This window comes from Rhipicephalus microplus, chromosome 7 (genome assembly GCF_043290135.1).
Source record: "Rhipicephalus microplus isolate Deutch F79 chromosome 7, USDA_Rmic, whole genome shotgun sequence".
Taxonomy (NCBI): Eukaryota; Metazoa; Arthropoda; class Arachnida; order Ixodida; family Ixodidae; genus Rhipicephalus; species Rhipicephalus microplus.
Window position 1 is genome coordinate 84,566,058 of NC_134706.1, and position 60,948 is coordinate 84,627,005.

Below are 60,948 nucleotides of genomic sequence, written 5' to 3' on the forward strand. Positions count from 1 at the left end.
AGCAAAGTGTATACTGATACATTAACCGTAGCTGTGGCATTGCACGTACGCGTCCGCTTCAGCTACGGAAGCTGCGGGGTTCGATCTCCAGTGCCAGCCGGCTACCCACCGATAGCTAAACAGGGTACAGGCGGGCTTTGAGGGGCTGTGCCGCGTCACCCTAGTAGTGAAGCTTACTCTGTCTGGAGGACTCTCAACCCGTTGCGCGGGACCCGGTATACTGATACATTAAAGGGTAAATTCTTGAATAAAGGAATCATGGCACAATCAAAACAGGCAGTATTGGACTAGCCCCTTCTTGCTGACAATTGACAGAGTGCCAATAAATGTTTCGTATTCACAAAACTACGTAATAACACTATGCAGAGCATGCACATGTGTGTGAATGATCTAAATGATTAAAACAATTTTTGCACAGAGTGCATGGTTTATGTGCACAAGCCGTGTGTAAGAACGAGCCATATATATTGTATTACATCATAAATGTAAGCTATTCAGGAAACAAACTGTTGGTACTCTGAAGCAAATTGCCATGCAGTTTGACTTTTGTTCATACTAGCTATTTGTAGGATTTCCTTTATTACATAAGCCCTTCGCAAAAATATTACTATTCTTAAACTCTCTGTCAACATCTGGAAACATAGGAATAAGATCTTTTTGCATTTAATTTACTGCCTCACAAAACAAAATAAATACTAAATCCCTGAATGCTACACATAGGTTATACATCCTCGTCACACAAGCAAGTAGGCAATATCAGTACAACACTGATGTAAAAAAGAAAGCACGGAAATACAACTTAAAGCACCTGGTATGCTTCAAGGAGAAAACAAAGATTTATAAAGCTAACAAATCTTTACACAAATATTGCAACAAAGGGTGTCATGCGTTAGATTAATTAACTAAATTGAATTCCCATATTCTTCTACTTACACTCGATATCAACATATCTTCAATGCAGCGGTAGGAGTGTACTCTTAGTTTCAGCACATAGTGTAGATTACTGAAATACGTATACTTCAAGTTAGCTCTCTTAAAATATTTATGAGGCAGTTAGGGGGAAATTCTAACCATAGAGAAATTACATGGCTTTCTGGCACAAGGATTAGGAGCACAGCCACGAAACCATCAATGGTGTGTGCTTGACAGGGCTGTGCGTTTTTCAATCTACGTGCCCAGTCGTGTGATTGTTTTGCGCGTAAAAACGCGCAAACTATCGAGTTGGGTGAACGTGAACTGCTCTCGTGACACCAGTATGTTTGAGAGCAGACACTTTTACTGGGTGACAAGGGATCAAAGGATAATCACGTGCAGTAAACAGCCAAGGAATGACAGCACAAGAGGCTTGCATAACCGAACGATAGATGACGTAGTGCAACACGAATCTAAAACATGAAATCAACGCACACAGCGACTGTTTCTTATGGTGATATAAAATAAGCCACCTCAGAACATACCTGCCTATCGGGTCTCTGGTTCATCATCCCCGCTGTGCCAACAAGCCGCCCTGGTTATCACTTCGTGCAAACCATTTTTCACGCAATGAAGTAACCGAGTTACGTAGTTCAGCGACTTTCTTCAACTTACCGAAGTTGTGGCATAGGCTGTGCACTCTTCAGTCGCCCGTCAAAAAGCTCACGCTCTCGCATAACATCAGTCACTGCTTGTCACACCAGGGGTCGAGCGTTGTCTTGGGAAGCACACTCGACATTGAATCACACGAACAACACGAGTAATCGATAAATGGAGGAAGAAATCATTTTTCAGAGCGAACACGAAGGCGCGCGTCCGATGTGGCTGTTTGGAGCAAGCAACGTACGGCGAGTTGTACTCGATGAAGGCAGCAGAACTTCCCGACACGCGGAAACTATCCCGTAGACGAATTCCAAAGGAGGATCAGTAAACAATTCACGCAATATATATCAACACGGCAATTATGTAACCGCGGACTTGCTGCACATGTTCATGCGTGAAGCTGGTGGTGAGCCCGCAGTACAACGAGGCCTGTTGCAACTGCTGATTTACAAGCCTAACCAAAATGAGTGTGCAGGTGGCAGTACTAACAAGTCACTGTATGAATATTTCAAAATAACAATCAAGTGTACTTAAAACTTTTCAAGCCAATTGAAGCCTTCTCAATTATTAGTTTGCAATATGTGTAGTTATGCAGTTCTTTGTATTTTGTTTTGCATAACAAAAAAAAAACGGTTTCACAACTCATGTCAACAGCAATGGCCATCTCTGAGTCTCTGCAACCCAATGCCCAAAAGTACAGATCTCAAGGGCGATGCTTTTGCAGCAGCGGCTTTGTTCGTGTGCAATCAATGGCGTGCATTCCTGCTCTACAGAGAAGAAAGGTATCTGACTGAGTGTCCGTTCCTTTACGTCTCTACGCAGTGGTGTTCTGTGGTGGCGTAGCTAGAGGTTGGCACATTGAGTCAGTTACCCCTTTCTGCCCTACCCCCTCCCCGCGCCTTTCGGGCGATTTTTTTTTTGCGTGGTATACATAGAGCAAAAGGACTAATCGCCTGCCCCCCCCCCCCCCCCCCCCCCCACCTTCACCGAGATCAACCAGGGATTCCTTTCCTTACCCTCCCTTGTTTTTTTTGTTTTTTTATCTACGCCGCTGTCTCTACGTGACAGCTAGCGTTGTGACAGCAAAACAGTGGCGGGTTGAGAGGCATGAGTGTGCATTAAAACTTATCTCTTCCTCTCCATCACGCCTTCGCTCTCCCCCACCTACCGGTGGCGGGGAGGGGAGAGAGGGGCACACATTTGGCAGCTGCCGCTCCCAGCCAAATTTTTGTTGTAAAAGTATGACTGATATTTAAATACGCTTTCATATGCTCACTACAACGATACGATGAGTTTATCTCCTGTGCTGCCCTCGGTGTCTACTGAGCCCCACCGTGGTGGTCTAGAGGCTAAGGTGCTCGGCTGCAAACCCGCAGGTCGCGGGATCGAATCCCGGCTGCAGCGGCTTCATTTTCGATGGAGGCGGAAAAGTTGTAGGCTCGTGTGCTCAGATTTGGTTAAAGAACCCCAGGTGGTTGAAATTTCCGGAGCCCTCCACTACGGCGTCTCTCGTAATCATAACGTGGTTTTGGGACGTTAAACCCCACAAATCAATCAATCATCGGTGTAAACTGATCAGCTAATGGAACCATCCACCTCCATGCAAATGGCAAATTTGCACGTCTATGCAACTGTTCGGGGTACCGCTTCAGCGTAAGCGATCGACGCTGTGCTTGTTAGATTTAAATACATATTCAAAATTTATGCGCGCAAGGTGGTGGAAAGCACCCCTGAATGCCCCAGTAAAGTTTGCCTCTACATCGCGCTTCTGGCACAAATATGTCATCATCATTAAAAATTATACTACTACTACTACTACTACTACTACTACTAATAATAATAATAATAATAATAATAATATTAATATTATAATATAATAATAATAATAATAATAATAATAATAATAATAATAATAATAATAATAATAATAATAATAATCGTTATTGTTGTTTTTAAGATGCACATGTAGCACCTTATAACCTTTTCTGGGCACGCTACATGAATAAGTAAATAATAAACCATTGATTACTATATAATGAAATCGCAAGTCTTAGATGCCTCATTAAAAGTAAAATTTGACCGTTGGCAGCGTATCGCATCCTGCAATGTAGGGAACGATAGATGCATGCAAAAAGTAATCACCACGAGATTACGTGTCATTATAGCGCCACATGATAGTCATTACATTGCACGCAATCCCATCATAGCTTGCCCAAAGGCTGGCTGGCTGATCGGCTACGCAAAACGGTGTCATTAACCGTGGTGGCAATGCATAACCACAATAGTTGCAGAAAGTTTTCGAAGGGCGGCAGGATGAATACATCAACTGATTGGAAAAAAGAAACAGATGGCTATCGCCTTCAATTTGTCTTACGTGAAATAATCCATAAGAGACCCTGGAATATTATTATTATTATTATTATTATTATTATTATTAATATTATTATTATTATTATTAATATTTCTCTTATGGTCTAACTGATTTACACTTAAGCATGTGTACGAAGACATTCCCTTCATGTCGATGTTATATTTACTGATACATGGTCGAAAAATTTATGAAAATACAAACTGTTTAGTGTTTTAGATTTCCGAAAGACAACATGTACGTGAATGTCGACTTCAGCAAGTAATTGAATTAGACTTAGGTGCACGTTAAGAAATCACAGATCGTCGAAATTTCTGAAGCAGTCCGCTATGGCGTTTTTCATTATCTTAAAGTGGTTTCGGGATCTAGAATTGCCAAGATTATTACATATAGTAGTGAGAAATTGAGTCTTTGTTGGCTCTAAAAGATTACCAGAAATTTTTTTCATTGTGATGTGTTTTCACATTAGGACACGCAGTGGAAAGTCTGCGTACTTTGGTCATCAGAAATCCTGGTGCATGTTGTGATCTGAGTCTCTATTGCACACTTGATGCTAAGAGATAATAGGCTTTGCAGGTCTAATGTCAATCTAATGACTCATAAGTTGTGCATTAGCTGCACATTAGACTCTCAAAATTCATTTTCATAAGGGTCACCACGGTGGCGAAAGCACTCCTCACAGATTGTGCACGTAGTGCGACTGAATCCGTACTTCACGCTGTAGTGTGACTGCGCATGAACCTTATCACTGTTTTTGTGTATGCGTGTATTTTCTGTTGGTCCGCCCTGACTTTGCCTTTGAACTTTCCGAGCATCAGAGCGATGCCATTTTTTTTAGGGGCGAAGCTCCTTGGGGCGTAGGCTGTGCGTCCCCTGTAGCCTGTATGTAGCCACCTCTAGTTTAGTTCTTGCAGTGTCCACTAGATGGCGGTACCGTCTCCTGTATGTCGCCTCCTCTCGTTTAGTTCTTGCAGTGTTCACTAGATGGCGGCACCATCTCCTGTATGTAGAAAAATTAAAGGTGAAAGTGAACGCTGGATGACAGAGATACACGAAAAAAAGGAGGCCGCGCCTAGGATTTTTTGGAGCCACATAAAGGCGCTAGGTAGGAAGTCTGTCACAACGCAACAACATATTCTAGATGAAGGAGGAAATCAATTGGAAGGGTACGAAGCGCTAGGTTACATCCAAAAGGTAACAGCCGATTCATTTCAAAAGAGCGTCCAGGGGATCTCCCCGGTGAGTAAAAGTGTGGCGGAGAAAGCAACAGAGGAAGAGCTAGTACTTGATAATTTCAACTGGAAAAAGGCCGAAGGAAAAATTCCAAAGCGCACTGCCGCGGGTTTAGATGGGATTCCCGTTAGCCTCATTAACGAACTAGGACATAAAACTAAAGAAGCATTGTTAAAAGCAGTAGAAAAAAGCTTAAAGGACGGACAAATACCGGACAGTTGGCGACAAAGTAGAATGAACTTAATCTATAAAGGCAAGGGAGAAAAGGACAAGATTCGCTCGTATAGACCACTAACCATTACATCGGTACTATACAGGTTGGCGATGCAAGCAGTAAAAATGAAAATAGAAACATGGGCCGAACATAACGATATTTTGGGAGAACTTCAGAACGGATTTCGAGTCGACAGGTGGTTAGACGATAACCTGTTTGTTCTCACTCAGTGTATAGAAATATCTAAAATAGAGAATAGGCCCTTGTACGTGGCTTTTCTAGACATCACTGGGGCATACGACAACGTTAATCAGGAAATTTTGTGGGATATATTGAAAGGAATGGGCATGGGCGACGACTGTATACAGCTTTTGAGGGAGATATACCGAGAAAATACAGTTTGCATAGAGTGGGAAGGAATGCGTAGCAAAGAGAACGTTGAGGTTAGCAGGGGGCTGAGACAGGGATGTCCTTTGTCCCCGCTGTTATTCATGCTGTACATGGTGAGTATGGAAAAAGCGCTAGAAGGTAGCAACATTGGTTTTAATCTGTCACACAAACAGGGCGGCATGATGATTGAGCAGAAGCTTCCAGGTTTATTTTATGCGGACGATATCGTCTTATTTGCGGACAGTCGAGATGATATACAGCAGCTGGCGAATATATGCGGAAGGGAAGGTGAAGCTCTTGGACTAGGATTCAGTGTAACGAAGTGTGGATTGATGGTATTCAATGATCCCTGTGATAAGACGGTGTCCATACAAGGCCAAGAAATACCGAGGGTAAGTGAATACAAGTACCTTGGAGTATGGGTAAATGAGGGTGATAGATACATGGAGGTACAGGAAAAAGCCTCGGCAGCAAAAGGAAAGAGGAATGCGGCAATAATGAAGCACAGAGCGTTGTGGGGATACAATAGGTATGAGGTGCTTCGAGGTCTGTGGAAGGGTGTAATGGTTCCAGGGCTTACTTTTGGGAACTCAGTGGTGTGCATGAGGGCAGAGGTGCAATCGGGAATGGATGTAAATCAAAGGACTGTGGGACGCCTCGCGTTGGGTGCTCACGGGAAGACGACAAACGAGGCTGTAAAGGGCGATATGGGGTGGGCAGGTTTTGAGGCGAGGGAAGCGCAGAGCAAAATAAGGTTCGAAGAAAGGCTAAGAAATATGAAGGAGAGTAGTTGGGCAGAGAAGGTGTTCCGTTATTTGTATAGGAAGAGCGTGGGCACACAGTGGAGAAAAAGAACTAGAAGACTCACTAGTAAATATACGGCTGGTATTGTGAGCCATATGTCAACAAAGAGCGTTAAGGGAAAAGTCAGGGAGGCGGAGAGGATTTACTGGATGGCAGCTATGGAGAAAAAACCGGCTTTGAGTAACTACCGAAAGGGCAAAAATGAAATAAGGAGGGAAGCATTTTACGATAATTCAAGGGGAAGCGCTTTACTGTTTGAAGCGAGATCGGGTTGCCTTAGAACGCGTAGTTATAAAGCAAGATTCAGTAAAGAAGAAGAACAATGCACATGCTGCGGGAAAGATAAGGAAACGGCGGAGCATGTTCTGATTGAATGTGGAGATATCCACCCAGGTGTACGTTTGGGCACGAGCCTACAGGAAGCCTTGGGTTTTAGGGACAACAATGGAAAGCTGAACACACCCGCGATTGAAATAAGTAAGAGACGGTTAGAGTATTGGTGGCAGAAAATTAGAGAGAAAGGACAAAAATAAATATTGGAAAAATAAAATATGGACAGTGTGCCGTAAATGGCAGAGAACTTAAGCTGAGAATTTACCTTTTTTTCCATTAAGATAGAATTTATCGAAGTAGAGGCATTAGGCCAACATAAAAAAAGAAAAAAGGTTTTTTTTTGTCGAGCCTGGTGGCATACTTGTCACCACCCCGTTATAAAGGGGACGCTCATAGCATCCATCCATCCATGTAGCCACCTCTCGTTTAGTTCTTGTAGTGTTTACTAGATGGTGGTACTTGTAGCTGATGATGAAAAGATGCAAGATGTTATAAACTAGAAAGCGGTACTTGTAGTTGATGAAAGACGCGAGATTTTATAAAATAGGAATGATGTCACATATGGCGCGTGTCATTGGTTGAAGGCAATCGTTTGATTTAGTGCGGCGACGTACGCTAGGGGGAGCGTTGTAATAAAATCCGTTCGCTGTTGGCGCGCGCTCGGAGTCGCCGGATGGATAAGGCTGCACAGCGGAGAGAGCGCAAGGCGGCAGCAGCGCGCGCTCGCAGACAGAATCCCGATGTGCGAGCGCGCGAGGCAAGGGACATCGCAAGCCATCCATCGTCTAAGAACAAATAAAAGTTGATTTGTGTATATACACACACAGCGTTTCTCACGTCTTTACATGATGATCGACTGGGCGAATTACACGGAAGATTCACAGTTTACCGATGAATCCCTCCGGAGCTTCGCCCATTCATCATCATTCACCCCGTGAATATGCCGTAATATTTTTCAGAGGATGAGTTATGCCACTTGGCCGCTAGTTACGACGAGTGCAACCATGGCTGCCCGCGAGAATGGAAAAGGATGTTCTGGGGCAGCACGGGCTCTGGCTAGTTGTTAATTATTGAAGCAGCCGTATTGCCAGTTTTCGGTGCGTCTCCCCGCCGGCTCAGTTCTTCCAAGTTGAAGACCTTTTGTAGCACGTGACAATATACAGACAGACAGACAGACAGACAGACAGACAGACAGACAGACAGACAGACAGACAGACAGACAGACAGACAGACAGACAGGTAGATAGATAGACAGGTAGATAGATAGATAGATAGATAGATAGATAGATAGATAGATAGATAGATAGATAGATAGATAGATAGATAGATAGATAGATAGATAGATAGATAGATAGATAGATAGATACGCTCAATGTCGCCGAAGTTCGCTAAGAAATGCTTCGCATTTAAAAAAATTGCTTAACTGAATTTAAATCACAGATAAGTCATATTTAAATACACGATATCAAAGTAGTATTGTGAAGGACTGATTATATGGTGTACTAACGTTAAGATGATTGACACAGTAACAGAGGGAGCTTACGCCGATAGGGTAATGAGTCCAGTCCTTCAGGCTCCCCTAGACTCATGTGAAGCGGTGAGTATGTGTGCGTCTGCTTGAGTCTGCATGAGTCCGGACAAAGAAAAAAGTTTAGTACGTGCGAGTTTGAGCGAGTTAGGCTGAGGAAAATTTTTGGCGAGTGAGTTCCAACGAGCACTCGGAGCAAAATATCTTTCTTAAGTGAGTCTGAATAAGGTTCGTTTTATTTTTTTTTTTGCCGATGTATCAACTAAATAGCGTTGCAGCGAGGTATCACGATGCAATCGATGCAGCCTTAAACTGCTTCACTATACAGATAATAATACATCTCAAAAATTTACCTTATGCAAAAATACAGATACCCAATTATCTCTAAAATATTATGTCGATACTCTTGTATCACGATACAGCCCGTCCTCAATCAAACGTGTTCCGTTAAGTCTGCTTTGGTTATCGATTAGGTGAGTGTTTGTCGCATTTAGAGATACGTCTTATTATCAGTGTAGTATTTATGTCTACGTAGAGCATAATTGTATATATAGAAGAATGTGACAGCACTGCAGCCGGATATATCTTGAAAACTGCTTTTGAGTTTTCGGTGTCTGCCTGCTTTCTTTCTAAGTTTGACATTGTGACATCGGTTCAAAGATTTCAGCAAAAACATAGCACACCCGTGCTTTTTCACTGCCAGAATCATCAGCGCCGAACCCGTATAAGCACTCTTTTGCGCCTACATAAATCAAGATCCGCCATGTGCATGCATTTTTATACAACGCTATATTAGGGGCGAAGCTCCTAAAGTCATGGGTCTGTCCATGCTTGTCTCTTTTTGACCGGTTCGTAAACATCTAGTTGTATGACTCATTCAGCAGGTGGTGCTAGTGTGAGTTACAGACAAACGAACAGACACACAGACAGCCAAACACAGAGGCACGAATGGACCGATAGACGCACGGGCGGACGGACAGAAGCACGGATTGAAGCATGGACTGACGGTCAGGTGGACAGACGTGCTGACGGACGGGCAGAAGAAAGGACGAAAGCACGGACGGACAGACAGACGGACGGACGAATGGACTGAACGACAGATGAATGAACGGACAGAAGCACGGACGGACAGGCGGAAGGAGTGACGAACACTTACAGAAAGTTTGATGATTGACATGTGAGGGTTAACGTCCCAAAACCACCTTATCATTATGAGAGACGTCGCAATGGAGGGCTCCGGAAATTTCGACCCTCTGGGGTTTCTTATTTGTACCCAAATATCACTACACGGATCTACAGACTTTTCATCTCCATCGAAAATGCAGCCGCTGCAGAAGGGATTCAATCCCACGGCCGACAGAAAGACAGACAGACGGACGGACGGACGGACGAATGAATGGGCAGATGGATGGACGAACAGACGGACAGATGGACGCTTCGCCCCAGTCATCATCAGGAACTACCTCGATACGCTGTGATATATTTATAACCTCACAGCCCACCGTACGAGGAACAAGGCACGTGGCCAGGGAAATGCGCTGGAGCACGCCGTAATTAATGGAGGGCTGGTGGAGATGTGATGACCGCTATATAGCTACTTCAGTAATCTCACACGTACAGCAAAAGCCTCGGCGTATTTATAACGTGCACCGTTTTTTTTATTTGTATACTTCAGAAATAAAAAAAAAGTCATCCACACTGTAGAAGAGGTAAGCAGCTATAGCCGTGAGCTTCAACTCATGTTAATCGCTAAACCAGATTTAAAAACTGCATTATCTTGATTTCGCATGGGCGTGCACTGAATTATGCGTTCGGGAGGGAGAGTGCCGGGCATTACCGCAGCGCCCCGCCTCGCCTTTATTAGAGCTTCTTTTTTTACTTTCTCGTCTAGCCAAAAAAAAAAAAACAATCTTTGAAATTGATGCAAATATGAAAATTATATAAATGACACGATTTTCACAAAGCCCTGGCATTGTTAGATTTTGCAAAGGCGGCAATTTGCGTTCACATCAGGGCTCCTTGCTTGCCTTCTTTGTGAAACAACATGTGTAGCCACAACCGGGCTCATTAAACAATGACACCAAGACAAAAGAAGAGTAAATGGTAGATAGGAAAAGGTAGGCAGGTCAACCAGTCTAGGTTAACCAATTCGCTACTCTACATGTGGGACATACACAAGCAAAAACATACACTAGCAAAAATATTATTACTATTTAGGGACAGCCTATTAAACACGTTACGGGTCTCAAATTACTTGGCGTCTTCTTTCACGAATATTTGAATTGGTCTGTGCATATATATTACTTTACAAAAAAAAAACAACTCTCGGGCAGTTGGAGTGCTACGCACCTTACACCACTTCTTACCAGAATGTTTAAAAAGACGAATTTATTACGCAACAATACATTCACACCTTCAATATTGCCTTCTGTTATGGGAAATGACGACAAAAGCTAACCTGAGCTATTTATGTCTATTACAAAAACAGGCTGTGCAATTAATTGAACTCCTACCCTCCCGTTCACACAATCCTCACTCTCCCCTCCTTTTGTTTTTTGAAAAACATGAACTGTAAGTCATTAATATTATCTGATATATAAAATAGCCATGATCGTATATCGTGAAGGTAAATCTAATCAAAATGAATTTTAGAGAAGTTTCACAAGTGAGACCACAGTCATAATTTACTACACACCAGCTTCAAGAAAGATGCGCTTCATATTAACTTACAGTACACAAAAACTTAATTACCTAATTCCCCATTTCTTTAACGAACACTTCACTGTGGTGACAGTAATTGAACAAAGCTGCTCCATTTATGTCTTCAAAAAGAAGATACACACATTCTTCCTAAAACTCAAGCTCTCATACCTCTTCCGATTCATCTTCTTATTTTGTGTAAGTTGCATTTGTGGGTCAAACCTGTGTTTTATTTTGTTTTATTTTGGCAGCCATCGTTGTGCATAAATAGTTTCTCATTATTTTTTGTGCTAATCGCAATTATGTACATATTTTTGTTAAGTGGCTTGAGGTCGAAAAAAAAATTGCTAATGTTTGATACTATTGTATACATTAAGTTTTGTTCTGTTATATTTATCTGCTAATGTATGTGTGCACACAGGGGCTTGGCGCTTTGTCGAGATTTCTTTGTCTTTACACCGATTCCCTAAGCAACTTCGTGTATTGGTAGTCTGAATTAATTATTAATTAATTAATTAATTAATTAATTATTTGATGGAGTAGATTAATATAAGTACAGGAAAAGGGAAAAAAAGAGAAGACAGCACAGCATTCAGCACATGAATGGCATGCAAGTTCCGACTATGTAATAGTGTGGCGCTAAACTTTCACCCCCACCCCCAGTGCGCAAGCCTGTGCTGATTCCCCACCCGATACAGATGGGAGAATTCCGGCCAGTGATATATTTTTCTCGTGAAGCAAAAAAGATACATGCGTCGTGAATACACCAAGTTTGTGGAAACGATTGCACAGAAAAGCGGCAAGTATTTACTTGGCGATTCGATGTCATCATTGTAATGAGTTAGCGTTTTCTAAACGCACTTGAAAAATACTTAGAGAGGAAGCCTCTCTCCTGATAATCTCAACTACTTCGTGTTTATCGTTAATCGTTTTAGAATTGTACTTAGTTTTGCTCTGCAACTGTTTAACATATGTAAAGCATTGTGCATTCTTTTTACTTGTTCTAGTTCGTTCATGTGATTTTTGATTCATGTCTCCTGTGTAAACTTATTTGCTTTTATTATTTATTTATTTATTTAATTATTTTTTTGTTTATTTGCTTTTTTCTGTTGAACATTGTACCCTATCTTGTAGCTTGTCCCCCATTATGTAATGCCTTCGGGCCTTTAAGGGCGAAATAAATGAAATGAAATGAAATGAAATGAAATAAAATAAAATGAAATGAAAGCCTGATATTTTGTATCGTCGCAAAAACCACCACATGTACCAGAGTTGGATACCCTCAAAAAAGGTTTCCTGGTGAAGAACTGTGGATGAAAGCGGTTCCATGACGACTGATTTGTCCGAATGTGGTTTGAAAACTCATGTGATGTGCTCCAATACTATTGGCCTCAGACTAGCGCTACTGCTGGAGCACTTTCGCAATGCAACTAAATAGACAGACCACGTATTACGCCATCGTAATTCCTGCAGTGCAATCTCTAAGCTATGCTTACTTCTCAAAAGATTTGGCTCTCGTACTGCTAGTTTTGAGTGACTTAACCTTTGCACAGTTTGCATAGCTCCCTAAGCATCACAAGCTATGGAGAGTTAGCCTACTCTACAGCATTCGTCATGTGTAGCTAATTAAAGGTGCCACGACAAAACCTATTTTGTCTAGCAAACTAGACGTGATAAAAATAGTACATGTCCTGTGTTACATTTGAACAGAGAACAACAAAATTCAAGGTGTTTTTATTCGTTTTCTTCATTATTTTTGAACGCGAAGATAATAGAACATAATAACTTGACCAGCCGCACTTTTGTCAACTCTGGCCCTTTTTCTTTCTTAATTCATGCCAACGCACGTGCTGATGACAGGTCGCCGGCCTTTCTATCGGTAACCACTTAAATTGATTAGCCGTGGAAAACCGTCGGAAAGCTCCGTGCGACACCACGGTCCTCGTTGGCCTGTTTACCACCTTTCCCACAGGTTCATCGATATAGATAAGAAAAACAGAGAAACTTCTTTGTTTGAAACCCGGCCTCTCCAAAAAAAAAAACAGACAAAATGCGTTTTTTGCCCTGACTTTCACAAAGTTGGTTTATCGTAGCATGAATACTGCTGTGGTTGAAAGTAGGCGTGATAAGAAACTATATTTCAAGTGGCTCCTCTTTCACAACAGGACGTGCATGGCCGCCGTTGACACAGGAACGATCCTCACATAGCTGATCACCATGAATTGAGCATCGTTGTGGTTGTACGCAAAAATCTTGGTTTGGACGACGATCCTAGCGGTGCTGACCTACGGACTTTTCAAACTGTTCAAGTAAGAAACCGTGGACCTTTTTCTACCATCCATGCGTTTCTGAAAATAATTTGCACAGGATATCGTGTGTCCTTTCGTAGTACTTGAAAAAGACATTTCCTCCATTTCATCTTTTTTTTCTAACAGAAAAAGTTTTCCTAATTGGCCTTTCTGACTGACATGCAGTTTTCTTAGACGAAAAGCTGACTTCTATTTTTCTCTTTCGACTGTGGTGTTTAGCTTAGTTTGTTGCTAGTGGTGCTTCCTTTTAAACGAGTGCTATATATCAAGTAAAATTGTTATTCTGAGCGAGATACCTATATTTTTCGTAATCCTGACCAAACACAATGACACGTATTTTGTACAAATTATTCCTTCTAGGTAAAGTAATAATCCGTAAAATTGTAATGCATCACATACACTTTTATATGGGCATTTAGAGTGCCATTTAGAAAAATTCATTCTGGAGACACTTGTGCTCTCTGCTGCCTTTCACACTACGCACTATGTAAGAGATCACTTTCTATTGCAACTGCATCCCACAGATGGCGCCTGAGAACGTTATCCTACTTCAAAGAAATCGGGATGCCTGGCCCGAAACCCAACTTGCTGTGGGGAAACCTGGCAGAATATCACGGAAAGGTAAAACCTCACATAGAACCACGCGTCAATCTTGATCATTATGATATGCGTACCATCATATCAAAATTGAATAGATTGTTAGAGCAACAATTATTCGAGACCTATCTACGACGGCTAATTACCTGATTGCTGAATATGGTTTAAGCCTCACAATAAGCCTGAGAGCGGATTTTGTGCCGACATTAGGCGCACTGGCGGAAACGAAAAAGGTAAAAAATGCGTTGACCTTAAACTTGTTACCATCTTAATTATCTATGACTACAACATTCCTTGCCAAAAAATCATTGCGCTATTTCTTTGTTCTTCCATAAAGTGCCGGCAATCTTGCAGACGTGTTCGTATTCTTCACAACGTTTGCTCATTATTTCTTTTTGCGCAGTTTGCGACACAGCCATGACTTCGCTTTTTAGGATAAACGTTCACAGAAACTTGGACTCCTGGTTCGGTTGTCATGATTGGACCATAAGACAAGATGGATCAGTCATCGGCAGTGCAATCATAACTAATGCACGCTGTGTACTTAACCAAAGCAGCTTTATGAAATTGGTGTCGCTTGGTTCATCATAGTGACTTTCCCATTTAAAGCAGCCTTCTATAGCAATCCTGACTGGCGTAGTCCTGTATAAGGTATTTTCGTGGTCTAAGATAAATATTCTTTCTTAAAGACATTATAGTTGACGTTCTAATGAGCTTTATTAGGGCGGACTGTTGGGCTAGATGGTCTTGCGTTTTGACAAAAGAAACTTCGCGTGAAGGAATTCGGACTCTTCAATACGAGGCAGACAAGGAAAATCATTGTTAAAAACATTTTACTGCGAAAACGCCCACCAAAGTTTGTGCACTCGGTCATGCATGCTCCGTAATACATCATAACAGCGCGTAATATCACCACGAAATACCACTGATCATAGAGCATTGTGTATGAATCGTATTACGAAGAATGCAGACCTGTTAAGGCCACGCTGACAGAGATTGGGTCTTTCTTTTTATTGCGATTACACTTATATGGACACTCTCATCTGGATTTTGCCACTGGCGCCGACGTCGGCGTCGATGTCATGCACCGTATACGTATACGTATCACTATATATGAAAACGCAAGTAAAAAAAAAATCCCAGAAAAAAGACTCCGGCGGGCGGAATCGAACGAGGGAACTCCGCGTACAGAATTCGAGGCGTTAACCACCAAGTCTCCGAGAGGTACTTTCTTCAACGTTCAAACGGCAAGCAATTCATATCAACTACTTACCGCAGTTGGCGGGCATCTCGGGGGGATAACTAGCGTGTTTTCAGCATTCTCAGCGAGGTGGTGCAGTGAGCGGGAGGTGGCTCTCACCTCTCAAGCGTACTTTGGCCCGCGTAAAAAATAAGGGGGTGTATGCTCGAATGCGCACCCTTATCTTGCAATGGGGAAAATCGTACGTCTTGGCTAGTCCTTGAGTTTTGTCTGAACGATTCTGTTGTAGTTACTGGGTGCGCAAAGGTCAATTCAATCGTTGCACAGCCTCCGTTTGCGAAAAGGGCACGCTATTTAAACACTGCGAAGTAACTACTGAGACGCTTGTTCGCGTTAATCTGTCCCTGTGAATACGTTTAGGACATCCTTTGAGCGTGAGAAACGCGGGGTACATTTCGATCTGCTTGCCATTCTGTGCGTGACCTTCGCATTTGTTGCTACCGCATTCGTTGCTTCGCCTTTACGGCAAAGCTGTGACGTTTATTTTAAAGATCGGAAGAATCGAAAGCCAGCCAAGCTGTACAGCTCGCACTACTTGAAATCTCAGAGCTGTAGACACATGGCTCACAAAAGTGCGCAGTCGCAGCTGCAGCAGCTAAATGTGTGTAAATATTTTCTCTGCTAAGCGCTGTTTGATCTTTGGGATTGTGGCACTTCGTCGTATAATTGCTTACCGCGGTGTCTTCTCGATGTGTGCTAGGGCGCATACTCAAATGAGCGTATGTATTTCAGTGCGCTGTCGCGAAGGCAATGTCTCGCGGAAAGCTTTTTTTTCTTTTTCAGCTATTGCTGGAGTTCTTTCTTTGTCAGATGCTCTTGTTAGAGGCGTTATTCTACGACTTTTCTCGAGGAGGCAGCCTCGAGGAAGAATGAGAGTCTGAGGAGAAAAACACTGCATCCGGTCGGTCACTGTGCGCCCCGCGTTCCAAACCAGGCACTGCGCCGTGCTCCCGACCAGGCTGCAGAAATTAGGTGCCTTTCTCCTCTTCTAACCACTACCACCACCACCCTAAACGAGCGAGCCGCCGCTTGTGTTCGTCGGGGCAATCGGGGATCAAAATTTGAGCACTCGTTTGCACGTCAACGGTATTTTAGAGAATGTGCCCGTTTCAAGAAGCTGCTACAGTTTTGTTGCGAGGCAGGCTTCACGCGATTATGAAAACTCGTGTTGGGATTGGTTATCCTCGGCTTGCCTGATTGGTCCGCGCAACCGTGAATGCCGAAAAATCCTATTTAAGCAGTGACTCGGGCCCTTTTTGGGGTGAGCGGACTCGGGGCAAACAGCAATCTAAACACCGGAGACCAGTCATGCAAGCCGAGGGGTATGCCATCATTTTTCGTGTTTTGTATTTGTGACTTAGTTCATTGTGTAAAGTTAAGTTGTGTTAAATAAATAAATCCGCAACGAGAGCGCCCCGAAATCATCGTGTCGACTTGTCTTCGCTTGTCTGTGCGGAATCTCTCCCACACTTGTTCTTCTGGATGGCCATCAGATGTGTCTAGCTTAAACAACTTCGAAGTTTCGCTGCACGTTTTCACAATACACGTATGTTAATAGCCCCTTGCTTATGCTCATGTCCTTTTGCTCTAATTTTACATTCCTCAAAAAATTTATATAAAAATTCGGCAGATTCCACGTACCTCGAGAATCGACGTTATGCGAAGCACGAAGAGAAGATGACTATTGTTTTTTTTATTAATGTGATAACGTTGAAGAGCTCCTTTCGCAGAAATTCCAGCGTCAGTATCGGTGCCAATGTCGACGACTACGTGGTTGGTTCTGAGCGAAAAATTATCATCTTATGCGTGACCGAAAACTTGGAAACGATTCAAATAAAATAAACGATAACAGAATCCTGGGACAGAGTGGGGACCCAGCCAGAGTCGTTTGGGTCACAGTGAGGATCGAACCCAGATCGTTTGCGTGGAAAGTGGATGTTTTACAACACAGCCACAAGTGTGATTTTTTAATGCATGAAAATAAGAAAATCAAATGTCACACACACATATATATATCTTATCGTTTGAAAATATGCTCGTATGTACACACGCGAAAGACACAATTTAACATAATCCAACGAACCTTAATACGTCTGGTAGACAAACACCCATGTACACAAGTGCAATCCACTCCGGAGCAAGGTCTAAACTCTCAACAACACTATGACATTGGCTGATTCTTCTAGAAAAGCAGGCCTTGTGGAGCGGGCGGGGAGGGGGGGGTGGGGGGGCTCGGCATGCCTGTGAAAAATGCGGCTAATTTATAATAAATAAAGATACAATAACATAGTGAAATCTTATAATGCATTACTGTTGATGATCTTTTTGAGTGGTAGGAACCTTACCCCATGAGCTGCAATTGGAAATTGTTTTTCGATCACTCTCTTGAATTAGTCCCAGAAATTATTGCATCACGGCGATGAATAGCGCAATGCTCGATTGTTTCAGGATTTGTGAATACAGTGAAAATATGTTCCTATGCTTGTAAATGCAGTGAAAGTAACACACGCTTTACAAAAAAGGCGTCCTGTATACATGGTTCACAATGCAACATGAAATATTGCAGTGTTAATGCATGGCACTAGCGCCCACTGTCAGCGGTAGCCAGAACATCTGATCATCATAATGTTTTCATGGTTTAGAGCCGGTCATTCAGTGCACAGGGCACCGAGACTACTGCGCCTCTTCCTTTAAGGCCACGAAGTGGGTGCATAGCAAGTTCGAAAAGGTTTCATGCACCAAGTGTTCTAAGTGCGCATAGGAATGGGATATCGCTATCGCGTTCAACTCCTAAAGACGAAGCTATAGGGTCCCAAAATTTTTTAATGACACGTCATGAAATGACGTAAATACATGTAAAAACGTATGCACGCACAGACATATGTCGGAAAGTTCCAGATGTTTATATAACCAGTTTTTGGCACTTGCGACACAATGCCAAAAGAAACATGAGTATTAGCAACACCAGAAGCGGTTAGCTGATATGAAGCGCTCCTGCTTGCAAGGATGGTCCCTGGGCACTGCTACATAAATCAACTTCAGCGCTTGCACCTAACTATAATTGACGTTAACTCGACGGGACGGCTGTATCATAAGAGCACATATTTAATGTTTATAAAATTCGATAGCGAACGCTGCACCCACAGTTGACGTCGCACGAATATTAATGTCTATTTAAAAAGCGGTCCTGAAACCTAGCGTGGCTCTCGGGTAGAAAGCTTGATTGCCACTAAGAATGCATTCAATTCCATGCTTGTACTTGACATTTATCATTTGCACACGTCGGGTCTATGTTGCCGACATGCGGGTTTGGCTTAAAAATCATGCGTTAAAACTGGCCATGTCTATTTTCGCCGTTCCTGGGTAGATACCAAGTGTCAATCACCTGTGGCATATACTCGCAAACCACTCGTAAAAACCCGCCCGCGGCTATGTTCCACAGCCTACGGGAAAGTTCTTGACGACGTAGGCGACAAGATTGTGACATTATTCACGTCTTGACCGGCGCGTCATATTCGTCTAACCATTTTACCCTCCCCTACCAGTTTCAATTCACGCCAGGTTTAGGGGGGGGGGATGAACAACAAGAGGGAAGGCAGGGAGGTTAACCAGGCACATGCCCGGTTTGCTACCCTACGCCGGGAGAATGGGTAGGGGGACTTAAAGATGAGAGAGAGAGGAAAGAGAAGAGAAAGAGAGAGAAACAGAAAAAGAGGATTGTCAGTCAATCGGCTGGCGCGTATGCAGCGGTGGCACTACAGAAAAGTTAAAGGTGGTCACATAGGCCTGTAGTCCTCAAAAAGCACAAGACAGCTTTGACTGCTTTTTGAGCCGACGAAAGGCGATGACGGTGTTCCAGTAGCATCTGCACAGAGAGTGGCCGATAGCCCAATTGTCGCAATGCGTCCGAAAGCTTCTGTCTTTCAGAGGCAAATCAAGGGCAATGACATATCAGATGGTCAGTGTCTTCTTTGGTGCAGCAGGCGTCGCATTCCGCATTGTTGGTCAATCCGATGAGGATTCTATATGCTTTTGTGGAGGCAACCCCCAACCAAAGGCGACAAAGAACCCAAGCTTCACGCCGACGAAGTCAGGATGGAAGTCGAAGTTCCAGTAAAGGGTTTATTTGGTAGAGTCTCGTATGTCTTATGCTTGGGGTGTTCCACTCCTGCAGACACAGACTGCGTGCCAGGTGACTAAGTTGCTTTGCAGCGTCAGTCCTTGAAAAACGAATCAGAAGGATGGGCTCTTCTTCGTGCGGTGTGCGAGCCGCGTTGTCTGCGGAATCATTGCCACTGATTCCACGATGGCCAGGAAGCCACTGAACTTGACCTCGTGGCCTGTTTCTGTGACGGGGTGAAGAAGCTTGACAACTTCGTAAGTTAATTGTTCATGGCAACCTCGTCGAAGGACTGACTGCATGCTCTGTAGGGACGGTTTCGAGTCGGAAAGCACAGCAGCCTATTTACTCGGTCTTTGGGATTTGAAGTTCTCCAGGGCGCCACGCAAAGCCGCAAGTTCTGCTGCCGTAGACGTAGTGACGTGTGACAGCTTGATTCGCAGAGTGACTCCTCTAGCTAGAATAACCACCGTACCGCCAGAATCAGACGCTGTGGTTGAACCATCGGTGTATATGTGCACGTGATTATTGTACATTTCGTGCAGAAGGCTCAAGCTCAATTGTTTTAAGACTGATGAAGGCAAATTTGATTTTTTTTGTATTCCTGAAATTGAAACACGTACTTGTGGAACTGTCAGGCACCACGGTGGATACACCAGTTTCTCAGCAGGCGTAAAACCTGACGTGAACGACGCACGATTAGCACAGACAATTGCACTAAATTTCGTGCGGGGCCTTTCAGTAGCGAGGCTTGCCAAGTGGTGGGAAGGATTCCATGCATGTTGCCTGAGGTACGTACGCATCGTTTCAAAGGTGATGTGCGTCATGATCGAGTAGTCCTGTGCAATGGCAATTGTTTCGGCTGTCAATGCGCAGCTGGGTAAACCAAGGCATATCCTAAGCGCTTGGGTTTGAATATTTTAGATTGTGCGCAGGTTCGTTTTGCACGTGTTAGATATAACTGGTAGGCTGTACCGCAGAAATCCAGTAAATAATACCTTGTACAGCTGTAACATAGACTCGACAGACATTCCCCAACTTTTCCCAGCAAGAAACCTGAATAAGTGACAAATGGCGGTTAGCCACTTTTTCACGTAGTTTACGTGAGATGTCCAAGACAGGTTTTGGTCCATTACGACTCACAAGAACCTGTGTTTCCGGCTGCATGACACCAACTGCCCGTTAATTGATATGCCGTAAGCGGACTTTGGTTTTCTGGTGAAAGCCACGACTTCACACTTCCCACTTGTGATTTTGAGCCCTTGTTTGCGTAGGTGGTGCGATGTCACTGATGCTGCCTTCTGAAGTCGAGCGCGAAGTTGACGTCAAGTCACACCTGATGTCCACACATAGATGTCATCAGCATAAATGGAAAGTCGTACACTGCTTGGTTGCTTGCCAACTAGTCCAATCAGTGTTAGGTTGAATTGCGTCGGGCTTAGCACACCGCCTTGCGGGACTCCTCGGCTGCAGTAATACTCGGGTGTCGGGCCACTCTCTGTCTGCACGTGAAATGATTTATTCTGTAGGTAGCTCTGAACCCACACGTATAACTTGCCACCGAGTCCCACTCTTTCTAGTGCGCTGAGAATGGCTTCGTGGGTGACATTGTCGTATGCCCCTTTAACGTCAAGAAACAGAGCAGCACATAACCGTTTGTAGGCCTTCTGGTGTACCACATATGTCACCAAGTCAACTACATTGTCAATTGACGAGCGGCTTCGTCTGAACCCGGACATGGCATCTGAATATATTTCGTAGAGCTCTAAGTACCATTCCAGACTCGTTAAAATCATCCTTTCCATAACTTTTCCCACACAGCTCGCGAAAGCAATCAGGTGGTGTGAGGAAATGTCCAAAGGTGACTTGCCGGCTTTGAGAAGTGGAATCAGGCGACTTGACTTCCATTCCTGTGTAACCATGCCAGTGTGCCAGGAGTCATTGTACAGCTGCAAGAGTGCCTTCCGAGCTTGATCTCCTAGGTGACACAGAGCACGGTAAGTGATGCCGTCAGGTCCTGGCGCTGACGAACGTCTACACAAAGCAAGCGTGGCCTTTAGTTCGTCCATTGAAAACGAAATCTCCATTGGCGGATCACGTGAGGATACAGAAAAGTCGGGCGTCTTCGTCCCAGTTGAATTTGCCCCACAGGCAAGCCTTCGACAGAAAGAATCTGCGACATCAATCTCTTCGCAGCGTAAGTGAAGTGCGAGAGATTATAATAGGTAGCGCTGAGTAATGGTTGTACGAAGACCCCTGACAGTTCTCCAGATTAGTGACAGAGGCTTTCTGGGATCCAAAGACTCGCAAAAAGATACCCATCGTTGCTTATCCAACTTGTCCATGTGACGCTGTATTTTCTCTTGTGTGCGTCTGGCCACTCTCAGATCGTCAAGTGACTTCGTGCGTCTATAACGTCGTTCTGCACGACGACGAATCGCTTGGAGTTTCTCGAGATCAATGTCCATATCAGTGCGAGATGAGCTCACCGGAAGCGAACGCGTGGTTGACTGTAGGGCACTTTTTATTGCGTCCTCTAGGTTGAAGGGTGAGGCGCCAACGTAGTCTTCCATAATTAACTTATATTTTTTGCCAATCGGTGCACTGCATGGCTCTGGAGGACTTGGGACTTGGAAAGTCGTCAATCTTCAGGTATGTTGGGGATGTGGTCACTACCTCTTGTTTCCTAATCCGAAAACCAGTGCACTCTGCTGGCGAACGAGCGTGAGACGAAAGTGAGGTTCAGGCAACTGCTATAGGCCGATCCGCGCAGATAAGTAGGGCTGCTGTCTTTCACAAGGATAAGTTCACATTCAGAAGCGAAAGACACTGTCTACCTCTAGTGTTGACCCTGGAGCTTCCCCATAAGTAGCGGTGGGCATTGAAGTCGCCAGTTATCACCCATGGCTGGAGAGTTGAATTCAACATTCCGCGCAAGCGCTCACGGTCTAGATGACTTGATGGAGGTAAGTAGGCTCCGATGATGCTGAATGTGGTCTTCTTGTTTTTTACTGTTAGGCAAACGTACTGGTTTCCTTCGTCATGTGGTACAGGGTGATGAACATAAGTTAAGTCGCGCCGTATGAACACAACGACCTTGCTGTGCTCTCCGTGGGTAGAAGACATAAAGCACTCATATCCAGACAGTCTCATGTGAGCTGACAGGTTCGGTTCACAAATACCAATTATGGAGCATTTGTTTGTGAATATATATTGCCGAAACTCGGACATACGCGCCCTAAGTCCTCTGGCATTCCACTGCAGGACAGATGCGTTTTTAACCTCCTCTCGAAAGGATAACATGTTGCGGGCCATCGTTTTGCCTTAGAGCTGCAAGCACCGGACTGAAAGTGTCCAGCAACTGGAGTGCGCTCTGCGCTGACAGGGTGTTCATGTTGCTTAGGAGCATGCGCATTACACTCATAAAAGTCTCCAACATGTTAATGACCTGGCGATCCTCAGTTGTCTTTTCATCAATGGTTCATGATGGTATCGAGGTTGGCGGGATTCGATGCACCTCTGAAACAGGCTGTGTTCATGGAAGTGATGGACACTTTTCACGAGGTGGGACCCTTGACCCTGATCCTGTTTCGGTGTATCCGTCTTCGCAGAGCTTGATGTTGGGGGGCCAGTTCTTCTTGTTTGAAACGACGTGTCTCTATCGGCAGATGTCACGTTTTGTGATGGTCGTCTGTGGTGATGCTGACGTCGCCTGACAGTAGCAGCGGCTTCTCTGTGCGTTGAATTGTTGCGCACCATGCGTTTCAGCACCTCGCGTTCATTTCGCACTCGTGGGCAATCTTTAGACGACGCTTTATGAGCGCCGTGGCAATTGGAGCATTTGAACGCAGTAGCGTGGCAGGTGTCTTCTGAATTAAGTTCGGCACACTGCGGGCACACGACATTGCTGGTACATACTCCTTTTACATGTCGCATCTTGAAACATCTGAAGCAATGTAGGGGCTTCGGTATATATGGACGTACCTGGTGCCGAACGTGGCCAACTTTGACGTGTGGGGGAAGACTGTCTCCCTCAGTAATAATCTTCAGGCAACGTGACTGACCAAGCCTTGCGATGTGCTTGATGAGGATGTCGTCTGTAGTTGGCTTTATTAAGATTGGAAAATCGTCAGCGGGAATGGAAATGTCCACGTCATAAATGACACCAACACTGCCCTTACAGTCAGTGGGGATCACTGATTTAACTGTGACTCTGTTGATTTCCGAGATGTTCTGTAGGCTTTGCAGAGCACTATGGTGTAGAACATCAACTGCCAGAACATTCTTCCATGAGTTGATCCTGACGTCTTTAATCTCATTTGGAGCGAGTCCTGCGAGGTATGCAGACAGTACTTGCCTGTTAAGCCGCCATATGTTGGCTGAAGGGTCCACAGCCATCAAGAGTATAGTGTGTGGCCAACGCTGCGCGGTAGCCTGCACGGTGGATATACTCGCCGTCGATGATGTTCGTAGCAGTCTCCTTTTTCCATTGCGGCTCATTACGACTGTGTAGTCGTCATCCGATGACGACTGTGTAGTCGTCATCCGTCTTGGGCTTCAGCGACAAAAAAAGACAAAAACTTTTTCAGCTTTTAGGGCACCAAGACTTAGCACGTACCAGTGTAAACACGCAGTCAGAACAAGACACGTGCAAGAGCAAACACCTTTACTGTACTTGTAGAGAGAAGAGAGAATAGAGCATGTGAAATGTGAAATACAAACCTTTGTGAGTGTATGTGCATGTGTAAGACGACTTTATTCTTATAGGCAAACGTTACTCATCTCAGATCGCGGGCGCTTAACGACTATGACGAACGAGCGGCTTCATGCACATTTCTGGTATAATAACGATAGAGGGAGGCTTTCCGGCATTTCCACTACGCTGGGCAAGACTCAGTGGTCGTTAAATTAGAATCAGAAAGCAAGCAAATAGCGCTGGCAAAACTACTAAATTCTTTTCGCAAAACCGACCAAAGAACCCGTAAGCGCGCTAACTTACAAGGCTAGGGAATATTGCATATTTTTTAAGGTTATCTTACAGCTGTCTCTCATTTCCTCATCGACTGGTATTATTTCTACTGTTTTCTTGCAATAGCGTGAGAGGCAGCGCTAGTTAGAGCGAAATTGGTGATTGCATCTTGTCAATGTCTGTGGTTCTCGCACCTGAATTCCAGTCTCCCATTTTTCCAACAGTCCACCATGAGGACCGATGAAGAGCACAGATTCCTAGGACAAAGTCTTCTGCATGCACGTGGCTTACAGTGGAAGAGAACTCGCAGCTGCGTTTCCTACGCATTCACGGCGAACAAGTTTAAGCAGGTAAGCAAGGGAGCCCCTGATCATGAACATGAACGTTTGCGAATGTTGACGTAAGACGTTCACCGATCCTGCTCCTACTTTTTAATGATGCTACGACTCAACGAGCACGGGGTTATTTTTAGCGTGAAACGCGTGCCCGCAATTTGCGAACCGGTGTCATTAAGGGACGTATACTGCGAGAAAATGGCAAGCTAAGTCAGTCAGTGCACGTTCATTTCTTGACATTCGCCGTTCACTTATATATTGATATGAATCATTCCAGGATTTCACCGAAGTTGCGTTACACTTCTGTATAGGGTATGGTTGCGTGTCGCACTTACGCGCGCGTATACGTGTTGGGCATAAGGATGGCTGACACAGCAGCATCTGACCAATGCGGTAGAGATGAATCTATTTGATTGATTGATTTCTGGGGTTTAACGTCTCAAAACCACCATATAGTTACGAGAGACGCCCTAGTGAAGGGCTCCGGAAAATTCTACCACCTGGGGTTCTTCAACATGCACCCAAATCTGAGCACACAAGCCCGCAACATTTCCGTCTCCATCGGAAATGCAGCCGCCGCAGCCGGGAATTGAACCCACGACCTGCGGGTCAGCAGCCGAGTACCTTGGCCACTAGGCCACCGCGGCGGGGCAGACGAAACTATTCAACGTAATTTGTGCGAGCGCCCGAAGTACAGTTTACAGAGATTGTCATTTGCAATGCAATTGATAAACTGCACAAACAAACTTTCTCGGAAGAACGAATGCTGCGTCAGCGACCGGTCCAAACGACCCAAAATAATTAAAGCTGTGCGTGCGCTACTGCGCTTCCCACGTTCAAGTGGTGAGACACAACGGCTTAGGTTGAAACGTACTGCGTGCGTTTGCATGTATGAGTGTTTCATTGATTTTATTCAATCTCTCTCTCACTCTCTCTCTCTATCATCTTTACAACCTACCTTTCTACACTCCTCGATGGAGGCGGAAATGTTGTAGGCCTGTGTGCTCACATTTGAGTGCACGTTAAAGAGCCCCAGGTGTTCGAAGTTCCCGGAGCCCTCCACTATGGTCTCTCTTATAATCATGTAGTTTAGGGACAATAAACCCCACATATGAATCAATTCTCCACCCCTGTGGTTGGTAGCCACCCATCTACTTGTACCATGTTGACCCTACCTGCAGTTTCTTTTTCATCGATTTCTCTATCTCTCTGTACGCCATTGCACTGCAGGATAGTCACTGTTACACCTCTCATTTGAACCAGAAGCACCTTTGCTCGTTGATACTACCCTTTCTTCTCCTGCAACCTAGCTCGACCACTGATTGCGCAGGCGATGCGATCACCCGGGCTGAACAAGCCCACCAACTTGCCCCGGCTGACTAACCTCTTAACAGTACTCCCAAAAGCACCATTATGGACAGCGATATGACGAAGAACGCTTTCCGACGGGCTTTCCGATGCGCAGCTGTACCGTGGAAAAAGGAGCAGGATGGTTTAAAATATGTTACCAAGCACACACTGATTTACTGGAATTGTTAAGGAGCCTCTAAACAATCTCTGAAAACGGAATGAACGAGCACGTTATTTTCTCCGGGTGTTTCCGTTTTTTTTTTTCGAGCAAGATTCATGACGCGACAAGTTTGTTCACGTGACGTCACGAGGAAAGACGTTCTCGGTTTGTCCATATGCGAGAGTTATACGATTTGGGTGTGAATAACCTTATACTCAGTTTAACATACTTGCACGTCAGTTTTGCCTTGTCTCGCATCACCATACCTCACTATCAACAGGTTTCACTTCAATTGATACGTTCGAAGCCGGCCAGGCAGTGTTTAGAGCGCAGAGGCTAGAAACGAGAAACCGTGATACGCTGTATAGTCGGTGCTAAGCTGTTCACGTAATTTATGAATAAGGGGCGGGGGGGGGGGGAGAGATATAGCATCAATATAAAGGTAAGTAAATTTGAGAAAAAGACCACACCATCTATTTTGAGATTGGAGTGGTTTAGAGGCCTTTTAAGATAGCTCTTCCGGTGAAGTAAAAGAAGCTGATGCATTCATTCGGTTCAGCATGCGTTGTATCTTACACTGGAAGTGCGACAGAAAAAACAGTTGCTACAGTGACTATAGCCCTTCAGTCATATACGTGCCTACATACACTTGCAGATGATTCCGTACATGTCTCACGTGGCTGACGTATTCGTCCAAATACTGGGCGAGAAGGCGGATGCTGGCAAAGAGTACCCGATGCTGCGTCTCTTCCAAGGCCTCACCATAGACTATGTGGGCCGGGCCGCGTTCGGGTTCGACTGCACTTTCCAGCGAGAGCTCACGCACCCCTTCCTCAAGACAGCGCAGGGCGTGCTGCCTGGCGTAATGACCGGACCGTTTCACATGTTAGCCCGTAAGTATATACTGCGCTTTTCTTCAACCTCACGTAGCCTGTTTTGCGTGTCAAATGTTTTACCTTGCAATGCGATATAAAGAACACGTGAATACGTAATCTCAAACGGAGGAAGATTGATTGATGATTTATATGTGGGGTTTAGCGTCCAGAAACCACCATAAGATTATGAGAGACACCATAGCGGAGAGCTCCAAATATTTCGACCAGCTGGGGTTTTTTAACGTGAACCCAAATCTGAGCCCATGGGTCTACAGCATTTTCGCTTCCATCGAAAATGCAGCCGCCGCAGCTAGAATTTGATTCCGCGACCTGCGGGTCAGCAGCTGAGTACCTTAGCCACTAGACCATCGCAGCGGGGCAAGTAGAGGAAGATGAGCCCGTAAGCTCAGAGTTTTAATTTTTGAGAAGTGAATGAAATGCAATTGCTGTCACTAAAGGTGTGAATTTTACGACTCACACAAAGAAATTTAGCGCATGCAGTATAATATTACTTTTGACACTAAGGTTAATACGAATAGACAACCACCTCAATACATTCTTGCAATTATTGATGTTTTCAGCTTATATAATACTATCTACCACGGTAACAGTTAAACCTTAATTGCAATTTTACCGAAATAGACCTTTAACAGGCGCGTGCTGAGAAAAAAGCTGACATCGGCAGCGTTGACTAGAGTAATGCAAAAAAAAAAGAATGCCAATGTCCCAGCTGGTACCGAGCCTCAGCATTCAGCGTGGCAATCAAGTATTCTGCCAGAATGCCATGACAGGTATCAAAATTGTTTTTGAAACGGACCCTAATGATCGTGAAACGTCTATTGTGGCCGCAGTACTCGCTATCCAATTTTACAAGCAATACTTATGTAGTCATATCATACAGCCGTCACTTCAGGTTAACGCCTGTTCGTTTAAGCGCCGTCCACTGAAGTAGAATGATGAAGCTGTGTCCAGAGACACCGTGTTCACGAGCATTAGCGATTAACAAATAACGGGTTTTGTTTTGGTGTTGCTAATACCATGCTGCTGTCGTCGTCGTCACGCAGCTGTAACCAACGGGTAATATATAAAAATATGGATTTCTAACGTTTGTCTGTGCGTGCATCTGTACATACTTTTAACGCCGCTTCGTCAACTTTCGTACAGTAAAATATTTACAATGCAGTCACCTTTCACCCGCATACTTCGCATAAAAACATCTATTCCGAAGGTACTTGGGATCTGTCGCATTTCTTTTTTCATGCAACGAGACTTTTTGTTATTTTTAGATTCCACAACAACAATGGCGAAATACGTAGCCCCGATCCTTTGGCTCAATGAAAAGTTTGGCACGTTCAGCTATGATGTATTCAACAAGCATACATCGAAGGTCATTCAGCTTCGTATGAAAAATCCTGAGGTGAGTTCGTATTGTTGTATGATTGTCGAACCACAACGTGAAAAGGGTACACGTATTTGTATCCATCCAAAGCTATGTCATCGCTAAGGTCCAAAATAAATTCAGGCAAGGTTGTGACCATTGTATTGTTGCGGTGATTACAAACACACGGAAGAAAGAAATGAGTGTATTACCAGTATTTACAAGTAGGTGAGAACCACCAGGGCTGCCAGCCTTTCGCGCGCTCAGTCCGCTTCTTCCTCTTCGATTCGTCTACGACGGTGGGGCCATGCCCACTGCCTCGTAACATTACCCCCGGCTGACGAAGCGCTGTCACGGTGCCGCTAAGTCAATCAGGACTGGCAGTATAGTACCGTTTTACTCGTGACACATGAACAACATCAGTAGGTGGTGTGGCAAAAGACAAGTGTTGTTGAACGGGAGTGATGAGGTAGTCGACGTCGGTGACCTTGTGGATAACTTTGTAGGGCCATGTGTATCGTGGGAGGAGCTTCTCGCACAAGCCTTCACGTTGATGCAGCGTCCAAAGTAGGGTGAGAGAGACAGCAGGGTAGTCAACGTCACGATGTCAGTCATCGTCACGGACTTTTTGTGAAGCCTGAGAAGCAGTGAGCCTAGTGTGCGCAATTTGGCGAGTGACGTGGGCTTGAGAAGCAACGTACTGAGCATACGTCGTTGGTTCGGTGGTATCAGAAGGAAGGAGTGTGTCGAATGGCAATGCAGGGTTGCGGCCGTACAGAAGAAAGAACGGAGAATAGCTGGTGGTGTCATGCCTTGACAAATTGTATGCAAGCGTAACGTAGGGGAGCGTTGCGTCCCAGTCACTTTCGTCAGAAGAGATGCACATGTACAACATGTCTGTAAGAGTTCGGTTGAGGCACTCTGTGAGACCGTTGGTCTGGAGATGGTAGGCAGTAGTAAGGTGATGTTCGTTAGAGCGGCTACGGAGGATTTTGTCGATAACTTTTGGGAAGAAGCAGCGGCCACGATCCGTCAGAAGCTGGTGCGGAGCCCCATGCCGCAGAACGACGTCATTAAGCAGAATGTCTGCGATGTCTGTAGCCTAGCTACTTGGCAAGGCACGAGTTATAGCGTATCTGGTCACATAGTCAGTTGCGACAGCGATTCATTGGTTGCCTGATACGGTTGTTGGGAAAGGTCCGAGCAAGTCGAGGCCGACGCGGAAGAATGGTTCCGGAGGAATTTCGATAGGTTGGAGCAGGCCAGTCGTATAGAAAGCAGGACGTTTGCAACGCTGGAAGTGCTCGCAAGAAGCGACGTAGCGGCGCACACATTTATACAGGCGAGGCCAAAAGAACCGTTGCCGCACGCGGTGATAGGTGCGTGAATACCCCAGGTGTCCTGCCGTCGGAGCTTCGTGCAGATGTTGAAGAATGGTCACACATAGGTGTCGGGGAATAACTATCAAAACTTCTGGACCATGAGCTTCATGTTGCGGCGATACAGAACTTTGTTGTGGAGGACATATTGACGGAGTAAAGGGTCGGAGTTTTCTGAAGATATTCGCTCAATTACCGTCTTGGGGGTTGCGTTCCGTTGCTGCTCTGTACCGATGTCGCGCAAATGAGATATGGCGAGCACACAAGAGTTGCTCTCATGGACAGCGAGGCTAGCAGAGTCCACCGGATAGCGCGAGAGACAATCGGCATATTGGTGCAACCTGCCATACTTCTAAATTACGTCGAAGTTATACTCCTGAAAACGTAGAGCCCAGCGACCTAGGTGACCAGGTGGGTCCTTGAGCGACGACAAGCAACACAGAGCGTGGTGGTCCGTAATAACTGAAAACTCCCGGCCATACAAGTAGGGGCGAAATTTCGCTACAGCCCCGACCAGCGCAAGACACTCGCGCTCCGTTATCGAATAGTTTCGCTCAGATGGGGAGAGAAGGCGGCTGGCATACGAAATAAGACGCGTTTGACCTCCCTGGTGTTGAGCGAGGACGGCGCCGATGCCATGAGCACTGGCGTCTGTGCGAGCGTCTGTCTTCGCGGACGGGTCGAAGTGAGCCAGTATTAGTGGTGAAGTGACCAGGTCGATCAGCGTGGCAAACGCAGCAGCTTGGTCTCGGCCCCACGAGAATGTCGCATTCTTTTTCAGAAGATCAGTTAGTGGTCGTGCAATTGTAGCAAGATTGCGTATAAAACCTTGGACGTACGAGCATAAGCCCACAAAACAACGAACATCTTTGGTCGGACAGGGAAGAGAAAAGCTCTTCACAGTGCTAATCTTGTCAAGGTCCGGTTGGACTCCAGCAGAACTTACGCGATGAACAAGTACCGTGATTTTTTGTCGGCCAAAATTGCACTTTTTCGATTTCAGCTGGAGCCCCGCTCGTTGGAAAACGGCTAGAATGGTCGACAAACGAGTTAGGTGGCTTTCAAATGTTGGGGAAAAAACTATCCCATCGTCGAGGTAGCAAAGGCAGATGGACCATTTATAACCATGGAGGAGAGAGTCCATGATGCGTTCGAACATTGCCGGGGCGTTGCACAGCCCAAAAGGCATACATAACCTTGAACGGATAAAAGCCATTCGGTGTGACGAAGACAGTTTTTTCTCGGTCTAAGTCATCGACAGAAATTTGCCAATAACCCGAACGCAGATCTATAGATGAAAAATATCGCGCGCCATGAAGGCAGTCCAGGGCGTCGTCGATTCGTGGCAGCAGATATACGTCTTTGCGGCTTATATTGTTCAAGGCACGGTAGTCAACGCAAACTCTCCAACTGCCATCCTTCTTTTTGACTAAAACAACAGATGACGCCCATGGACTTGAAGAGGCCTCTATGACTCCTTTGGAAAGCAGCTTCTCAATTTCTCGTTGTATGACCTGGCGTTCAGACTGGGAAACACGATATGGTCGCCGTCTAACAGGACTAGCATCGCCGGTATGCATTTGATGACGCACGACGGACGTTTGACCTAAAGGGCAGTCATCGATGTCGAAGATATCTCGGTAGGTGCTCAGAACGTGGTGGAGTTGCGCAGTCTGACAGGGCAGAAGATCCAGGGCAATCATCATCGTGATTTCGTCGGTAGGTGCGTTTGTTCGGCTGGCTGCAATTGAGTACGAAGAGTGTTCAGGGTCTAATCCCACAATGCTACATGCATCAAGTGGGGAAACATGGGCTAACGAAATACCTTGCGGGAGAACTTGGCTCGAACTACTAAAGTTGAGGAGCGGAAGCTGAACGTAGTTGTCCACGATAGTCACAATGCTATGCGGCACAGCAACACTTCGGGCCAAGAGTACATCCACTATTCGGGACCCTATGTAGTCACCGTCAGGAAGAGTTGGTGATATCGTTAAGGCCACAAACGTGGTGGCTTGCGGTGACAGCCGAACATAATCAAGAGCGCACAAGCGGCGTGTCGGTGAGGACGGCACAGCCCTAAGTCGAGGCAGTTCAAGTTGGAGAACGCCGATTGCACCGTCGATGAGAGTGGCATGAGTGGACAAGAAATCCAATCCAAGAATAAGGTCATTGGGGCACTGCTCATTAAATGCAAAGAGAATAGATGTGGGGTGATTGGCGATTGTGATGCGTGCGGTGCACATTCCTGTGATGGCAAGACTTCTTCCGTCGGCGACACGTATGATGCCAGGAGCAGCCGGTGTAAGCACTTTCTTCAGGCGGTGACGAAGTCGGGCACTCACCACAGAAATATGCGCCCCGGTGTCAATAAGTGCAGAAACAGTCAGGCCGTCAACGTCGACGTCGATCAAATTTCCTCGTGTCGGCAGTACGAGGAGAGGATTTGAGGTTGGTATCGAGGATGCAGCTTCACCTCCAAGAGCTGCACCGCTTAGGTTCCCTGGTGGGAATCGAGCGGGGAGGTCGGGCGTCGTCGTAGAAGAGAAGAGGACGACGGGCGACGTCCAGGCGGCGAACGAGACTGATTACGTCGAGGCGACGGTGAGCGGCTGTGCAGTGTATCAGGGGCATCGAAGGCGTAGGGTGGAAGGCGGCGGTAGTTGGTGATCGGCGCAGGGGGCTGGAAAAGGCGGTAGCTGTTGTCGCAGCGAGCACTGTTATAGTGGTTTCGGGACGAAGACCAGTGGTTGTGGCAGTACCGTGCGACATGACCTATGCGGCGGCAGTTAAAGCAGACCGGACGATCATCCGCAGTTCTCCATTCGGCCGGATTGCAAGGGCGTGGATGAGACCGTTCCTGAGGCGGTAACCTGAGATAAGGTGGTGAGCTTGAACGGAAGCTATTTGGTAGAGACTGAGCAGCCGTGCACACATCGAAGCCCAAATTGCTGAGTTATTCTCGCACAATCGACTGTACCAAGCACCCTGAGGTGCTTGTGAATCGATGTGACCGTTGGCGTGAAGAGCAGGTGTAATTTCTTCGATTTCCCGCCGGACAATTCGCGTAATTTCAGACGCCGGTGAAGACTGCCGACGAGAGGTCAATCCATGTGTGCAGGAAGACGTCGCAGCGGTGTTCGGCAGTCGAGTGAATGATCTTGAAATGTGCCTGCTTCAAGCCAGTTCAAAACACCGGCATTCTTGAATAATTTCTTTGGCAGTCACACAGTTCCGGCACATTAGCAGGTTGAACGCATCATTCATTATCCACTTGAGGACGTGGCCAACCTTATCATACTCCGACATGTCGTTGTCGACTTTACGACAGAGAGCCAGCACGTCCTGTATGTACGAGATATACGGCTCTGTGGACGTCTGAGCACGTATAGACAACTCCTTCTTCGCAGCCGCCTTTCGACCGATGGGCTTTCCAAATAAGTCGCGAAGCTTCTCCTAGAACGTGTCCCAACTGCCGGTCTCCTCCTCATGGTTCTCGTACCACACTTTGGCCGTGCCTGTCAGGTAAAACAGAACGTTGGCCAGCATGAGAGTCGGGTCATACCGGTTGAGCACCCTGGTACGTTCGTAGTCGTCTATCCAGTCGTCGACATCAAGTTCATCCGTACTACAGAACGTTTCTGGATGCTTCGGATGCGTCAGCACGTACGTGGGTGGGGGTGGGGCCGCTGGAGGCATTACCGTGGATGGTGCAGGTGCTGCTGAAGCCGATGAAGCGGTGGCTGTGAGATCAGTCCCGTGTTCCATCACGGAAACTCCAATTTGACGACCACTGCGAAGCTCTGTTGTATGGCGCTTTGTGACCCAGCATGTCTACCAATTTGTTACGGGGATTACAAACATACGGAAGAAATAAATTAGTGTATTACCAGTATTTACAAATAGGTGAGAACCACCAGGGATACCAGCCTTTCGAGCTTGTTTGTTTGTTTGTTTGTTTGTAGCCTCTTATCCATGGCTCGTACCCACTCTGGGGGATTGGCCAAGAGAACATATAGTCTCATACAGACGATAACTGCATTACTCCTTACAACGGAAAAAAAAGGGGGGGGGGGTTGTATAGTGAAGACACCAAAGATTTAGATAGTGAGAAAAAAGAATCAAGAAAGCAGACACTAATAGCTATAACTTGATTTTGGGAGCTGACAAGACAGCTGGTTTTGCCAAAGCCGATTAATTTGGTATGTCACGGATTTATCCAGATTTGAAAAATTACTTTTTGACGCAGTTTTTTTTAGTACCTGTTAACGCAGACTTTAGGTTGAAAAACGTTGAGAATCTTGAATGAAATTACACACTGCATCGAATGCATTTCTGTGGCAATTTTCCAAAACAGAGGCACCAAAACTTGGAACATTTTCTGTGGTTAAATTTAAATTTAGCTTCGCAAATGGAATATCTAAAAGTCGTTTCCTAATTAATGCATAGTTACGACTTGAGCCAAAATAATGTTCAATAGTTTCTGATTCTTCGCAAAACGGACAAAGGGGGAAAGTGTCAGACCAGCTCTGTGCAAATAAAAATTTAATGGGGGGACACGGCACCGGAATCTGGAGACTATAATTTCAAGTTTTTTTTGACGGACTCCACTGGGCTTTCCACGGAAGTTTGAGGTGCTGATAATCCGTCCTTCGTGTGATATTTGATTTTGAAAATAGCGAATTTCCTATATCTAACCCCTGATAAGTATTCTAGCTCGGGAAGTACTGAAATTACTGGTCCATCGAGTGATGCTCGTGCCAAAGCATCTGCCAATTCATTTATTTGTAATCCGCAGTGACCTGGGACCCACACTAACTTGAAGAGTTTTAAATGCGGCGGTGCTAAAGTGTGGAACGCTGCTAGGGCACGAGATTGTTCGGAGGTTGTCAGAGCTGCACACACCGAAAGTGAGTCTGTTAGGATGATTGCACTGGTCTCGGTCGTAGGAATTTTACGAAGAGCTAAAATAATAGCTACTAGCTCGGCTTGAAATATAGGAGTGAAATCTGGAAGTCTTACTGAAAAAGACCAGCCGAGGAAATCAGACGCAAATCCTACGCCTGCCTTTTTATTGTTGACAGAAGGATCTGTAGCTATTACATTTTTTGTTTCTGCATGTACCAAGTAATCATTTAATGTAGTGGTCAAAAATTTAAGAGATTGCAACTTGGCTTGTGGGGGGAAGATTTCATCGTACTCTATTCTAATGCTGTGGGTTGAGGAATTAGTTTCAATTACTATGCTAATGTCTACATTTATGCAATCCAGTTTCTTTTTAACGGAAACTATCTGAGGGGTATGAAATCTAGGCCAATGTGCAAGAAACCAAGAGTCAGGGTCGCTGATAAATGCGTACTCTGATCTTCGAGCCGGTAAACTGTAAAACTTTAAGAAGGTTTGAACCGTTAGAATGCGGAATCGACAGAGGAGTGTTGGCAATCGCGCTTCTTGATACAATATACTATTCGCCACGAACCTGGGAAGTCCCAGGCATATTCGCAGGGCTTCTCGCTCTAACCTTACTAGAGGTTTAATTTTATAACCAGCGGCCCCCGAGAATAATACACACCCGAATTCCAATATTGGTCGCACATACATTTTATATATCTTAACATCGTGTGTCTGCGCAGCCCGTATTTTCTGTTGCTTAACCTACGTAATAAACCTAACGCCCGTTGTGCCTTTGCTGTCATATATTCAATGTGTGGGCTCCAATTTAGCTTTTCATTATAAATCATTCCTATGTACTTGACTGAATCTACTTATGGAATAGGTTCCCGATTATATAATACAGAAATTGAAACTGTATCTGCTATAGGAAATACCAAGAGCGCGCACTTTTACTGATGCTCAATGAAAATGAAATGGATTGCACTAAAATTTCTAGTGTATTAATATATCTTTGAAGGTTTTGATGTAGGGAGTAATGTCGCCCTCGGCAGCGAAGAACACGATATCATCTGCATAAATGTCGACACTAACATCCTGAACAATTGGAATAGGGCTTATCAGTATATTGAATAATGCTGGAGATAGGATGGACCCTTGGGGAACACCACATATCTGTTTGAATTTATGCGAACAGCCATCCTTCACGCAATACAATTCCCTTGATTTTAGGAATTTCGCTATTCACTCAGTGATATACTGAGGAAGCTTTAGACTCTGCAAGGTGGTCAGTAGAATAGAGTGCTCGACACTGTCGTACGCTTTAGCTATGTCGAGAGTTACTAATGCGGCGTACTATTTCCTTTTATGAGCAAGCTGTATTCGACTCTCTAAACCCGCATGGGCGCACCAAATTGAGCATTCACAACGAAAACCAATTTGATTTGGCTTTAATATAACCTTATTCGTCATCCAGGAGTTTATTCGGCCCTTTAGAACCCTCCCTAAGAGTTTCACCATGTTCGTAGTTAGCGAGATGGGTCTGATATTTTATATGGTAAAACCTAATTCTTGCTTTTTTAATATTGGCATTACCTTAGCTATTTTACAGGCATACGGTATCCAGGCATTCTTTAAAGAGTAGTTTATAAGATTGAGGACGTCGCCGGGGAATAGCCTAAATAAAATTTTAATCATAGGAACTGTGATTCCATCTGGATCAGGAGCGGACGATGGTAGATCTCGAATTACTTTTGATTTATCAGACTGCGTTACGTTTTCGAAGTCAGTGTTTATGCTAGCCTTTTGCCAGTTGAAAGCCATAGTCGAAGAAAATCTAATTTCTAGACCTCTGCCAATTGACTCTAAAGAGTTAATCGTTTCTTCCAATGATAGTTTTTCATATTCAGTATTTACTGAAGACGGCAGGATTTTGCGAGATCGCATATATTGAAATAAAGCTTTCTTATTTGTACGTTTCGAGAGAAAATCGAAATGTCTTTTATTATAATCTTCTTTTGCTTGGGCTACCATGTGTTTAAATACAGCGGCTAGAAATTTTTAATCTGACCAGTTCCTAGGGGACTGATTATGTATTAGCTTCTTCCAAGCTGCCTGTCTTCGTCTGTGGTCTCGTGAACAGTTGGAATTTCACCATGGGCTATAGGGTACTCTCTTCGCCGATTTAACATCAAATTCAGCGTTTTTGTATGCCCTTTTAATTACTGCGCTTAATTTCATAGCTTTAGTGTCATCTCCATCCTGAGAGGGAGCGTGTAAAGCAGTTTTTAGGTCGTGTTAAATTTTGTATAATTTATATAGGTCCGGGCATGGAAGCATGAAGGTTTGACGGGGCAAGCGATCGCGAACATTATTGGAAAGTGGTCACTGTTGGAGGCGCAATCAAGGGCTGTCCACGATGTACTAGCAATGGCCGAGCTTACAAAGCTTAAATCTGAGGCGGAGCGTGAATGACCTCGAATAAATGCGGGAGTTCTAGCATTAAGGCACAATAAGTTGTTGTCTACCGACCAGTCCCACAACCGTTGTCCACACTGATTTGTTCTAAAACCCCAGCAGGTATGGTGAGAGTTGAAGTCGCCAACTGTAATTTTGTTTCTTTACAGCATGAATTAGCAGCCATATCTAACAATCTCGAGTCTTGAACGCCTACAGGAAAGTAGACGTTTATTAGCAAAAAAGGCAATTATCCTGGCAAGGTAATATCTAACGCAAAAATTTCGCATTCAGAAGACATACATATGTATGAGTTTATAACTTTTAAACTATTTTTATTGTTTATAAAGAAAGCTGAACCTCCACCTTTGGTTGGACAGTCTAGACGAAAGGTTTGAAAGTTGGGTAGGTGAAATAAATGATGTTTGGAAAGCCAAGTTTTTTGTAATGCAATAATAGCCGGATCGAATTTGGAAGACAGGTATAACAGATCTGTTATCTCTGAGTGAAGAGATCGGCCATTCCAATGTATAATTTTAGGAGACCCTATGATTTCGTTAAAATGGTTTCGGCAACTACCTTATCTAAAATACTTTCCTTTAGAAAATCGGTTTTTGATAGGTTCTCTTTCTGGTATTTCTTGCTTTTTACATGTTTCGGCGAGCCAGGTTTTTTCGATACAGGGGATCTAGAACGCTTTAGGCATTTGAGATCTATGTCCATATCTTGTGTGTCCTGAGAAGCTTCCTGTGCACTGTCGCTTTGCGTCTGAACGCCTTCTCCAGAGGGCTCTGCAGACTGTGTATTCGGTGGAGTTATCTCCGATTCTGCCTCACTTGTCGGATGTGCAGACTCAGCATTTTCTACAGCCGTACTTATATCTATCTGTGCTCCATAGACTTGTGCAATTTGGTTATTCACAATGTGCGACAGCGACTCACATATGGTGGTAGCAAGGCGTTGCATAGCCTTATCCACAGCCTTCTCGATCATGTCCGCAATTGATAGGGAAAAGGATGCTTCCATTGCTATGTTATGGCGGGCAGCTGCTCCTGCATACCCTTGAGTTCAGGCTTGGATTTCAGCAATGGCATCCTTTCGGGAGCATCGCCTTCTGTCTACAATTTCAAGGATTTGGATTTCACGTGCCTTGGCTGAGCGATTTGGGTTATCAGCACAGTGTGCTTCATGGCAAAGACAGCACTTTTCTTCATTACTTTTAGAGTCGCTTGAGTTGTGCGTCTCACCACAAATTCTGCATCTAGGTACTGACCTGCATCCTTTCACTGTGTGGCCATAACGCCAACACTTAATACACTGTAGGGGACGAGGTGATAGTGGCTCCACTCTGTATATTAAAGGCCACGCTTCGATTTTGGTTGGGCGATTCGACCCGGCAAATGTAGCAATCACGGTCTCCGTTGGGACCTTGTTCTTGTCCACAACTCGACTACATCTATAGATAGCTATCACATCTGCTTCTGAAAACATATCTAATATCTCAGTTGGGGTCAAGTTGACATCGACACACCGAACTAGGCCTTTGACGCAAGCTAGGTGAGGTGGAATGAATGCGCTCACCGGGTTGGTAGCGAATACCGAGCATTTTAGTAGGTCTCTAACACAGAGCTGGTCAGACGAGAAGCAAAGAATGCCACCCTTGCCGAACTGCCTGACCTCTGTGATGCTTTGGTAGGGAGTTGTAGCGGCTCTCGACTTCGTCTGAATCATTTTTGGATTCTTCATTCGTATAATACCATCGTTGCTTGGGACCAATGCCGCAGGAACGGATGAGATGCCATTGCGTAAAACAAGTCCACTGGCAATTCCTGCGAAGGAAGAGAAGCAGACCAGAGGAAAGCCCCTGGTCCTGGTGAGGAAAACGGCATCTGACTGGTCGTACTATCTGAAAGTACACTCGCTAATCAATTAGGACACTATAGAAACGCTTATGAAAAAAAAGAATACCCAAAATCAATCACAACTACTAAATTCTTGGCCAAACCCTCAGAGCAGGCAAACGTCAGTCGCTGATCGAGCCTCAGTACGAGAGCGGACCTTTCGCGCGCTAAGTCCGCTTCTTCCTCTTCGATTCGTCTACGACGGTGGGGCCATGCCCACTGCCTCGTAACAGTATGTTTGAAGCAACTTGACGGCGTCCGACATGACAAGCCATCACTACTAGATAAATGAGAAGATAAAGGCATGCAGTGGAGGAAAGAGGCAAGAGGATGAAGCAGAGCAGCGAAATCATATATGTTGCCTGAAGCCATTTTGTCAGACGCAAACAAGAACAGCCACAACCACCTAGTGGTTGGTGCATCGTCGTCGTCTTCACGTTTGATTCTATTGATCCTTACTACAGTGCTGGATAACTATGTTGCTGGGGGCTGTTCGTGCTGCTTGGTATTACACAGAAGTCTACTGGGTCATATCCAAAGTTTCTCGGCAGCTACTGCAATCCTGAAATAGAAGACGCCTCATGATACTAAATGCTTCTATTGATTAGCATTTCTGCTTCTATTGTTAACGATGCTGTACTCTGCAATGTACGTGCTGAAAAACGCTACGTAGATTAGATTGAATCGCTTTATTCATCTGGGAATCACAATTAACTTTCTCGTAAATGCCCAGAGAACTTCAGAAAATATGACCACTTGAAAATAATGTCACCGGCGTTTCGGTGAAGCAACCTAGCATTGAACACTTGTGAATGGTGAAAAATTAGCTGTGATTGAAACATGCCCAATGGTCTGTCGACTACAAGTTAATAAGATTATTTCATTGAAATCATCGCCCTCAATTCGGGGGCTCCGGTTAGGCTCCCGGTTGAGCACTGGCCCTCGCTGGTCCTAGTAGTTGGCGCCTACATCAAGCGCCTCGAGCCATGTGACACTCTCCTTATGCCGATGGTGGATCAATTTACCTGAAGCATTTGCCACCGAAAAAAATACGAATAATAAAAATTAGCTTAAAATTAGAAATAATGAAAATGAAACTTTGCCTTCAACTGCTGCTCGCATCACCGAATCACAAAATAAAAGCAAGTTAAAAAGTATATACCAAAGATAAAAAGCTACATTTTGCCAACTTGGCGGCATAAACAAGTTCCTGTTTCTGTTAGTAGTGGCGTCCAGCTCTAGGCTTATAAACACTGCATCATGGTATCGTTAGATCAATACACGGCTGATGCGAATATGGCTGGTATACTTCGAGGCATGCGGAAAAGGTAGAATAATTGCTGCGATACCTACGCGTACCGCTAAAATACATGTGATCGGGATCTGTTAGGGTAGCATCTATCCGTGCTGTCGAATCAAGCGTTTATATTCAATTACACCGAAACATACCACGGCACACGCTACATAAACGCGCACGCTGCGCTGGTTGAAACAGTGCGTGCTCCTGCATTCACCAGCACTTGCCAGTGAAAATTCCAGCACTTCCAGCGCGTCCCAGTGTGCACCAGCTTCACGGCGGTTAAGCCAGCGCCCCTACCAGTGTGACACAGCATTTTGCCAGCGTGCCCAGTGGAGTACCAGTAGATACCAGCCTGTGCCAGTGTCTCCGGCGTGTACCAGTGGCAAAAACGTACTGGTATCATGCTGGGGATGACATTTTTTGCAATAGGGTACGCAAAGCACCTCTTCGTCCCCCTCACCATCTGTTCCAATTCTCCACTGCACTGAGTACAATTCTTCCAAACCCGCCCTCACTGCTGTGAGCAAAACCTCGAAAAAAAGACAAGTGAGCTACTAGTTGTCATAGGAGTAGCTCGATTTGTTGCTGTTCTTTATCGACGACAGGTAAAGTCTTTGCTGCTAATCGACAGTATTGTTTATTGATTCATTTTGCAATAAATATTACTGTTAAAATTGAACATGAGGTATTTTGTACGCAGTACTGTCTATCATTATTGTGAAAATTCGAAAAAAACATTAACAGCTCTTTATCAATATAGGAAGGATGCTTAAAAATATTGTGGCGACGTCCCGGCTTGAAGTTTCTATCTCAGTGTGTTGCGATTATTTGTGCCTCTGACTTTCAGGCAAGGAAGCCGGACATGTTGCAGACGATGCTTGATGTCGAAAGCGAAGAAGGGCAGCTTCCATAATCATCACAACTTCTCGATGGTCAGTAGCTTCAGGCTCATTATTTCCATATTAAATGTCATTTGGAAATGTGTACGCTTTTGTCTGTGTTTTACACTATGCACAAGAGTGCCAATGGTATGACAACATCTGTTTGCTCCCCTTCCGGTCATAAACTAGTTACCATGCCTGAAGCAGTTCAGAACAGAGCCACCCCTTACATTAAAAAAATTGCAACAATCATTAAAGTGTGACTTAGCTCAAGCCCAATTATTCCCTTCAACAGTTGTTCGCTGGCAACGGCATTCGCTGTGTGTATTTTACAGGTACGTCTACACTAACAAATATAGCCGTTAAACCTTGAATGCCCCCTTTACACGTCACGCAGTGAACGTAATCACCTCACCTTCACGCACAGATGTGCCAACACAAACGTGTTTAACAGCTCTTACTGCCCCGAGACATCCGAGTGTAGAATAATTTTCTTGATACAATTGTCCCTGATAACACGTTTCGACACGAACTTGAGGTGCGTTTTGAACAATGGCGTCGTAAAATTGTCTTCACGTTTGGCTTTTAGGTTTCCCTCGTTTTCACATGATGTTGCATTGCAATTTCCTTCTACCACAGCAATCTGCTGTTGTATGCGTTTTTTATATATCGCTGTTGTATTGCGCGGGTAATATTGCTGCAATGTAATTTGGGGGGCAGGAAGGTGGAAGGAGGGCTGTTTTATTCACTCGAATCGTAATCATTTTGCTTGCAAATTTGATTGGGTTTACAATAAAATCTTCTTACTCAATGCCTTCGGGCCTGTAAGTTTGTCTAAATTTTGAAGAAATAAAACTTCTCTTTCTCTTCCAAAACTGTTCTTATCTGTAAACTCATAGCGAACAAAAAAAGTGCAGTTCTGGAGACCTTTTATTGTGTCTGTGTTATGAATGCGAGCACTGTTTCTTTGGTTTATCATAATATTAAAGGCGAACTGCAACGAAATTGGGCACTTCGCAAAAAAGTCTATAGATAAGTAGTCTAGCTAGAGGTAATCCTGCCTGCGAAATGTCGCCTTGGAAATCTTACCTTAGAAGAAAGCGTGCAAACGATGATGTTTTTGAGGCAGAAACTAGAAAAAACGATGCCATTATGGCTTACCGAAAGTGACGTAATGACAGAAAAATCGAGCACGCACATCGCGGGCGCGCCTCTTAACGTGTGTGGGTTTTTTTTATGTTAAGAAAGCTGCGTGAGCATGCCTCTTATGGAACGCTGGTCCGGGCTTCCCCACTAGTGAATTCGCAGTGTCGACACCCGTATTCAGAAGCGTGCCTTGACTTGACTTGTCATCGACTTCAATGCAGCATGAACGCGTTTTGAACGCACTGTGTTTAGGCGGTGTCAAGGTAGTACAAGCGCACAGACGTGTTTCGAATGCGCTTCATTGCAAGCGGTTTCAACACAGCAAAAGTGATTCAGCGGCAGGGTAGGATTGCTCTCAAGGAGCGACGCGGCGACGTTCTGTACTACTCGTCATATCCGGTTCAGTCTGATTAGCCTGGGCACACCGCTAGAGCCCCGCGTCATCTGCTTGCTAAAAACTAGAGCATTAAATACTCGACTGCAAGATTTTTCACTAACGTTATCGTAACTTACCGTATACATGCTACGCAATTGTGGCCGATTCTGCCCAAGTAAAATTTTGTTGCAGTTGGCCTTCAAGTTGATGTAAAATGAAACTTTGTGAATGAACGTGCAGCGCAGAGCCTTTTTTAGAACTCACGTGCCAGAAAATTTTGGGTATCCACTATGTCACATTTGAAACTTGAGTTTTTGATAAATACGCTGCTGCTACGCAAAAAAAGATCCAAGTTTTCATACCATATTTAACTAATGCGCAACTTATTTCACGCAGCTGATGCCAAGCTCTACAAAAGAATGAGCCCAGAAGAAGTCGGCATCAACACTACCATTCTATTCATTGCCGGGTAAGAGTAATCACGAAAAAAAAACTGCTGCTATGTAATTCACCTGTCTTATTTGATGATGCATGGCTAATGAAACAGAGGTGAAAAGCACAATGAGCTTCAAGTTTGAGTCTCATATTTGAGAGAAATGTTTACTTATTCCTAGCTGAAGAACGGCTTTTACTGAAATGCATGGGCACTCTAACTCTTGCATTTTTCTGCTGAAATGCAATTTTCTGCATGGGCACTCTAACTCTTGTTAGAAAACAGCAGCGTTTAGGTGGCGCAGTGTTTTGATATAGATAAAGTATTGCGGCACTATACAAAAACCTCAACAACAACAACAAACAAACAAACAAACAAATAAACAAACAAACAAATAAGCAAGGAACAAAACATCAAACAACTAAATAAGCTCACCATTTCAGTTAGCGCTACCTGGAAGGTAGCGGGAACATACCGCGGCGTGGTTTTACGTTCTTGCGCTGCAAGTTTTAAAATTACGTTAGTCTGAGAATCGGTGGCTATTTCTGTTTATAAAATTATTTGTAGGTCAAGTGGTCGAAGGGTGGTAACAAAGCGCGAAATGCAGTTGTCAGAGACAGGCTTTCGCATTTGCCCGTTTTCGTGTCATACATGTCGCCACGATTCGTTTCCAGTTTTCTCCTGAAATCAGGGGTACACACACGATTGCGACCACTGCGCCAAATTCAACCCGTTCAACGTATTCTAGAGCTTTGTTTAGCGGAGCAATGCAAGCTGACCTGACGACAGATGCAAGACGCTCGGTTCTTCTTACCATGCTTATATAAGTTCTAGTTGTGTGTATGCATGTACTACAAAATCCCACTTGTATTTTTCTTGTGAAGTACCGAAGCTACCAAGAATTCGACGATGCCAAGTTTGCATTGTTAGATTGCATTGTTAGACGCGGTCAGTTTATAAATTTTCAGTGTTTATGTGTGGCTTATATTGCGGTGTAGTCCACACGTATTGCTTCTATTCCTGTTGCTCTACGTGACATTTTCTTGCGTACGTTTTCTCTCTGACTGTGCCAACATTTCGTGCTATGAAACGAATGAGTTTAACTCTAATGGACATGTTTTAATTATCTGGCCTATTTCAGCTTCGAGACGACGGCTACAGGGCTGAGCTACCTCGCCTACATTCTTGCCAAACATCAGGATGTCCAGGAGCAGGTGCGGGAAGAAGTAAAATCTGTGATTGAGCGTTATGTGAGTACTTTTTATTAATTTTTTGTGGTAGGCGGCTTAACCGTGTAAGTGATTAACCCGTCTATCATATGCCACTTCATGGCATATTTAGTGAGATAAGCATCACTTGAAGCTTCAAATCCTTAAAAGCCAAATATTGTGCACTTAGAGCACATACATAGGGTTCAAAAGCTGTCATATTTTATGTCATTGCATGTCATCGCAACTAGATTTCAAATTCCTTTCTGCGGAATGTGTTTTTGTGTCTGAAATTTTCGTTCTAAGTGAATTTAGTTCGGTAAACGCTTACAGGTACAACAACGAAATGTTCATGTGTTGTGAAGTTTAATATAGAACAATACGCAAGAAATAAATTCATGACATCATTGCTATTCCAAAGACGGTAGAATCAAGACATAAGCGAAAATGTTCCTTACGCTCGAACATTGGTTCTAAAGAAGACGGCGGATCGCACTAGACGTTGAAATATTTGATTTCACAACTAAAGGCCCTTTTTTCGCAGGGTGCACTGGATTACACGGCGGTAACGCAAAGCCTGAAATACTTGAGCAGAGTTGTGGACGAGACGCTTCGTATGTTCCCTCCGGTCGTTACGTAAGTAACTCAATACTACAACAACGCAAGAGCAGCAAGCTCAGTTGCGCGGAAATTGTGGGGCTTATGTATATTCTTCGCGTTCTGAATCTTCCAGTTTTACAACCAGGAGTGCCATTAATGACTTTGAGTATAACGGAATCAAGTTCAAGGCCGGCACCAGCATTCTGTCGCCAACCATTCAAATCCACATGGATCCTCGAATCTGGCCTAACCCGGAGAAGTTTGACCCGGAAAGGTAAGTGATTCAGGGCTACGTTAATGCAGCTGAGTAGGGACTGAATTAGAATATTAGTTTAAATAAGGTCCGTTCTTAGGGTATTCGATTCGACGTCTTGCCTATGAGACCACGTATTTGGTTAAGAAAATAACTTTTTTCGATACTGGTTGTTGTCAATGCGCCTGCGCATATGCTTTGTCGGCGTGAGGGTTTTATAATGAATTAAGTGGCAAGTGAGTGTCTTTCCTGCTGTCTGTTCTTTTCCTTGCGAAATCTATGCTTTCCTATACAATATAGCATAGAAGGATAAATTATGCCTACAAACCACCTGATGATGACCTCGGTAAATGGAGATGTCATTGCATTCGACAATTTTTGTTGTTATTTTTGTACTTAGCTCTGCCTCTCAATGTGGAACAGCATTGATACTTTTACGTTGCTCGGACATGCATTATTTCACTGTGCCATTTTCCTGCAACCGGCGTGCACAGTGCTCCTTAACCCATCTTTTTCATCATGTGACAACATGTTCTTTGATTCTCTTCGTTTCTCCTCAGAATATTCATCGAATGAGTGGTGTTACAAAATAAAAAAACTTAATAAAACAGTCTCGTTCACTTTTACTATACCTAAATTAGTGTGGAAGGGTACAAAGCTATGAGTACGGCAAGAATGTATGAGTATGGTTACATCATGGTTAACGAAAATACTAACTTTAGATATGTAGTTTTACAGCCGGTAATGAGAATGAGGAATCCGAACTAAGCACAAAAACACCAATTAAGCACTTCAGAGCCTGAAATGGTAGACACTCGACTGGAACATAAGGTCATCTGTATTTAAGCCACTAGTACTCTTCGTGCTTTCAGTGCAAGCTTAGAATCGTTCTTTCAGAACTAAACTATTTCATTGAGCTGTATTTTTCTTGAATGTGTCTGATGACAGCAGAACATTCGGGAAGCGGGAAAGTTCAACGGCCCATACCTATTTTTTTTCTTTTTCCTATGCAATGACGAAATCATAATTAGGAGATCACAAGAACCTCGAAATGCTGTACAACGAGCTATGGCTTGGCAGGCACGGGCTGCGTGTCAGCCAGTGGCGTCACTAGTTGGCAACGTTCGTTCATCGCAAGGGTTCTCAGGTGGGGTTAGTAGGTTCACGAACATATAGGCAAGACAGTGCTAAAAACTAGGCCATTCAACACACAGGTTGCGTCACCCGTGTTCACTGTCATGTGTTTTGCGCTGTTCTACCACAGGTTAAACACCTTACGTTGTGGCGAAAACCATACACGATGTACTTCAATGTTCGCACCGCATTCGTCGCCTTGTCGCATGTGCATTTTTGTGTGCCCGGTGTAACTATCGCAAAACATTTCGCGGAATATCACGATAGTAATTAATTCGACTTCATTCTTTTGCGTACGTTGCACAATAAAGTATAGAAGCGTCATTATGTATTCGTTAATGCTTCATAAATTACCACAAATTGCGTCAAAATCAAATATTTAACATAACTGGAGGCCATATAAATAGAACAGATCTAAAAAGACCACCCTGAATTTGTGCCATTGAGGCATAGTAACACAGCTAATTCCTAACAATTTACAGAATAAATACCATCTATTGCTGCAACTCAAATCCGTGGGGCCCCGCCGCGGTGGTCTAGTGGCTTAGGTACTCGGCTGCTGACCCGCAGGTTGCGGGCTACAATCCCGGCTGCAGTGGCTGAATTTCCGATGGAGGCGGAAATGGTGTAGGCCCATGTGCTCAGGTTTGGGCGCACGTTAAAGAACCCCAGGTGGTCAAAATTTTCGGAGCCCTCCCCTACGGCATCTCTCATAATCATATGGTGGCTTTGGGACGCTAAACCCCACATACCATCATCATCAAATCCGTGGGCTTTACAGTGGCAAAAAGGCACTTTATACTCCTGCCCAACTTTGGTGCAGCAGCGCGCCCTTCTTAAATGATCAAATAAAGCAGTCTACTCAGCGCAGCATCTCAAGTGGCTTTACTCTCTTGTGGATTAGGCTGCGATGCATTTGTGGCACAGCGATTCCGAGCACTCCACCAGGTTCTCGTGCACTCTGGCAGTAAGTCCGCAAATAAGGTGGAACTGACAAGAACTTACGACATATATCTTGTGGTTAGGGCTCATTCAGACTATGACTCTCTGAAATTTTCTTCAACTGAGGCTGATCGAAACCGAAATATGCAGGCATGTATTTATGAAACTGCCAAACAATGGTTTGATTTGCGTTTCACCCAACACACAAAAAAAATTTATCGCAGTCATGGAAGCACACTTTGTTAGAGGCTTCAAAAAGAGCGCAGCGTTATTGTGGGACGAAGCCATCAAGTGTGAACAAAACAGTGAGAATCTAATGCCTTTTTCAGAACCGGGCTCACCAAAATGTTTTACTCTCCCAGACTCACTGAAAATTAGGCTCACAAATTCATTTCAGTATCAGCGCGGCGAATTCACGAATCACAAGCGAGTTTGCCGATCTATTACTCTAGCTGAGCGTTCGTGTTCCACTCAGCTAAAACCTTGTTCAAGGCAACAATTTTGGAATACCGGAAAGATCTAGCTCTACGCCACATAGCGACGAAGGCGCTGTTGGATTTGCTACGAGCGACGCGCCTCGATGAACGATTACCACACTCTTCTATGTGTGTCATACCACTTACCTCGCTTCCTCTCTCATTTTATCTTCTTTACTTTCTTTTCTCCCCACGCGTTTTCTCCGGTGCAGAATAGCAAGCTGGGTATTTTACAAGCCGGATGTTTTACAAGCCGGAACAGCAAGCTAGATTTGTTTACACCCCCAGCTTTCCGCACTAGCTTTCTCTCTCTCTCTCTCTCTCTCTGTCCACTCAATTATTCAGCGGCAACGGTGCTGTACATACACAGAACGATCGTGTAAGCAGAAGGGCGCAGAACACTCATCTCGCTTCACTCCAAAATCGATCGAGCTGAGTTCTATGGTGCGATCACTTCGTTTCGCCGTAATCTTGCAGACAAGCTGATACCGCGTCAGCAAGACGCGCTTGTCAATCACGGAAAATGGGGCCAGTTCATTGCACTTGTTTTGGGGGCACTGTATACGCGTAGAACGGAGGACAAGCTACACTCAGCTAAAACGGCTGTTAACCCGAAGGTGGTGAGATCGAATCTCGGCCGTGGCCGTCGCATGTCAATGTAAGCAGGATGCTACATAGAGACCCTTGTGCTTATATAGTCTGATTTAGAGGAGCATTAAAAACGCCCAGGTCACTGAAGTTTCAGAAGCCCTCCATTAAGGCCCCTCTTCTGCTCGCGTCATTTTGTTGAGACGTAAAATTCCTACATTTACTGTTATTCAGCTAAGGCTTTCTATAAGCCCCGCTGAAGGACGGTGGTTCAGAAGCGTCGTTAGAAGACGCTACGTGCCCTGCGCTCTAATCTCGTGAAGTCTCGTGAAAGTGACGATATTGAATATCCGAGGATTGCCGCCTCGTGTTGGTAAACATTTTCGGTTTCCAACATGGGCGTGCTTAGTGGCCTGGTCTGTTCCCAAGCCCCAATCTATTCTAGTTCGTTACGTGACGCCAACAACGATTGAAAAACGTACAAAGAGGCACGTGTGAAGTTTTTAGCGCATTGCGTCTTGACTCATGGGCTGTGTTGCGCTGTGAAGAATGGTTTTGCTGTAGTTTCAGTTGCTGCTGCAGGTTTTTGCCGGAGAACGTTGCTGCGAGGCCAACGATCGCGTACCAGCCATTCGGCGATGGTCCGAGGAACTGCATCGGAAAGCGGCTTGCTCTTCTAGAGATCATATACACGGGTGCAAGGATGGTGGAAAAGTTCAAGCTAACATTAGGAGAGTCTCAGAAGGTGAGTTAAAGCAGTGGCCGTGTTTACATTTTTCTTTAATAGATCATATAATTTTCTGCTGACTGTTGCACAGACCTTGGAATGCGCTGCACTCTAAAGCCACATAGGAGCATACAAGAAAATTAGCACGAGATTGAAATAGATTGCGGGAAACCTTAACGCACAGCATGTGAATTGCTTGTTTAAACACGAAAGTAATTAACTTGGGTTCATTGCACGTGTCTACTAACTTGACAGGCATGAAATATGTCGGTCATCGATGGTGACATGCCAAAACAACGCGCGCCTGTTTGCATCATCTAACAACAAAAACAGAAAAAGCATGCACATTATATACACTCAAATAATTCCGAATTCTTGTTTACCGAGACGCAAACAGTGAATGAACATACCACACATCTACCTGAGAAAGATAGCCGAGGTCTTAAATAATGATATATGATAAATAATCTGTTCCTATAGTCGTTCGTACGAGGCTGTCCGCAACTAAAGTGATCACTTAGTATTCAACACTTTTTAAAAGCTGCCGGTTACTAAATATTTCGGATAATTACTTGTATACCGACAACATGATTCGGCACCATATAATGAATATCTCCCGCATCAAGCGGACTAAATGTTCTGGCTTTGACAGTTGGAATGGTAATGCTGTTTTCACCTTAGATGCAGTGAGGCCTTGAAACACATCGCGAATACTTCAGTAGCTGAGAAGTACACGTGTAGCAACTTATCAACAGTAAGGAACACCGGATCGGCCTCAAGGGGTTCGGTTTGGCACTGTTGGATGACGTTCTCAAAGAAGTGCATGCACAGACTGCTTTTCAGTTAGGACCCCTGCGCACATCATGCAAGAAAGTTAAAACCACACTCTTTACTCAGGATCACGTGTAAATGTGAAGCCTGAAAAGAGTACAATTTCTCTAAGTGCTCCCAGTCAAAAGTACTGCGTCAGATCAGATCCATTCGCAATAGCACTTTTTAGGAAGGTATTAACCAGGCTTGCCTGATCTTCGAAGAGAAAGAGAGTCACAACATTAACCAAAGTCACCAGAACAGTAATCAACCGGCAGCCGTTATTTTATTTTAGAGCCTGAAAGTCAGCCAAACGTGATTTCAGCTTAGCTGATTTATTATCACAATCTGACTTCCAAAAATAAGTAAATATACATCACAGCAATGTTTATCACAGAAAAATAGAGCTAAAGGAAGGTCAGCTAACTTCCTGGAGGAGGCACTACGACTAGAACAGTCAAGTGCACATAACCGAGTTTACCTTTGCGAGCAGGCCCCGGGGCACTATTAATGTAGAGGGAGCAGTGTGCTGCATATGTCACAGTAACTGCAGCACAGTTTTTTAATCGCGTTATCTACAGCTTGTAACACCTTTTAGATGCAGAGCATCTTATACTCGCGCCTTGTAGTGCGCCGTCCGCGCCGTCCGCACCGCTTCTCGAACATTCGACAGCTGACGCGCGCGCATGCGCCGTCGCCCACTCTTCCACCATCTGTGCATCCCTTCCTCCTCTACACACCGCGCGCGCTTCACTCCTCCACCATCTGTGCACCCTTCCTCCTCTACACACCGCGTTCGACATCTACAATTCTCCTGATTCTCCAGTGGACGCGCATGTGGCGTAGCGCTTCGAGAACATTCAACAGCTGACAGTGCATGCGCCGTCGTGCTGTATATATACTCAAGGTCGGCGCTCGCTCGCTCAGTTGCCGCTCGTCGGTTGGTTTGTACGGCGCGTCGACGTCCAAGGTCGCGGTGAAATGAATTCCAACGAATCCACAAACACAATGATCGACGTCCCTTCGACCAGCGCCGCCCTTTCGCATACGTGTGTACGTGTTCACTCATTTAACACCCCCTCCTACAACCACGTTAACCAATTTAGCCATCGACCCAAGTAAGTCGCAATTTAACACCCCATTTCACAACCACGTTAACCAATTTAGCCATCGACCCAAGTAAGTCGCACTTTAACACCCCGTTAACCAATTATATGGTCCGCATCCTCCTCAGTGTTCCCCCGAGGGAAGCTGCGGGCAATTTTTTTTGACGTTGTCCAAGTTTCACCCTTATGATTGCAAGGAGTTCACACACTCAATTCCTCAAGTCACTTCTTGTAAGAGGCGCAAGAGAAAGCACTCACTCCGCTTCTGCATTAAATTCAGAGAGAAACAAAGTTTTATTGCCTTGTCTGCAATGTGTTGCAGAGAATTAGCACCTCATGCAACCCGGTAGGCCTATATTTCGACTTAAAATTCCATTGCTGGCATGTCGGCCCTCACATCTTAAACTTGACGAAGGTGCCATACTTGATCCTTCATACACGAGCTCGGGGCAATTAAATACGCGTTTTGGCAAGGTTTTCGAAGCGTTCATCGTACTCTGCCCCATAACAGATGGCGCGATGTGCAGCCTGCAGCTAGAGTCACTTAAAGAAGACTGGCTGGGCTCCTCGCATGCAAATGTTTTCTTTTAATTGCCTTTTTGTTATAATATCGTACAAGTAACAGCTTAGACGCATTCACGCAAAAAGCTCATGCAGCGTATCGTGTGCACACAAAGGGATAAAACACAGACCTGTACACTTCCAAGTAAATGGAATAGCAACGCTGACTTGTTCAAATACAAAAATAAAATATAACAGTCGACATGACAAAAGTCATGGCTAGCAAGTGCAGCAGCGTCGGCAGTGAAAATACTAAACCACAATAAAAAATTGTCAGCATATCCACGGAGTGAATGATGGAGAGTGGGGCGAAGCATTCGTCCGTCCATGCGTTCTTGTTTCGCTCCGTCCATGCGTCCGTCTGTGTGACCGTCCATGTGTCCATCCGCCCGTCCGTGCGTGCGTCTGTTCGTGCGTCCGTGCCTGCGTTCGTCCATGCATCCGCCCATGCGTCTGCTCATGCGTCCATCCATGCATCTGTCTGTGTGTCCGTTCGTCCATCTATTCAACACTCCATGTACCACCATCTCGCAGCTTTTCATGATATATTCCCCATATAGAAGCACCGCCATCCCGCGGACATTCCAAGGACTAAACGAGAGGTGGCACACGCACACTTTCTTACGGCTTGCACTTCGGGTCTACTTCCCTCCTTTCACTACCTCGAGTTCATGGTATATACTAGTTCACTGTATTCATGGCACCTACAACGGCACAACGCTTGCTAAACCATTCTAACGCCCGACGCCCAACGCTCGCTAAACCTTTCTAAAACCAAGGAGGTTACGCCCAGCAAGTATAACGTAGCAACCTTTTCCTGTCAGATAGTGGTCAATGTACATGCCAACGGCTGCTAATGGGAATTGAGAGACAGGAGAATTCGGCTTTTACTTTTTTACCGCTCTCACTTCGTATCTACTTCCCACCTTTAACCACCTCGAGTTCATTCATGGTATATACTAGTTCTTCGTATTCGTGGCACTGCGTCACAACGTTCGCTAAACCTTTCTAAACCCAAGGAGGTTACGCCCAGCGAGTATAACGTAGCAACCCTTTCTTGTCAGATAGTGCTCAATGTACATGCCAATGACTGCATGTATATATAAGCGTGCGCGTTAACTAAAAGCCGAATGCTCGTGTCTCTCATTCCCCATTAGCAGCCATTGGCATGTACATTGAGCACTGTTCTTTATTGTTCAACAACGCACAGAAGAAATCTCTCACCGGCACCACTTTGGAGGTTAAAATGTTATAGTTGTTACAAACTACAACGGTTATGAGGGACGAACGGGTGCCGTTGTAAGGAGCTTCGCCCCTAAAATGACTGCGAAAACAGCAAGATGTGTGCGCTTTGCGCAAGGTTTCTATGAGCCGCGGGTAATCATTTTTCGCCAACGGTCGCCTATAGGGTGGCACTACCTATACCGCCGACATCAGCGCGTGAGGCAGATAGCGGCCGAAAAGCCGGAACGAGTCCGCCGCCAGCTACGTTACAGTGCTACCTATATATATGTGAGTTCTTTAATGATGTTAAAGCCATGGGAGGCATTTTGGGCGCATGTTCTTGGTACACTGAGTGAAAAAAATTCGAATACTTTGAGGGAGCCGCAGCTGGCAGTTTGAATCAACACCTAACGCTTCTTTTTGTACAGTTGCGATAAGTTTTAGCGTATATTATCTGAAAATGCGAGTGCCAGAACAATAGCGGCAAAGTACCCAAGTTGCCAACGTTATTTTATTTTGTCGCCGTAGCCTTTTAAAAGCAGCCATTCTGGCGTAATGTAGCCAAATCTTGCAGCCCTGATGTTAATAGTGTCCACACCAGACAAAAAGACGCAAGAGGTCGCAAGTGAACATCGGTTATTTCTTGAAGTTATTGTCAGATGCTCGTAACAGTGAAGGTGTCATCAGTCAGGTGGTTGCATACACAGTGATTCATTCGCAAATGCTGTGCCAATAAGAAGTATGACACTCATATGCCATCTACAGCGAATTGTGAAGTCTTCGATCATCGAATACACTCATCGTCAGAGCAATACGTCATCTAGTATGCATGAACAATCTAATATAACCTTACAGGGTTATTGCTGGTGATGACGCAAGTGCTCTAATGTGCATTCAGCTACTCGAATAATGAACGCAATCTTATCAGTAATACACTCGAAAATTTTTCTATACATACTAGCTCGGGCTGCTTTGCGCTGCGGTAACAATGTTTTTTGCATGAAGCCCTTTTACAAAAAAAAACAATTCAATTAGAACTGCCTGACAATATATATATAGGAGAATATTATCTGGCATTTGACGTCCCAAAAGCGCTATACAATTATGAGAGACGCCGTAGTGGAGGGCTCCGAAGATTTTGACCATTTGAGGTTCTTTAACGTGCACTGAAATGTCAGCCCGTGGGTCTCGAACAGTTTCTTCTCAATCGAAAAGGCAGCCACCTGGCCTGTATTCGGCCTTTTGTGTTAATATATAAAGCAGCTATAGTACGGCTTCATCAGCTTGTTCAATGCGTATGCGTTGTTACCAGCACCGCTCCCGTGAAGGTGTTTTTTTGGTAATAGAGACGCTAAAGTGCCCGAATATAGCTAGAAGCTCCCTGCGGTAACAAAATACATCATGTCCAATGGTTAAACCGTTAGTATACACTTATTTAAGCACATAACTGTCACGTTTATAAACAATAAAGCAGTATAGAGTATGCACCTGTTCGTCTGAACGGCTTTTGTAGTGTGGCCTGTGTTTATTTTCTCGAGCATAATCAGTGCTTTAGGTAATGCTAAAAAAGTGTGCCGGAAGCATGACGCGCGCGGTGTGTCCTTCCCTCTGTTAATAACTGTGTCTCGTGTATGACTACACAATTTTCGTTATGCCTAACCAAATGGCCCAAAACTGCCGATTTGACAGTGGTCCTGCTGTTTTCTTCAGGATCGAATGGTTATGGACTACCACGCCATGGTCTCATCGCCCGGTGATGGCCCCTACATTGTGTTTCATCGAATTTGACAAGTGAAGATAGAGCGTCCACTCCGTCTCCATGCAAGATCAAAAGAATCGTGTCGATAGCCTACAGGGACGCATAAGTTTCATCCTCTTAGCTGTGTTTCACGCTAATCATGTCAAGCAATGACGTCATCGTAATGTACTGCACACATAACAAATAGCCTGAATAAAGGTATACTGAAAAAAATAGAAATAGAAATAATGCACCTTCACACAAGCTTGAATAAATTGTGGAGGTAGGTGACCTTTTTGTCTTTCATTTTGTTCCTGATCTCTTTTCTTCCTTTTCTCTCCTCTCTATTTTTCTGTGTTTTCGTCTGTTTTATCTCTCTTTCTTCTTTCTGGCCTGTTTGAGGCGATTGCCCTGTTTATTCGGCTCATTTCACGAAGCGTTACGACCTCTCGGCTCTCAAGTAAATTTTGTTTTCTTGTCTCTCGATACTACCTATTCCTCTCTCTCCATCTTTCCATGACTTCACATCGCTTTCTATTTTTTTCCCTTTTTTTGCAATTCTCATTTTATTATTTACGCTACCTTTTGCTTTAGACTCTCTCCTTTCTCCCTCTTCATCACCCTATTTTCTTTTTACCACCCGCTTGCTATAAACTATACTATCAATTACTTTGTTGTGCCCTGATATAGCATGACAGCAGAGGCGAGTGGCCACGACTGTCACCTTAAGAACGTGGGTAGGTGGTTAAAACGCCGCCTTGTTAAGAAATATTTCTCCAAAATATTTCTCACTCTCTCAGTACTTAATCTGTCACCCACCGCAGTCAATGCATAGCATGCCAGACGAGCAGGCGTACATGCTTTCGAAGCTAAGTAGAGAATGAAGAACAGATAGACGACGAAAATAGCACGTGCCGGTTCGTGGAGAGAGACAGCGATCTGTCGACGCGAAGTGATATAGTGAATACCTTAACTCCTCCGTAATAACGAAAATGAAAGCGAATGCAATGAAAGTTGGCTGAATTTATTCGATTTACGTGTTAAAGGAGCAGCGACATCAAATTTACTCAAGCCAAGACATTTGCGTCAGCGAGTAGCTATAAACCCCGTAGCAGCGGTTCGCGACCTAAACGCAACTGAGGGATGTATAACTATCGCTTTTATTGACTTATATCCCTGGTATCTGGCAATATTCAAAACGGCCGGAAACTCCGCCATTTTTAGCGCTGGAAGCACCAGCAGTGGCGCTACCTCGCAGTCACCTTCAGATCATGCCACCAGAGAGTTTCCTAATATACACTAGAGGGAACTCTGGCGCTAGCGTCTATGGGAGCTGCAATTCGCGGCGCTTCAGCGAGCATAGGAATGACGGGTAGTACACACATTCGTCTAATTTTCATACTTCTGGCCTGCTTCTGACTGCGCGTGTGTTCGTGTGGCTTGGAGCTGTTTTTTCACGAAAACATAAATCAGCAAATGTTCACTGTTTGCGCTTCACAACCTTACTCTTTTAGGCTTACCATTTCAAATCATATCACTAAGTTCAAAAGGGTTTGTTCTTTCTTTCAAAACAAAACCGTAACGAGAAGTAAACGAAGCTGCAAGTACGATACGCCACCCGCAAGTATGAATCCCACGGTCGCTGAACGATCGCAGCGCCAGAGTCCCCTCTAGTAAATTTTAGGAAACTCTATGCACGCCACAGCTTAACACGTTTCCGCAGAAAACAGTGACGTCAGGCTCAGCTGCTCTGCAAACATTTCTTCTGCTAGGGGGACACATTCAGTCACGCCTTGTCACATGCATTGCTGCCATCGCCGTACAAAGTATCCACTCGGGTTCAATACGACAGTCTGGACCTTGGAATTTCCGCGATTTGCGACGTCGCGAAATATTTTTGCTTCGATTGACCTTTTGCAGAACAGTGATTCCGAAATGGACGCCGTTCCAAGCAGCACTGCAGAGGTGCCCGAGGATGCACGCTTAAGCCTTATTCGCTCGTGTGTCTCAGGTAGCTGTATTGGTGTGTTTTGGCGTACAAAACATTCAGGTATACGCAGAGGGGTCAATACAATATAGCTATCATGAATGAGCACCAGCAGAGAAATAGAATACGTTTTTTTTATTGTTCCTTGCCAGGTTCTCTTTCGCGCCTCTAGATGGCCCCACCTATCCGTCCTCTCGCGTTTAGCACGGTATTACCACTTTTACGAGGACGCGAAGTATACAGATGAGCTAAAGATCAACGATACCTGCGTGTTACTTGTTAGCGATGATGTCTGACTATGCGCCGTTCTACTTTTGATAGCTTCAGGTTGTGTTATGTGTAACAGTGTCAGTTCAAGTGGACAAATAAACAGAAAGGAAGAAAGGACAGGTGCTTGTCCTCTCTTCCTTCCTGTTTATTCGTGCGCTTGAACTGACAGTTATACCACGCATATCCAACTAGCCCAACTTTCGTTTCTGATGTGCAACACATCATCATCATCATCAGCATCAGCATCATCATCATAAACCTGACTACGTCCATTGCAGGACAGACGTTTCTCCCATGTTCCGTTAGTAAACCCGGTCCTGTGCTTGCTGCTGCCAATATATACCCGCAAACTTATTAATTTCATCTGCCCACCTAACCTTCTGTGTCACCCTAACCCGCATGCCTTCTCTGGGAATCCAGTTATATACCCTTAATGACCAACGGTTATCTTGTCTACGCACTACATGCCCGGCCCATGTTCATTTCTTCTTCTTGATTTTAACTAAGATGTCCTTAACCCCCGTTTGTTCCCTAATCCACTCGGCTTTCTTTTTGCCTCTCAAAGTTACACCTGTCATTTTCTTTCCATTGCGCGCTGCGTCGTCCTCAATTTAAGCTGAACCCTCTTTATGAGTCTCCAGGTTTCTGCTCCGTAGCTAAGTACCGGCAAGATACAGCTGTTATATACCTTTTTCTTGAGGTATAGTGGCAATCTACCTGTCATTATTATGAGTGCTTGCCGAAAGTGCTCCACCCCATTCTTATTCTCCTAGTTACTTCAATCTCGTAGTTAGTCTCTGCGGTTATTACCTGCCCTAAGTAGACAGAGTCTTTTACAACTTCAAGTGCACTATTACCTATCTCGAAGCGCTGTTCCTTTCCGAGGTTGTTGTACATTACTTTCGTTTTCTGCAGATTAATTTTAAGACCCACCTTTCTGCTCTCCTTGGTAACTCCGTAATCATGAGTTACAATTCGTCCCCTGAGTTACTCAGCAATGCAATGTCATCGGCGAAGCGCAGGTTACTAAGGTATTCTCCATTAACTCTTATCCCTAACTGTTCCCATTCTAGGCTTCTGAAAACCTCCTGTAAGCACGCGGTAAACAGCAATGGAGAGATTGTGTCCCCCTGCCTTACACCCTTCTTGATTGGTATTTTGTTGTTTTCTTTATGAAGCACTAAGGTAGCAGTTGATCCCCAGTAGATTTCTTCCAGAATGTTTATAGATACTTCATACTTCATTGACGCCCTGATTCCGCAGTGTCTGCATGACGGGTGATATTTCTACTGAATCAAACGCCTTCTCGTAATCTATGAAGTCTATGTATAGTGGTTGGTTATATTCTGAGCATTTCTCTATTGCCGGATTGATAGTACGGGTGTGGTTGATTGTTGAGTGACCTGCTCGAAATCTTGCTTGTTCCTTTGGTTGATTGAATTTTAATGTTTTCTTTACTCTGTTAGCAATTACCTTTGTAAATAGTTTGTATACTACAGAGAGCAAGCTGATCGGCATGTAATTCTTCAAGCCCTTGTCATCTCCTTTCTTATGTATGGAGATGATGTTAGCATTTTTCCAAGACTCTGGTACTCTTCCCGTCAGGAGACACCTAGTAAACAGGGTGGTTACTTTTTCTAAAACAATCGGTCCTCCATCTTTCAGCAGATCTGATGTTACCTGATTCTCACCAGCAGCTTTGCCTCTTTGCTTGCTCTACGAAGCTTTTCTGACTTCTATCATTGCTGGTGGGGTGTCATCTGGATTACTGCTAGTTCTTATAGTATTAAGGTCGTGGTTGTCCCGGCTACTGTACAGATCTCTGTAAGGTTCCTTCACTATTTTCACTATCCTGTCTACATTGGTAGTTATTTTGCCTTCTTTGTCCCTTAGTGCATACATCCGATTTTTGCCTATCTCAAGTTCCCCTTGAATGCTTTGACGCGTCTTCCGTTTTTCAGAGCATGTTCAATTCTCTCCATGTTATACCTCCTTACATCGCATGCCTTACGCCTAATAATCAACTTCGAAAGCTCTGCCAGTTCTATTTTGTCTGTTGTACTTGAGACTTTCATGATCTGACGCTTCTTACTGAGATTCTTCGTTTTTTTTAGGAAAGCTTGCCAGTGTCCTGTCTAACTACCCTGCCTCCTACATCCACTGCACACTCCGTAATGATACGCGTAAGATTATCATTCATTGTATTTATGCTAAGGTTGGTTTCCTCATTAAGAACCGAGTACCTGTTCTGAAGCGAGACTGAATTCCTGTACTTTCGCTCTAAGTGGTACCTTATTGATTGGCTTCATGCGTATCAGTTGCTGTCGTTCCTTCTTCAAGTCTAGGCGAATTCGAGACCGTACCATTCTACGGTCAGTGCATCGTACCTTGCCAACCACTTAACACATATATGATATGAAAAGACACCCTCATTACCCTTTTCCCGTGCTTCGAAATATCCGGAAATGTTGTAGGCCCGTGTACTCAGATTTGGGTGCACGTTAAAGAACCCCAGGTGGTCAAAATTTCCGGAGCCCTCCACTACGGCGTCTCTCATAATCAAACGGTGGTTTTGGGACGTTAAACCCCACAAATCAATCAATCAATCAATCAGTGCTTCGAAATAGACGAGTGCAACTCACCTGCAACTCACAACAATTTCCAGACATGCTGACCGGCAAGTACACGTTTATTCATGCTCTTTTTTGTGCCAAATTTTAAAGGTGGTTTTTATTTTGATAATTTGACAAAATCGTTTCAACCATCAGACGCGACGAGCGAGTGCGTTTCTGCGCTTCGGCGCAACGATAAGACCACTCGGATCGTACACGTCATCGCTACTAGGGCATCGTAACTCACGATGGTATTTGTGGAATGCATCACACCGAACACGTAGCAGTGGTGTTGATGTCGCAGGGTAGTCTATTTTCCGTTTTTTTTTCCTCCTTATCTTTCCTGCGCTGTTTGACATCGAATTAAAATGACTTTCACGTGACGAGTGTCATTCAAATTTGGCCTAGAAGGCCTATGCATACCAAGCGATCGAATGATGGGAACATCTCGATCTTGAAATTTGACATCAGTGCTCCTTTAACCGTTTGGTACATTTTCAAGTATTAGGCAGAATTAATTATATCTGGGCTTTTACGTCCGAGAACCAACATATGGTTATGAGAGGCGCCGTACTGGAGGCCTTCACAAGGTTTTACCATCTGGTGTTCTTTAACAACACTGGCATCCCACACTACGCGGTCCTCTTCCACTTCGTATCCATCGAACCTGCGACATCCGGGTTTGTAGTCGAGCAGCACAGCCTCTGTTTCATCGCGGCAGACAAGTAATAAACACGGCACAAGCTTAGCTGCGACGCTGCGACCCAGCAGCGATTATGATGACGAGCCCCAGTACTCCAATGTACATACTCGTCTTCAGCGTTACTATCAGCCTTATATCAGCTGACATTTAAGGTCAAGTCTGTGCACATATATCTCAACGGCTTCGTGCTCATGCGCACGCTTAATATTTATCAGAGGCGTGAGTCAGGGGTGCCGAGTAGGGAGGTGTGGGGGAAGGAGCGTGTGTCATGACATCTTCGCGAACTATTGCGCGGCAAGTTTTCATTTCCATGTAGGATCGCACCAGCTGATAACTAGTGTTTAAAGGTAAAAGGCCGGAATGACTGCCGTGGAGCACCAATTATAAGAGATATTGGCATTAAAAGCATAGACCGCACGATCTAAAAAGGAAATTTTAAGTTAACAGACTGATGAGTCGACTCACTTAGCTCACTCTGACTCCAGTGAAGGCGGGAGTTTGAATGAGCCCAGCTGTGTAATATGTTGGCGAGTTGAGGTCCAACTCAGTCAGGGTGATCAAAAAAGTGTACCGAGCCCAAATATAAGTGGGTCTAATTGGGAGGAATTTTCGTAAGTCTGAGCATGAGTGAGCCATCAGAGCAGATTGCATATGCTGAATGAGTCTGCGTGAGCTCCAATTATTTTAACAACCTATCCTTAGTTGCCTCCGTTTTAAAACGAGATGGTGAGTAACACTATCGCAACCTGT

At 44.6% G+C, this 60,948-nt stretch overlaps 1 protein-coding gene across 1 annotated transcript; it reads left to right on the forward strand.

The window, feature by feature from the left end:
- The first annotated feature begins 13,318 nt into the window (after positions 1–13,318).
- LOC119179580 (cytochrome P450 3A43) lies at positions 13,319–54,917 on the forward strand. The gene is given in 12 exon segments (XM_075869393.1): positions 13,319–13,454; positions 13,979–14,075; positions 24,626–24,751; positions 26,902–27,139; positions 28,408–28,538; positions 41,271–41,355; positions 43,223–43,295; positions 44,401–44,509; positions 45,012–45,103; positions 45,201–45,341; positions 49,043–49,205; positions 54,599–54,917. Coding segments are annotated over 11 exon segments (1,293 nt in total). The 5' UTR covers positions 13,319–13,454; positions 13,979–14,018; the 3' UTR covers positions 54,677–54,917.
- The last annotated feature ends 6,031 nt before the right edge of the window (positions 54,918–60,948 follow it).